This window comes from Colossoma macropomum, unplaced genomic scaffold, assembly GCF_904425465.1.
Source record: "Colossoma macropomum unplaced genomic scaffold, Colossoma_macropomum, whole genome shotgun sequence".
Lineage (NCBI taxonomy): Eukaryota > Metazoa > Chordata > Actinopteri > Characiformes > Serrasalmidae > Colossoma > Colossoma macropomum.
In genome coordinates, this window is record NW_023494802.1 from 38,673,936 (window position 1) to 38,746,024 (window position 72,089).

Sequence of the window (72,089 nt, forward strand, 5' to 3'; positions counted from 1 at the left end):
GGTTTAGCCTGTTCGAGCAAGGAGAACACTCCTAATACACTGATAGTCAGGCTCTTTCAAATACGAAGATATTTATGTACAAGATATTCATACAAATCACATCAAATACACAAACACTGCTTGTTCTATCATACTGTTATTGATTATTTCAAATAAAGTGTAAACATATTGCATGCAAGTAAATCAGAATGAGTGAATGCTATGCTTTTTTCTTTTTTACTGTGCTGTTTGAGCTGAAACAAAAACAGATCTGTGTTTATGAAAAGTGAAGTTAATGACGTTCCAGTATTGCAGAGTTTTTTCTGTTTATTTACATCTAATCATTTTCCTTATTAAGCACCTGTCAGTCTATGAAAGCAAAGTATGCTATTGTGAAGTGTTTAACATTACTTTAAAACAAATTAATTTATTTTTTAAATAAATAAGAAGGATAAGAAACTTCTCCATCATATCAGCACTAAATAGGACTAATCAGTACGATTAACAGAGAAAATCAGTAAAGGGGTGGAACTTATCTTTACATAAGCAGAAAAAAAAATGAAAATAATGAAGGAAATCAATAACAGTGATTGTTGAAACAGAAATATTGACACATCTGCATAAACACACTACATCACACAGAGAAGCTTAACTAAGACAACAAAAAACCTCAAACGGTAACAATGAAATAACTAAACACAATAATATATCGGTTAATAGAGTTAAATGCATAAATAGAAAGAAAGGTGGGGGAGGGGCACCCACAGCTCTATCTTCCATATGTGAATGATATGTAATTGAGACACAATGTGTGTGTAGAGAGTGGGTGAGAGTTCCAGAGTTAGAGCTGTTGTGATGTAGACTGGGATCAGTTCACTGATATAAAGATGAACTCTTGCACCTCAGCCCAGTGGCACTGGTTCCATTCAGCTCATTAAGTTCATCCAACAGAACAGCATAACAATATCAATATAATATTTATGAACCTCTAACTGTCAAGCTCATATTTTTGCCATTATGCCCGGTGCCTCCTGAACACACTCTGATCACCAATGTGGGGTCGTCCACTAGCATGAGGGGTTTGATGGATGGGCCACTGGAGTCACTGGTGTACAGGAAGTGATGTTATGGTGAGATGACACAGCCTAGCGTTGCAGCCGTGTTCACAGATTTGACCCATAATAACCCGGACACACACACACGGTACCATATAGAATCATATACTGAGCGAGTGTGTGTTTGTACTAAGACTTCATCCTCTCCATATAACTCTCTGTGTGTAAAAGCAGACCAGCTGTAAGGTGTTCTGATGCTGTAAGACAGAGAAGAGGAGAGAATCATCAGACATGAACTCACACTGATGGGTCATTCAACACCAGCACACCTAGAACATGTCCTGTCACGTCATGGACTTCCATGAAAAAACTACTACTAGATAGATAAATACATAGATAGATAGAAACTTTATTGATCCCGAAGGAAATTTAGCAGCCAGTATCAGTCACACAACACAGGACAGTAATAATAATAAGGGTGAAACAAAATAAAAGGAAGAATAAATATTAAAAAAAACTATCTACAGGCAAGTACACAAATAGAAATATACAAAAATCTGCAATACGATCTATAACCTGAGATGAAAAAGGCAGTGCAATAATGACTGTACAAGGAGGCGTGGGTACCACTACTACACATTACATCTACAGGAGCTTTTATGACTCCCATTCTAAATCCACTGGCATTAATATGGAGTTGGTCCCACTTTGCAGCTCTAACAGCTTCCACTCTTCTGGGAAGCTTCTACAAGATGTTGGAGAGAGTCTGTGGGAATTTCTGCCCATTCGTCCAGAAGACCGTTTGTGAGGTCAGACACTGATGTTGAACGAGAGGTTCTGGCTCACAATCTCCATTCTAGCTCATCCCAAATGTGTTGGATAGAATTAAGGTCAGGGCTCTGTGTGGGCCAGTCAAGTTCTTCCACATCAAACTCACCCAGCCATGACTTTATGGAGCTGCTTTGTGCACTGGGGCTCAGTCATGCTGGAACAAGAAAGGTTCTTCCCCAAACTGTTCCCACAAACGTGGAAGTGTACAATTGTCTTGGTCTGCTGAAGCTTTAAGATTTCCCTTCAGTGGAACTAAGGGGTCCAAACCCCGAAAAACAACCCAATAGCATTATCCCCCCTCCACCAAACTTTACAGCTGGCACAATGCAGCCAGGCAGGTAACGTTCTCCAGGCATTCGGCAAACCCAGACTCGTCCATCAGACTGACATATAGAAGCTGATTCCTCACTCCACAGAATAAATTTTGACTGCTCCAGAGTCCAGTGGCAGCGCTTTACACCACTCCATCCAACGCTTGGTATTGTGCTTTGTGATGTAAGGCAGCTACTCAGTCATAGAAAATCATGCCATGAAGCTCCCAGTGCTCAGTTTTTGTGCTGATGGTAAAGCCAGATGAGGTTTGAAACTCTGCAGTTATTGAGTAGCAGAGTGTTGGCAACTTTTATACACTATGCACCTCAGCACTCTGTGACCCTGCTCTGCAACTTTACTTTATATTTCCACTTTTTAATAATACCACTCACAGTTGATAGTAGAATATCTAGGAGGGAAAGAATTTTGCAAACTGACAACAATGAAACACTGCAGTAATGGCATCCTACTACAGTATCTCGCTCAAATTCAGTGAGCTCTTTAGAATGACCCATTCGTTCACAGATGTGTGTAAAGGCAGACTGCATGGCTAGATGCTTCATTTTATACACATGAGACTGAACGAAAAACATGAATTCAGTTGTTGAGAGGTGTGTCCCAATACATTTAGCCATATTGTGTGTGTACACTGTTTGCGTGTGTGTGTAGACAGTAACTCACTGTAGTTTCTCCAGTTTACAGTGTGGATCCTCCAGTACTTCAGAGAGCAGCTTCACTCCTGGCTTTCCTGGTTTATTGGAGTTCAGGTTCAGTTCTCTCAGGTGAGAGGAGGGGTTTGATTTTAGAGCTGTAGCCAGAGCACCAAATCCTTTATGTGTAATACTGCAGATACACAACCTGTAGAGAGAACGAGAAAAAACTCCTCACACTTACAGATCAACACAAACACACAAATAGTGATAAAGTGATGATCTTACTCCAGTGTCTCCAGTTTACAGTGTGGATTCTTCAGTCCAGCAGAGAGCAGCTCCACTCCTGAATCCTGCAGGCTATTGTTACTCAGTTTCAGTTCTCTTAAGCTTGAGGAGTTTGAGCTGAGAGCTGAGGCAAGAGCTGCACAGCTTTTGTCTGTGAGATTAAAGTTACAGAGCCTAGGAGAGAAATAGTGATACATTAGAAAACTGACATCTCACACACACAAACATACACACACATGCTCACAAACACACACACACACATATACACAATAAAACATCCTCACACACTAAATGCACTGTAAACACATGCAATAACACAAAGACTGACACAGGCATACACAAATACAGACTCTTACACATACAAATGCTCGCCAATACACATACATGAATTTACACACATGTTCAAACACACACATTAACACATAGATTTACAAATGCACACAATCACACGCATTCACTAGTCACCCAGTGTTACATTACATGAATAAACTGTTCAGTAACACATTTGTAAGTGAAATACTTACTTAGCTCTTCTGGATGCTTTGATCACTGGCAGCAGCCTCAAAAGACATTCCTCTGATGGGTCATAATCATCCAGGTCAAACTCATCCAGCTGCTCTTCTGAATTCAGCAACACAAACACCAAAGCTGACCACTGGGCAGGAGAGAGCTTGGCTCTGAGATGACTGTAATATTTACTGTTCACATATGTTTGGACTTCTTGTTCTAGAGAATGATCGTTGAGTTCATTCAGGCAGTGGAACAGATTGATGGATTTCTCTGGAGAGGGATTCTCCCTGATCTTCTCCTTGATGTACTGGACTATTTCCTCTTTGCTGTGAGAGCTGCTTCCTGTCTGTGTCAGTAGGCCTCGTAAGAGAGTCTGATTGGACTCCAGTGAGAGGCCCAGTAGGAAGCGGAGGAAAAGATCCAGGTGTCCATTCTCACTCTGTAAGGCCTTGTCGACTGTAGACTTGAGGAAGTTTGATAATTTGGACTTTCTGAAAATACCAGAGAGATCAGTGGTCAACTGTTTTGTTCCATCTCTGCTGTTAAAGGAGAGAAATGCATATAAAGCAGCCAGAAACTCCTGAAAACTCAGGTGCACAAAGCTGAACACCTTCCCCAGGTGCAGCTTAAACTCTGCCCTGAAGATCTGAGTACAAACTCCTGAGCACACTGACACTTCTCTGACATCAATGCCATACTCTCTCAGGTCTTCCTCATAGAAGATCAGATTGCCCTTTTCCAGCTGTTGAAAAGCCAGTTTTCCCAGTACCAGAACACACTCTCTAGTTTGCTGAAGATCAGTGTCACATTTCCCATGGTACTTTTGGTCCTTGTGTTTGATCTGAAAGATCAGGAAGTGTGAGAACATTTGAGTCAGAGTTTTAGGGATCTCTCCACTCTCTGCTTCACCCAACACTCTCTCTAGAACAGTGGCTGCAATCCAACAGAAGACTGGGATGTGGCACATGATGTAGAGGCTTCTTGAGGACTTAATGTGTGAGATGATTTTAATGGCCAGGCTCTGGTCACTGATTCTCTTCCTGAAGTACTCCTCTTTCTGAGGGTCACTAAACCCTCGTATCTCTGTTACCAGGTCAACACACTCAGGAGGGATCTGATGGGCTGCTGCTGGTCGAGAGGTTATCCAGAGAAGAGCAGAGGGAAGCAGATTCCCCTTGATGAGGTTTGTCAGTAGGACATCCACTGAGGCTGAATCTGTTACATCCCACAAGCTCTCATTGTTCTGGAAATCTAGAGGAAGTCGACACTCATCCAGACCATCAAAGATGAACATCACTCTGTGGGCATCACAGTCTATGGATCTTAATTCTTTTATTTCAGGGAAAAATTGATGAAGAAGCTCCATCAGACTGAGTATTTTCTCCTTCATTAAATTGAGCTCCCTCAAAGGAAGTGGAAATATGAAGAGGACGTCCTGATTTGCTTTTCCTTCAGCCCAGTCCAGAATGAACTTCTGCACAGAGACTGTTTTTCCAATTCCAGCAACTCCTTTAGTCAGCACAGTTCTGATGGGTCTGTCCTTAAAGAGGTCATTGTATTTTATGGGTTTCTCCTCTGTTGCTGGTCTCCTGGATGCTGCCTCAATCTGTCTGACCTCGTGTTCATTATTGATCTCTCCACTCTCTCCCTCTGTGATGTAGAGCTCTGTGTAGATCTCATTCAGAAGAGTTGGTGTTTCATGCTGTGAGATTCCTTCATTAATTCTGTTGAATTTCTCTGTGAGTTTTGCTTTCAGTTTTTTCTGATATGCAGAGACCATCTCTAATCAACAAAAGAAGAATGTAATGATAAATATTTTGTTCTATGAGCACTTACCTAATGTCAAATTTAAAATTATTCTTAAAGCACCAGTGCATTCTAAATTTACATCCTATAATAAAAATATGAATATTTATTTAAAAATCTAAAGTTCTGTGAACATCACCATCAGTCACTGATCTGTACAGAAAGACCATCTTGATTCTATTTAACATGTCACAGTAATATTGGCACGCATCCCTCTGGCTCTGAGGCCTCCAAGGAATCCATCTCCCCGAATCCTCTGGGGATCACATTACTCCTGTCCCTCCGCCGCACTCGAATCACTGATCTCTTTCTCCCAAATACTGATCCGTTTCACCTGTTGCTGTTATCACATGCCCAGTTAATGTTAGTATAACCTGGGCTTTTAGTCTAGTTCATTACAAGGTATTGTGGCTTTCTAAGAGCTACTGAGCATTTATTCCTGTATTGTTGTTTCTGGTTCTGACTGCTTTTCTGTATTTTTGACTTTTTTTGCCATTTTTAACTGACTCTTTTGGACTGTTTTTGCCTGATGTTATGTTTGTTTCTTTGTACATTTGTCATTTTTGGATTTGATCTGTGCCTGTTTTCTGACAACGATTTTGGCTCACGACTCAACCAGTGAAGCTTTTTTTCCCTTTTTATCCATGAGCATCTGACTCATTATGTCATGTTACACATTATCGAAAATCAGCTCGCTCCTGTCCATATAACTGCATTCATTAGGATGTGAAAGGTAAAAACTGGTTCTAGATCAGCTCTCTTACTCTGAGAAGTGTGCTAAGTGTGGATCAGTGTTCTTCCTCTAAAGTTACAGTGATGTAATAAAGCCCCGCCCACAGCTCTTACTGCTCTGTAGTATGTTAGCGAGGTCTGTCTGCTTCATGTTCCTCAGCATGTTCAGTGTGATCTTCAGCACCCCCTCTCTGGAACTGCTCTGATCCTCCTCATCCTCCACCTCTCTCTCAGAGCATGCTGGGTAATCTGCACTCAGCAGCTTCTTGAACCTCTTCAGCTCTTTCTTCACCAGAGAGTTTATTTTGTGCTCCACATCCTGATTAGCAATAAACAGTAAAAAGGAAATCATAAAAACACTGTTATCTTACAGAGAGTTGATATCATGATTTGATTATAAGATTGAGAATTACTATCCATTATTAATAATTCAACCACAGATCAATCTCGTTAACTAAAACCTGATAGTTGTGGATTGAACTTATTATGGTCTATGAGACAAACAACATAAGACTGAGACATGAAGAAGAGTGAAATTAAAGGTTTCATCATGGTGTATTGTACACACTCACCTTAAAAATGGACTCGAGGTGATTTATGTTCACCATTTTATCCTTTGGAGCACTGTTAATTGGGGAATATACAGAAAAAACAATATCGAGAGATCAAAGAAATATGTAACAATAATGAATGAATGGAACTGCACATTACTGTTATATACTCTACATTACACTCAGTTCCAGGTATAAATCTCCACATTACTGTTATATTCTCTACATTACACTCAGTTCCAGGTATAAATCTCCACATTACTGTTATATTCTCTACATTACACTCAGTTCCAGGTATAAATCTCCACATTACTGTTATATTCTCTACATTACACTCAGTTCCAGGTATAAATCTGCACATTACTGTTATATTCTCTACATTACACTCAGTTCCAGGTATAAATCTCCACATTACTGTTATATTCTCTACATTACACTCAGTTCCAGGTATAAATCTCCACATTACTGTTATATTCTCTACATTACACTCAGTTCCAGGTATAAATCTCCACATTACTGTTATATTCTCTACATTACACTCAGTTCCAGGTATAAATCTCCACATTACTGTTATATTCTCTACATTACACTCAGTTCCAGGTATAAATCTCTACATTACTGTTTTCCTCTCCAGCAGCTCAGACTCCTCCAGCTCAGGGAAGCATAATGGGTCAAAATGCTTTATGCCTCAGATTAGTAATCTAATTAGCACCAAAGCAAAGATTCATACCTTTCCCATATCTTTTCACTTTCCATAGTTGCAGTGTTCTTTGCTGCTGTTTTATGCTCAATAAATGCAGCTCCTGGAGACTTGATTAGTGAAGGGGAACATGAATTTGAGGGGGAACTGAATAGGACGCAACATCAGTCACCATTTCACTAACATTGGTGCTTGTAGCAGTCAAAAACTCTCCTAGTCAGTCAGGAATCACTACCACACAAAACAGCAGCTTGTTAACAGCCACTGACTATCTGTAACGGGTGTGTTAAAGCAGAGTAGGCATTGACAAGTCCTGGGCAGTGTTAAAATCAGGACTACTGTTCCTCCGACAGTCCTGCAAGCCTTCAATCACAGTGTCACTAATATTGGTGCTTGTGCCAGTCATAAATTCTCCTAGTCAGTCAAGAATCACTTCCACAGGGAAATTACTTTGGACAGGATTTTTCTCTGCCTGGTTAGTGAGTGTTAATATGCCACTAGCAGTGGTTGCTATTGTCCACAAGTCAAACCAAGATTAACCTACTGAATAGAATGCAATGATGTACAAATAATAACATATCATATGTTGAAATGTTTTGAATTTGATGCCAGCAACATGCTTCTAAAAAGCTGGCACAGGGGCATGCTTACCACTGTGCTGCATCACCTTTTCTTTTAACAACACTCTGTACGTGTTTGGAACCTGAGGAGACCTTCTGTTGTAGTTTTGAAGGTGAAATGTTTTCCCATTATTGCTTGGTATAAAATTTCACTTGCTCAACATTTCGGGGTCTCCTTTGTCGTATTTTTCATTTCATAACCCTCCAAATGTTTACAGGTCTGGACAGTAGGCAGGACAGTTTAGCACCCAGACTCTTTACTACAGAGCCACACTGTTGTAATACATGCAGAATGTTGTTTGTCATTGTCTTGCTGAAATAATCAAGGCCTTCCCTAAAAAAGACATAATCTGGCTGGCAGTACCCAGATAGCATACATATGTCAGTTCACTGGCTTGATAAGGTCGGCACCCTGCTGACTGTATGCCACCACTGGTACACCCTTGGACCACCAAGATTATTGTCTTGCATGCAGGGTTTAACTAATTTTTAATCTTCTTAAACAAATTTTTAATGCACACAGTCTTTTATTTTGGAAAATAAACTAAGACAAACATTACAAACAACTGACAGAAACAAAAGTAATGATTTTGTTGAAAATGTTGCTGCTGACACTGTGCTAGAACTGTAGTTTGTTCAGGTGGTACTGATTATGAGGAACACGGTCCTAAACCATCACACTGTCCTTACCTCACATCAGAAAAACTGTCTCTCTCTCTGAAGTGCATTGGAGGGTCCATTGACTGGTCACTCTTCATGGACACACAGCTGGTTTCAGGTGAGGCTGATCTCTCTCTCTGAATCACACTAAGACACACCATTGAAGAAAATATATTGTTATGCCCATAAATGCTACAAAATACATATGTATCATAATATCTAACAAAATATAAAAACATGCTATTTATTATAGTATTAAGTGTCTGCTTATCTAGTTATACAAACCACTATTAAACATTTAACATGATGTTATATTGACATGATGTTTATTTTTTATTAATATTTTCATTTCAGTTTGGAGCTTTGCAGTGAGTGATGTACAGAAGACAATTTTTTTGCACTACTTGCTTCAGCAGTTGTTGGCCCTGCTCTGTTGTCATGGTCTACCGCTTTGTGACTGAGCTGTTGCTGCTTCATTTCACAATAATAGCACTTACAGTTGACAGGGGCAGATCTACCATGGCAGAAATTTCTGACTTGTGGCAGAGGCAGCATTCTATGCCAGTGCCAAGTATAAAGTCACTGAGCTCATCAGTACGATCTGTTCTACTGTCAGTGTGTGTCTATGGAGACTGCATGGCTATGTCCTTAATTTTACACACCTGTTGAAACACCTGAATTTACACAATGAAACACCTGAACCCAACAATGAGGAATTGGGTCCACATACATTCAGCCATATAATGTATCTGTATAGTGTAAAGTTTCAAATTTGAAACATCACCTAAAGTGTGAGATTGTGAAATACATAATAAGGCCACTGTTAAAGAATAAGAATGAAAAAATGTAGTGAGAAAAACATGAGCATTATTGTAAAATTCAGGCCTAGCCAAGTGCTGTTCTTTTAAATTTATGCTGTGTTGCCTGATTAATGACAAAAAAAGGAGTGCACTCTTGTGTGGTTGGAAGAGAAAATGAAAGACACTCAGAGTTTTCATGCGTTGCTTTTCTCACAAACACTACAAAGACATGTTTTTTACTGTGTCCTGTACTGCTGTGCCACATTTAGTTGTATTAGCTTTAAGGTTCAATTGATATCTGAGAAACGTACAGTGTTTACACTTTCACCTAAGCTTGATAAAACATCTCCCTCTATAAATTATACTGGCTTGTCCTTCGACTGGTCACACTTCATGTACACACAGTCACAGACAATTCTAATGTCTGTATATACATAAGTAAAATCTAGAATATATACACTTTAAACAACAGCACTTCACAGCGTCACACTATTCTCTCACCTCTGGTCTCTCTCTGTGTGCTGTTCTTCTCCAGAGGAGCTCATTTTGGAGCTCATGTCTCCTACAGGTCACAGCTGGATCCCTGCAAACAGACACACACAGAGAAACAGAGCAGGACACACAGTGACTTCACTCCAAAATCACTGTCTCAGATTCAGCCCTGCCTCATCAGGCTGTTCACCTACAGAGAAATATTAAAGTCATCAGGTCAGAGAGTCAATTCTGTTAGTTAAGACTTCAGTAAAAATCTACTGAACTGATCTTTATCTACTGCAGAATAAAATCAGTCATAATCTACATACTCACTGTGTTTATCTCGTAAACTGCTTTCTATTCCTCTCTTCCCAAAACGGAGCTGCTGAGCTGCACTTCCACTGATATCAGTTTGAACTAGTTTAGTTTCCTGTGGAGGAGGGGCGTTGACGTGGTGCATTCAGATGATCCTTGAAAACACATTTTCTTTTATTTAACTTTTTATTTTCCTAGATAAAAAAGCACAGTGTTGTTTAGTGTTTTTGTACTGTTGATAAACTAGTCTTAAGGATGAGTTCTTAAGTAATATAGTTTAAACTTAAGAGCACTATCCTGCCCCCTTCTGTTCACTCTGTGTACTGTTAGAGTTTGTAGGTGATGTAGTTTAATGCTGCAACATACATGCTAATGTAAAAAAGCCACAATGATATATGAGATATTCTTTGTACTCTCTGGTGCTCTTATACCTGAAATACTATCAACAGTTTCAGAAAGCGTGGTATCCAATACAAATGTGCTGTAAATAGATTGTAAACTGGTCTTAAGTCTAAAAAAAGCTAAACCTTTCCCTTCTGTCTGCTGACGTTCCTTCATGAGAGAATGACTGAATTAATCCTCCACAGTCCAGAGGTGCTGAAGTCCAGAGTGGACTATAGAAGTGTCTATAGAAGCTTTAGTAAGCAGCATAATGTTCACGGTAAGCACATTTTTTCCTGTTGATTTGAACAGAGCCCTTTAAGACCATCACACAACTCTGGAGAAGAGAGAAGTGGGCGTGTCCAACATTTGGCTCACTAAGACAGGCTGAGTCAGTTTTATTAAAGCTCTGCTGACAGAACATTTGAGGTTTTCTTTAAGAACATCTACTGGATGCGTTATCACTTTGCTGAAAACACTGAAAACTGTTACAGACTGTAAAAATGTGATTACTGTTTCTATAGAAACCCACACCTGCTGTTAGCATAACTGGCTAATACTACCTGCAAACCCTGCTTAACCTTTCATACAATGCAAATATAACAATATTTCATTACATCATATAATTCAGAGCCTATTACCATCTTATGAGTGAACCTGATTATTATTATTATTACATAGTTTTATAGCAAAGTGAATAAATCAGATTATTATAGTACTCTATAATAAATGTGTAGAGTCCTGTAGCAATTTTCAGAATTTCACTGTGAACTTGTTATAGTCATGTCATAGTACAGTAGTGTTCCTGTGGTTTTAGATCATGGGGGCATTTTTGACTTTTGCTTATTTGTCCTATCTATTTATGATATTTATTATTTTTATTAGCATTATTGAATTTTAATAGCTAATACTACCAGCTAACACTTCACATAATGCAGATAAGAACAGATTCTTTATTTACAGCTAAATAACATCAATGGGCTTTCAGAACTGTCTTATGGTCATGTCATATAACTTATCCTTGTTATTATTATTAATTAAAATTCTCAGTGATGTTCCTGATGTTCTACCAACAGTTTCTTGGATCATAATCATTCATTACATAAGTCCAGTGTTGGTCTACATAATACTGCATTTCCTTGGCCTGGAGCTCCACCATTTTTAGCTCATGGTGGAAATGAAGTGCAAATGAAAAATACTTACTGGTCAACATGTTTGTTTTCTGTTAGAGATCATCTGAAATTGTTATTTGTGTCTTGGTCCTGCAAATTGGCATAGCACAGTTTTCTCTTGCTGCTCCCTTTTAGTGTTTATATTGTATATTTTTCCAGTTTCTCCATCCTCCTTTTCATGTTCCTGTAATCATAAAAAGCATCTTTTTTCTATTAAGTTTTAGCATCTTTCTATTTGGATTCCAGTTCATGGTCCTCCTCTTTTATTTTTTTGTGTGTATCCCATCATAAAAATTTAGTCCTGCTGTGATAGATCACTCAGCAGCTTTGGTGTTCCCTGATTCCAAAGCCTTGTCCACAAAGTCTGATTAAGATTAACATTTTGAGGACCTATGAATGAGTCTCAATGACCAACTGACCATCTTTATAAAATAGACTTGAATTAATTTAAAAGGTTAACAAGGGAGGGACAAAGTTCATTGCATGTTGCCATGATTGAATGAGCATAAGGCTCATGTTGACATGACCAGTGAGGCATTTAAGGCTCATGGTAATAATAATGGTGATAATAATATCTTTATTTATAGAACACTTTTCATTCTGGTGGCAGCTCAAAGTGGTTTACAGACAGGTAATAATGTTTTAGAGTAATAGACACAACAACAAAAGGTCAAGTTAAAAAGAAATACAGAAGAGACGTAGAATTTAAATCCAACACTGAATTAAAGAGATACTTTTTCAAGTGTTTCTTAAATGTCTGAATTGAGCTTGACTGTCTAATAGAAGGTGGAACTGAGCCCCACAGTTCAGAAGCATAAGAACCGAAAGATGCCTCTCCATGTTTTTATGTATTTTGCTAGCCAAAGTCATGAAAGATTGTGAAAGGTAAAAAGCAATTTTTCCCTCAAAACATGTATACAGTTTATACATTTAAATAAATGTACATTTGTATAAATATCACTAAAACATAAATATCACAGATTTCTTTCTGATCTTTCAGATTTTTGTAAAAAACATTCATTAAAACAGAATTCAGAACCATTGACATGATAGATATAAAAACAGAATGCAAGTGCAGTATGCAGTATGTGCGCAACTGAATTTATATATATATATATATAAATGTACTATGAAAAAATACACAGTCCTGTCACATAGAAAGTGATACATTAAAATAGCCAAACTTATTAATTCTGTCCCCGGTGTGGGGTCATCCTCCACCAACATGAATTATTTGACAGACGAATAGCTGGAGTTGCAGCCACTGATGTACAGAAAGTGATGTTATGACTTGATCACAGTTGAATTCACAGATTTGACAGGCAGGAATCCAAACACACACGGTACCATGTAGAACCATATACTGAGTGTGTGTGTTTGTACTAAGAATTCATCCTCTCCTCATAGCCCTCTGGGTGTGAGAGCAGATCAGCTGGGTGGTGTTCAGATGCTGTATGACAGAGAAGAGGAGAGAATCATCAGACATGAACTCAAACCAGTCAGATATCAGACTCCACTCAAGAACATAATCAGCAGAAACAGCCTTACTACACACTTAAGGTTCAGTTTTCAAATTTCAAGAGTTTATTGTCACATACATATATGACGGTGTACAACGGTTGTATAAATGTTATGTGTGTAATTTCTGCTAAATGGGACCACCTGCCGGTTGGTCAGCGTATTACAACTGATGCGGCCCCAGCAGTAAAGGGTTGTGATATTCCACTTTTGTATATATACATATATATATATATATATATATATATATATATATATATATATATATATATATATATATATATAAAACATGTGACCAATATACCCAGCTGGGCTTTTTCAAAACACATTATTTAAAGAGTTCGAAGCTAAACCTGAAAAATGCTGACATTAGCCTGTTTCTTTATTTATATGCTGGCCGAAGCAAGTACAAAGACTTACTCTGCGGTTGCCATACTCATTACAGGTGTGTTCCATTCATATTTAATGTTTATTAAGAACAACATTAATGAGCACAGCAATGCTAGCTGGTTTAGCTAGCTTATCCTTAGCGGTACCATGTGGTCTGGATGCCATATTTTGTGTTCGCCACCAGATGGCAGTATTTCATATTTTACTTTTGGTTTATGTTAAAGGATGATGTAGCTGTAAAATATAATCCATATTGACACTTTAACAATTGACCCTGAATAAAAATGTAAAATGCAGACGTGTATAAATTTAAAAACTGAACATAGTATGAAAACACAAGCACTTTCACCACTATACGATCATGGTCATTTGTAAAGGTAATTGTATTATTTTCGTGAACTTATCTCTTATGTCATTGGTTTACTTTGAAAATATATTTAGACCAATGTATTGATTTATATTGTTCTGGGCAGCAGAGGGTCTACATGCCATGGTGTATGCTGGCTGGAACATGTACAAAGACTTACGCTGTGGTAGCCATACTCATTACAGGAGGCAAATAAATCTATATCAATTTCTAGCAGCCATTTAGTGGGAGAGGGGTAAAAGGCGTGGGTGTGAGGGGGTTCTGGGACAACAGAAGATGTGAAGTGTTCAGTTTAAGAGCAAAAACTCTTCTGAGAAGTTTCCAAACCAGACTGTGATGGAACTGGTTAGAATACTCTCTATGCTGCACCTATAGAAATTTCTTAGAGTTCTGGCTGAAATGCCAGTATTTTGCCACCTCTGCCCTATATAGTCTCATCATCCCCAGCAATCAGCCCCATTACAGTGGTATCATCAGCAATTTTGATGGTGGTGGTGTTACTGTGGAAGGCAACACAGTCATGGGTGAACAGCATTGGACTCAGTGTGCACTCCTGGGGGGCTCCCTGTGTTTATTACATGTTCTAGAGGTGTACTTCCCAATTCTGACAGACTGGTGTCTGCCCATCAGGAAATCCAGCACCCAGTTACACAAGGAGGGTGTCAGTCCACGGGTCTGGAGCCATTCAGTGAGCTTGGATCTGATAACAATGTTGAATGCAGAGCTGTAGCAAATGAACAGCATTGTTGACCTTTCTTCAGAAAAGAAATTGTAGAAATTATTCAACAGTAGTCCTTGTTCTTCTTCAATATATCTTGTGTATAAATTGTCTTTGTTTTGTTTATTTAATGTCTATTTAAGTTGCTTCTTCCTAATTTGAAACTGCAGAGCGCTCCCTGATCACTTGGCTAGCAGATGTCTACTTTGCATAGGTGTTTCCTGGGTGTTTTTGTTCCTAGTAATGACACAAACAGCTACTTTGATAGGTTTCCAACTAATGTTTACTGTCCTTAGTACATGCACAAACAGTCACTTGTCTGCATTACAATAGAATAGTTATTGCCGTGATATAAAACATAACAGATGCACATCCAACAGCTACAGGGCAAATATTTTAAAACCCTGCATGCAGACCTGTTGTTCAGATGGGGTTTTCTGTAGATGGACAGAGTGCTCTCTTTGAATAAAGACATCATTTCTGCAACCCTGGGTCTCCTGAACTCTCATTTAGCAGCACAGAAGAAGATTCCCAACGAAAGTGACTTGTTGTTTGATTTGATTTGGATTTGCCTAACACCAATTTTGCCTGTTCTTCAACCCCCAATATAAACTGTGATCATAACTGCTAGAGTGATCCTAATAAAAAACGTATATCCATCTGTCTCTTTCCTCTAACTGGCACACAAATATAAATACTGTACAGGATTCAACACCATAATGCAAGCTTTGCCTTTTGTGTTATGCACCTTTCACTTTTTGTGTCACACTGATATGCGACCCTAAGGTATATGAGATGTGCAGTGAAAAATGCAGAATATGCTTCTTTCCAGTATGCAAATACATTTGAAGAAGCAACATGGAAAACATAGGAGAACTGCTCATAAAAAGGGGAGAGATATTAAAAGTGTGGCTGAGTATGTATGCCACTTGATTTACAAAAGAACTGGTGATTGACAATTTTGCATTCAATTTTCTCTACTTTCTAAAATCAGCCATAAATTTGCTTTAGTGTCTCAATAGCATGTTGTTGGAAAGCTTTCATCAACAATGGCAGCATCAGCTAGTTTTAGATAAAGCCTTGAAGAACTGCAGAAAGAATTTTTGCCATAAAATTAATCACAATTTCACTTTCAAGATCAGAGGAATAATGTGAGAAAATGCAGCACAGAATGTTCCATGATGCTGCAATGTGCGCTTGCAGTTTGTCACGCATCCCTCTAGCTCAGAGGCCTCCATAGACTTCCTCTCCCAGAACCCTCTGGGGGATCACATGACTCCTGACCCACCTATCATGCTCCAATCACTGCTCCTGTCTCCTGAATACTTATTTATTTCACCTGTTGTCCTTTAGTATAAGGCCTGGGCTTTTAGTTCAGCTCCTTGCGAGGTACTGCTTCTTTCCTAGAACTACTGAGTGGTTCATACCTGTGTTGTGATCTCCCAGTTCTGACTGACATTCTGTAAACTGACTTTGCCTTTTTGCCTGACCCGTATTTTGGACTGTTTGCCTGGTGTTATGTTTTGTGTTTTTGTATTTTTAGTCTTTTTTTAAGATGTAACCTGTGCATGTATACTTACCACGATTTTGCCTAATGATTCTAACAGTAAAGCCTTTTTTTCCTTTTTTATCTGTGACATTACAGAATACCTCACCACTAATGCAGACGGTGGATCTGGAGGCTTTTCAGAAATCTCTCATTGAGCTGGGCCACTTATTGGGCTGTCATCAGCAGGTATTAGCAGGAGTTACTCATTCACTCGAGTCGTTGGCACAACAGCAACAAGCCCAGCTGGTACAACTCATGGCGAGTGTGGGTCTAGCCAACCACCGTCAAACCTGGAGTACTGCTGAACCATAAGCAAGCCCCAACAGTTTCCTCAGTTTTGAAGGAATTCTGAATTGTTTTTGACCATCCCCACAAAGGCATGATTAGTGGATAACTGTTGACTAAATTACGTCCACAAATTATGATCATGTTTTTGGATAACGATTCTAACATTGAAGCCTTTTTTTCCTTTTTATCTGCGAGCATCTGGCTCATTCTGTCACGTTAAACAGTCCATGGTACTCCTCCCAAATTTTTCATTTTCTCTATTGTCTTGATCTTGTTGATAGCTTTTATCCATTGGTACACAAATAGAAAGTTCCTGAATATTGGTTGTTAGGTGGGTGTAGAGTCATTAGGCCAGTAACTTACTATAGTTTCTCCAGTTTACAGTGTGGATCCTCCAGTAGATCAGAGAGCAGCTTCACTCCTGACTCTCCTGGTTTATTATTGTACAGGTTCAGCTCTCTCAGGCAAGAGGAGGGGTTTGATTTTAGAGCTGAAGCCAGAACAGCAAAGCCTTCATCTGTAATACTGCAGTTAGACAGCCTGCACAGAGAAAGAGAAAAACTCCTCACACTTACAGATCAATACACACACACCAGTTTCACACATTGTGAGGAATTCATTGTGAGAATAAACTACTTTTGGAATTCTGATGAAGCTGACTCAGCAATTTAGAAACCTAGTACTATTAATGGGAAATTACAGCAATAGCTTATTTGTGAACATAAACCAATACTAGAAAAACAGATGTTTAGATTACAGTCAGTGAAGTGAAATGTTTCTGTGATGCTTTTGTTTGGTGCAGCTTTTAGAGTGAAAACGCCACAGAAGTGTATTATGCATATATTCTAAAGAGAAGCATCAAAAAATCTACCCTAGTTTTGTGCATGGCTGCTTGTGCAATACAGCATGGCTAGCAAAGGAAAAATGATTATGTGGCATGTTTTTACAGTCAAGTTTTCATTGTTCTTGAGAGAGTTACTTTGTGCACATGATTCAAAAATGAAGGAGCTGTTCATGCTGAAGATGCCATATTCCATTTACAGGATCATCTTTGGCTAGTAGGAATGTGTGTCTTATGGTAAAATAAAATTGGAGGTATACTTCCTCCAGCAGGTCCTAGGACGACCCTGGGGTCTTGTCCCAGTAGACGGTGCCTGGTACACCCCCACCGGGAGACATCCTGGCTGCATCCGGATTAGATGCCCGAACCACCTCAACAGACCACAGCTACACCTGGCAGCTTCCAGAATGGAGGTTTTGAACAGGATCCATTCAGATTCAGTGTCCCCTACCTTCTCTGGAACATGAGAAAAGCTCTCCCAGAGGAGGAAGTTAAAATCAGTCTGAACAGGGGCCTCTGACAGTTGTTCCCAGCACACCCTCACTATTCGCTTGGGCCTACCAGGTCTGACCATCAGTCTTCCCTGCCATCTGATCCAACTTACCACCAGATGATGATTGGCTGACAGTTTAGCAGCTCTCTTCACCTGAATGTTCCCAAGCCAGATGAAACGACAAAAAAGTCGATCATTGACCTCTGACCCAAGGAGCTCTGGAACCATGTGCACTTATGAACACCCTTGTGTTTGAACTTGGTTTTCATTATGAATAATCCATGCCTAGCACAGAAACCCAATAAGAATTCACCATTCGAGATTAGATCAGGCAGGCAGTTCTTCCCACCAGGTCTCCCAATCATTGCCAATATGTGCATTGAAGTCTCCCAGCAAGACTATAGAGTCTGTAGGCAGAGCCCTTTCCAGAACCCCGCCAACTTGCTCCAAGAAGGCCAGATACTCCAACCTGTTGTTTGGTGCTTAATCACACACAACAGTCAGAGTTTTCCTCTCTGTGATTTTAATTCACATTGAGGCAACCCTCTCCTCCACCGAAACAAAGTCCAGCTGCACACAGTGTAAAAGTGATGATCTCACCCCAATATCTCTAGCTGACAGTGTGGATTCTCCAGTCCAGCAGAGAGCAGCTTCACTCCTGAATCCTGCAGCAGTTCATTGTAACTCAGGTTCAGTTCTCTCAGACTTGAATATTTTGAGCTGAGAGCTGAGGCCAGAGCTGCACAGCTTTTCTCTGTGAGATTACAGTCACACAGCCTGGAAGAGAAATGACAATACATCAAAACAATATCACACACACACACACCACCACCACCACCACCACCACCATCAACCCCCCCACAGTGAGAAGTAACCTCATAATCTCACTTCAGTCTCTCCAGTTTACAGTGAGGACTCTTCAATCCAGCAGAGAGCAGCTCCACCCCTGAATCCTGCAGCAGGTCATTATTAGTGAGGTTTAATTCTTTTAGACAGGAATTTGAGGTGATAGCTGAGGACAGAGCTGCACAGCTTCTCTCTGTGAGATTACAATTACACAATCTGGGAGAGAAATGATGATCAATTAGAACAATATCACACACATACATTCTAGTCTATTGAACCACTAATGGTTTAATAGAAGTTACTGATTGGAGTAACTAATGAAAAGCATTTCTTAATCGGTGCAGTAAATAAGAAATAATACAGTAACACATTCATGACTGAAAATACTCACATAGCTCTTCTGGATGCTTTGATGACTGGCAGTAATCTTAAAAGACATTCCTCAGATCTGTCATATTTACGCAAGTCAAAATCGTCCAGGTTTTCTTCTGAGCTCAGCAACACAAACACCAAAGCTGACCACTGGGCAGGAGACAGACTGAGTCCACGGAGACGACTGTAATCTTTCTTACTCAGGTATGTTTGGACTTCTTGCAGTAGAGAATGATCATTCAGTTCATTCAGACAGTGGAACAGATTGATGGATTTCTCTGGAGAAGGATTCTCCCTGATCTTCTCCTTGATGTACTGGACTGTTTCCTCTTTGCTGTGAGAGCTGCTTCCTGTCTGGGTCAGTAGGCCTCGTAAGAGAGTCTGATTGGACTCCAGTGAGAGACCCAGAAGGAAGCGGAGGAAAAGGTCCAGGTGTCCATTCTCACTCTGTAAGGCCTTGTCCACTGCACACTTGAGGAATTCTGACAAGTTGGACTCTTTGAAAATACCAGAGAGGTCAGTGGTCAGCTGATTTGTTTCATCTCTCCCAATGAAGGAGAGAAATGCGTAAAAGGCAGCCAGAAACTCCTGAACACTCAGGTGCACAAAGCTGAACACCTTCCCCAGGTACATCCAAAATTCCTCTCTGAAAATCTGGGTACAAACTCCTGAGTACACTGACACTTCTCTGACATCAATGCCACACTCTCTCAGGTCTTCCTCATAGAAGATCAGATTGCCTTTCTCCAGCTGTTGGAAAGCCAGTTTTCCCAGTGCCAGAATCCTCTCTCTAGTCTGCCGAGGATCAGTGTCACATTTTCCATGGTACTTTTGGTCCTTGTGTTTGATCTGAAAGATCAGGAAGTGTGAGAACATTTGAGTCAGAGTCTTGGGGATCTCTCCACTCTCTGCTTCACCCAACACTCTCTCTAGAACAGTGGCTGCAATCCAACAGAAGACTGGGATGTGGCACATGATGTAGAGGCTTCTTGAGGACTTCATGTGTGAGATGATTTTATTGGCCAGGCTCTGGTCACTGATTCTCTTCCTGAAGTACTCCTCTTTCTGAGGGTCACTGAACCCTCGTACCTCTGTTACCAGGTCAACACACCCACGAGGGATCTGATGGGCTGCTACTGGTCGAGAGGTTATCCAGAGGAGAGCAGAGGAAAGCAGATTCCCCTTGATGAGGTTTGTCAGCAGCACATCCACTGAGGCTGAATGTGTTACATCCCACAAGCTCTCATTGTTCTGGAAATCTAGAGGAAGTCGACACTCATCCAGACCATCAAAGATGAACATGACTCTATGGGCATTACTGTCTATTGATTCTATTTGTTTTATTTCAGGGAAAAATTGATGAAGAAGCTCCATCAGACTGAGCTTCTTCTCCTTCATCAAGTTCAGCTCCCTAAAAGGAAGTGGAAATATGAAGTGGACGTCCTGATTTGCTTTTCCTTCAGCCCAGTCCAGAATAAACTTCTGCACAGAGACAGTTTTTCCAATTCCAGCGACTCCTTTAGTCAGCACAGTTCTGATGGATTTGTCTTTAAAGAGGTCATTGCATTTGATGGGTTTCTCCTGTGTTGCTGGTCTCCTGGATGCTGTCTCAATCTGTCTGACCTCATGTTCATTATTGATCTCTCCACTCTCTCCCTCTGTGATGTAGAGCTTGGTATATATTTCCTTCAGAAGGATTAGTGCTCCATGCTGCGAAATTCCTTCATTAATTTTGTTACATTTCTCCATGAGTTTGGATTTTAGTTCTTCATGATACATAAAGACCAACTCTAATGAACAGAAAAAGAATATGATGATAAATATTTTCATCACCACAGTCAAATTTAATATTATTTGTAAAATGCCGATGAGTATAGGATGTAAATCTGAACATCAACAATATGAAAATGTATTAAAAAATAAAACATAACATTAAGAATATAAAATAAAATATTCAAAAAAAAAGTTCTATGAACATCACCATCAGTCACTGATCAGAACAGAGTGACCATCTTTCTTTGATTTGTATTTAAGGTCAGAGTGCTGATATAATATCACTTCCTTCTATCCATATAACTGACTTCATTAGTATATGAAGGGTAAAAGCTGCGCCTAGATCAGGTCTCTTACTCTGAGAAGTGTGCTAAGTGTGGATCAGTGTTCTTCCTCTAAAGTTACAGTGATGTAATAAAGCCCCGCCCACAGCTCTTACTGCTCTGTAGTGTGTTAGCGAGGTCTGTCTGCTTCATGTTCCTCAGCATGTTCAGTGTGATCTTCAGCGCCCCCTCTCTGGAACTGCGCTGATCCTCTTCATCGTCCACCTCTCTCTCAGAGCATGCTGGGTAATCTGCACTCAGCAGTTTCTTGAACCTCTTCAGCTCTTTTTTCACCAGAGAGATTATTTTGTGCTCCACATCCTGATTAGCAATAAACAGATGAAATAGATAAAACACCTTTATCTGACAAATAGATTTAAAAATAGAAAAAAGGATCAAAATAGTAATTGTAGCATTTTATTATACGATGGACAACTACTGCCCATTATCACAGACTCAACTAAAAATCAGTCTCATTAACTAAAACCCTGATAATAGTGAATTAAACTTAAATTTATCATGATCATCCTACACAGACAAAAGAATATACAACTGATATATCAATCATGAAATGTATTTGTACATACTCACCTTAAATATAGACTCCAGATCATTTATTTTAGTCATTTTGTCCTTTTGGATACTGTTAATTGGGGAATACACAGAAAAAAACAATACAGAGAGATGAATTTTTTTATTTTAATTTTTGACAGTTATCTCAGTTCCAGGTATAAATCTCTACATTACTGTTATATTCTCTACATTACATTCAGTTCCAGGTATAAATCTCCACATTACTGTTATATTCTCTACATTACACTCAGTTCCAGGTATAAATCTCCACATTACTGTTATATTCTCTACATTACACTCAGTTCCAGGTATAAATCTCCACATTACTGTTATATTCTCTACATTACGCTCAGTTCCAGATATAAATCTCCACATTACTGTTATATTCTCTACATTACACTCAGTTCCAGGTATAGACCATCAGAGAATTCAGACTGGATGTAGGTCACAGTTTAATCCTTACCTGCTCCTGATGCATGAAGGGCTTCATAATGAGCTGAGTGAGTTTGATCAGGCGAGACTGGGAGTGCGAAGCACCATCCCAATCTATCACACTATCCTTACCTCTCAGCAGGAGATCTTTCTTCCTCTCTGAAGTTATATGGAGCGTCCACTGACTGGTCACTCCTCATAGACACATAGCTGGGTTCTGGTGAGTCTGAACTGTCTCCCTGAGTCACACTAAAATGCAAGAAACAATGCTGTTCAAAGCATACATGCTGAAAACAAAAGTCTATTGTATATTTTTAGGTCTTGCTTTAGACAAATTAGAAGGACCCAGTAAACAAGAAGTGTAAACTGCATAAAATGCATAGTAACAACCAGCCACAGCTTGTTTAAATAACTATTTTTTTCAATTGTTTGAATGTTTTTCACTATTAATCATTCATAATTAGCATGTTTTCCAAATGTTAAAAAATTATTGTACTCATGGTCTTCCACAGCCTGTTTTATGGATGCTTTTTTCCGATGTTCCAACTATTTTGCAAAACAATATATGGTCAAAAGTTGTATAGACCATGACCAGGCTAACTGTGGTAATGGGGAAGATAGTGTTTGTACTTCTATCTTCAAGAACAAAGCCAAAATACAATGTTACTGCACAGGGTACCACTTATAAGAGGACCCTTTTCAGGAGTGTGTTACTTCTCTCGCGACCTGCGAAACTCACGATCAAGCATTTAAATACACATGGCATTTAATGGAAAAACATAATTTCACACAAGTTTCCATTAATTAACTGTAATATATTATTTTCCCTCAAACATGTATGTGAAATACAATCTTGTAATATCATGTCTGAAATATTGAGATCATTTTAAAAGTTGTTTGACAGACATATTGCATAATTTGGATGTGAAATTAACTTTATGCTCAGTTATCTCAGGACCAGCCTGGTGGGTGGGGTAAGACTGATGAATCACCACAAGCACCTCCTATGTAGAAGGAGAACTTATCAGCATTGAGGATGTGAAGTGGAGGTGACAATTATTTGATGTGTCTCCAACACCTAAAACTTTTAGCCACAGCACCTCAAGGTTACCTCTGACAGGATATTTGGCCTCTGGCTCAAACTCTCTGATTGATCCTACTCTGAACTCAATCAGAAACTTTCTCATCAGAAAATGAGACAAGACATGCAAACCTCTGGATCTGAAAAGGTGCACTGGGACTATTTCTGCAAATCCTTGAAAACCGAACAAAGCCATGCTAGCAGCCAAGCCTATCAGTCTCACAGCATAGCTGTGTAACTGTAAAGCTATTCTATGCTTTTCCCATTAATGCTAGATTAGGGTTGTATCTCAAGAAGCTGTAATAATCTAGAACCCCATTTGTTGTAAATATAAGTCAAAAAATCTAATTCCTAGTTTTCATTGTAGCAGGTTAACTGTACTGCCTTATTTGAGTATACCTAAAGAGACAGATATGCATTTCTTAGAGTTTTTCTATAAACTCTAAGAAATAAAATGCATTAATCTCTGCTCTCAAGGACTCAGGTTTGGTGTGCTTGGACCACCTCCAGTCTTTTGAAGACTGCTTTTATAACATGAAAAACTTATTTTAGAGCTTAACTTAAGGTAAGACCTCTTCTTTCTGATGTGTGGATGAAGTTGGAAAGCAATTTGTTTTCAGCCTGATTTTGGTCTTAACATTTTTTACCACATACATAACCTATTTAATGTTTGTCTTTTATTGGCTTACTAGCACTTCACCTGCATAAATTAAAGCATGTCTAATGGAAGTTTTATGTATATTAGGGCAAATCAGGTTGTACCTTCTGCAAATGATAATGTATTCACACAGCTAAAGATGTTTCATTAACTGAGCTCAAATCACCGTTTATTTCATACAAAATTTCGTGAATCAGACATGGAACAGATCATACATCATTCAAGGCTCTTAAATCTGATCAAATTTCTACACAACTTTGATGAATAAAGGCCAGTGTCTATATATATATCAGTGATCATCAGCTGGGATTGAAGTTCTTGATCCAAAGCCCACTTCTCTGATGACAGAGCTACCTTATTAACTGAAAACACTTTATCAGCTCACATCTGTGTTCACAGCATCACACTATTCTCTCACCTCAGGTCTTTCTCTGTGTGCTGTTCTTCTCCAGAGGAACTCATTTTGGAGCTCATGTCACCTACAGGTCACAGCTGGATCTCTGCAAACAGACACACACAGAGAAACAGAGCAGGACACACAGTTACTCCACTCTAATATCACTGTCTCAGATTCAGCCCTGCCTCATCAGACTGTTCACTAACAGAGGAATATTCAAGTCATCAGGTCAGAAAGTCAATTCTGTTAGTTTTGTAGAAACTTACCAAACTGCTCTACACAGCAAAAAAGAAATCTTAAATAAAATCTAGAAAATAAACAATAGATTATGTCAACAGACTAGACTAGATTTGCAAATATACATTAGTCAGCTAGCATTTAGAAACTTTGTCTATGATTATTTTAGTTAGACAAATTAGGTAATTACATAGATTTTTCACATGACAATTTTTTGAGGGAACGATATCATTTCAAAGCTCTGTACTATAAAGAATGAATTTCAAACAGCCTTATTCTAAGAATTATGATATAAGAACTACATTTACTATTTAAGAATATAGTTGGACAGGACACTGGATCTGAAAAACATTCCAGAAACACTACATTATTAAAGTTGTGTTTAAATTGTATCGTTTTTTTTTTTGTGGAAATATTAAAATTTTACAAGCTTGCTAATTAACATCAAATATTCAACCCCAATGCAGTCTGTTTGTTAGTACCCAACCCTCATTTTTTGCTTCTCTCCTACTTAATGCCAGTGTGTTCATCACTTTAGAGTTAATAAAGCAGTTTGTATCATATGCACTTTCGGAATATTTAATGCCTCATTTAGAGTATTATGAGGAGCGTAAGTTATTTGAAGCATTACAATAACAGTTTGAGACCATTTTAAAGACACTTTTGTTTATTTAAAAGCAGTATTTCCACTATTGAGCTTGGAGCTGGTCAAACATTAGCATTTCAAGGAAACGCCTGAAACAGAACTAATATGTCAATTGTTGCTAATTTTAGATAACATGACATCAGATTAAAGACATCAGATATGTATTGGTGTTAAGATTATGATATTTACAATTAATAAAACACAAGGCCTTTTCTTTTAATGTAAGAAATCTTATTAAGTAGAAATATCACTACATATAATTTTCTTGGATTCTAACACCTTTTCCTTGATTTGTTTTTACATTTTTTCTATTGTGAAGTGCAGATTTATATCATTCAGAAACTACGGCTCAGAGAAACATACTCACCATGTTCCTCTCCTTGATGTGCTTTATGTTCCTCTCTTCACAAAACAAAGCTGCTGAATTTTACTTTCATTAAAACCAGTTTGGACTTGATCAGTTTCCCAAGCAGGAGGTGCAGCATAATGGATCCTTTAAACACTCCTTGCAAACTCAGAAACTTGTGTTTGAAGTAACAACAAGGAAGTTCCCTTTAAACTGCTGACAGAAAATTAAGGGTAACCTCAGACATGTGATTTATCGCCAGCTGATAAAACTTGAATTCAGCTGGCAAAAAAGGGGTAATGATGAATATGGACAGTAACACTTTATCATATTTTTTTTAATGTACCATTACCTGGTAAAATTATTAGCTGTGAAAAAATTAGCCCATTAGAATTTGAAAATTAACAAATGTTTATAAATGAAATTTGGGAACACATGCATTCATATTTTTCAAAGAAAGCAAAATTTAATTTGAATTTGAAAAGGAACAAATGTTTATAATTGACAGCTCGTGTACAGCAGTGTGCTCTCAGATCAGCAGTGAAATTGACATGGTCCTGTGAGGTGCTGGTGCAATTGTCTCAGACACAGCTGTGTTAATGGGATTCTACGTACCACAGTGCCACAACTAGGCAAAGAGTGGATTGTCCACCACCCAAAAATATCCAGTCAAGAGTCTATCCTCCGGTGTACTAATAAAGTGACATGGTGCCTATGTTATGGCTAAATATTAAGGCAACTTGTAAGTGAAAACTTCTTAAGGAATGTGCATCAAAAAGGAATTCTTTAGTTTAGACCTTGTTTCAGTGTATAAAATAAGCTGAAACTATTTAGAGTTAAAGTTTATAGATTTGTATTGCAAGCTATGAGTAAATAGGTGCTAAATTTAAAATTGTTAAAATATGAGCAATTTATAATTTATAAACTATTCCTTATAATAGTTTGACATCTATTACCTCATACTTCAAAAAACTAATCATTAACTAATCAGGTTTGTAGAGGTATTATTCAATAATTAACATTCTTACATCACTTTATGACAGACATATAATCTTTTACTTTAAAATGAAGTAAGGAGCTTATACTTAATTATTAATATATTATTTATTAACCCAGAAGACAGTTTTCTTCAAAATCTTTGTTATAAAGGGAAAATTTGAGATAAGTCTATAATTTGGTAGTGCGCAAGGATCAAGATTAGGTTTCTTAATCAGAAGTTTAATTTCTGCTAATTCAAGAGTTTTTGGTATATAGCCAAGGCTAATAGAAGAAATTATTATTATATACACTCCAATATCACTGTCTCAGATTCAGCCCTGCCTCATCAGGCTGTTCACTAACAGAGGAATATTCAAGTCACCAGGTCAGAAAGTCAATTCTGTTAGTTAAGACTTCAGTACAAACCTACTGAACTGATCTTTATTCTCTTTATCTACTGCAGATTCATATCAGTCATAATCTGCAGTGCACATTTACATACTCAACATGTTTCTCTTCTAAAGTACTTTCTGTTCCTCTCTTCCCAAATTGGAGCTGCAGGGTTTCACTTTCACTTAAACTGGTTTGGACTGGTTCAGTTTCTTGAAGAGGAAGTACAGTGTTTTGCCTGGACTGAAGTGATTTGTCTCTAAACCACTGGTGAAAAACATTTTATTAACTGTATTTTCAAGTGAAAATGTATTATCATAGAAAAAATTACTCATTAAAACTTACTGATTTTGATTTCATTACAGTGCTGGTGACAGGAACCAGGGTTATCGATGTCTACGACAGAAGTATTGATATTGATAGAAATATTTACTATTCAAAAATGCCAGTGAACCTATGCGTGTATTTTAAGTCAGCCAAAGAGGTTTTTATCAAATACCAATTAACTTATGCTCATGCAACACTTTGGTTTGTTTTTTATATGTTAAATCCAACAATTAAATAATTATGTATGAAGTATGTCATGTTAGTGGTCCAGAGTTTGTTTTTTCACTTAGAAATTTAAGATAATATGTCATTTGGACATGGATGCCAAAACTTGGCATACAACAATACTTGATGACTTCTTAAATACTTTTTTGTTCAACTTTATTAAGTAAATTGTACTGAAATCTATAAAAGCCTACACAAGTGAATTTCCATTGTTTTGCCTTCAAGAAAGGCCTCACTCGAATAATAATGATAGTTGATTATTAAAATGATAAGCAGGGACAGTCCTAAGAGTGTGTGATCTACATCCACAGAAATAAACATTATCTTACTCCAGTATCTCCAGTTTACAGTGTGGATTCTTCAGTCCAGCAGAGAACAGCTCCTGCAGCAGTTCATTTTCACTCAGGTTCAGCTCTTAGACTGGAGGAGTTTGAGCTGTGAGCTGAAGACAGAGCTGTACAGCTTTTCTGGGAACCTGGGAGAGAAACAATGACACACTACTGAACCATTACACTATCTATACTTTGCAGCACAAGTCGTCCTTCCTGGACACTGTGTTCAGGTGAGTCTGACCTTGCTCTCTTAATCACACTAAAACACAACCAAACACTGTATTTGATAAGTGTATTTTATGTTAGAAAAATAACTAATTTCTCTAAACTAGTGGTCCTCAGTTCTGGTCCTGGAGGGTCAGTGTCCAGAACAATTTGGTGATTTCCTGCAAAAACTCACCAACCTGGTCATTTAGATAAGTGTAATCAGGTGTGTTTGAACAGCTAAATCCCCAAACTGTGGTGGATGTCAGCCCACCTAGGAGCAGAACTGAAGACCCCTGGTTTAGAGAAATTAGTTATTTTATAACTCCACTTAGTTCAGATCAGTAGAAGAGTCTGATGCAGGTCTTCATTTACATTTCACTGATGTTTCTGTCCAAAGTGAATGACATTATCTAGCTACAGAGGCAGAGAAGCCCAGTCTGACCACTGAGTTCTTTATGAACTGATAACGCTTCATCAACACACATCTGGGTTCTGTTCTTTATGTCCATTTTGGAGTTCATGTCTTCTACAGGTTACAGCTGGAACCCTGCAAACAGACACATACAGAGAAACAGAGCAGGACACACAGTTACTCCACTCCAAAATCACTGACTCAGATTCACTTACAGAGAAATATTCAAGTCATCAGATCAGAGAGTCAATTCTGTTAGTTAAGACTTCAGCACAAACATATTGAAATGCTCTTTAAGGATTCATATCAGATTAATTTTATTCACAACTTACAGCTCACACTTAGATACTGTGTTTCTCTCCCAAAGTGCTTTGTGTTCCTCTCTTCACAAATTAGAGCTGCCATCAGAGAACATCCAAACAACATTTATTTACAATAACCCTAACCTAATCTTCAATAATACAGACTGTGAAATGATGCTAAAAAAGCCTTGACCAATGAGCAATGGCTTTCCAGGGTGCTCTAGTCGAGCAGCAAACACATAGCCACAGCACTTTACTCTTTTGAAATGCTTCTTGTTCTCTTTGCTAGATTAATTGCCTAGTACTGTGTTTAACTGCTGTGTTTTAAATCAATGTTACACAGAATAGTTGCCTTAGCCTTTGTGGATCTATTACGAGTCAGTTGCTTTTTAATAATGCATGTGGTTGATATACTTTGTGGCCTGTGTACTCACTGGTTATATAAATCCTAACATACAGGAGTTGTAGGGTGAGTGTAATTTATTTTGATACCTGTTTTCCTTTTGTTTTTCACCTAAGGGGTTAGAGTAGAAGTTTCTATTTTATTTTCCCTCAAATTAGGGAAAGAAATACTGTGCAGTGGTTAGTTCTGCTTTTTGTTTGTTGTTCTGACCCTTGCCCATCCTGAAGCTAACTAGTCCTGCTATGTTGATTATAATATATCCATGTAAAATAAATATGTTTCTATAAAATTTCTTGGAACAAACAGAAAAGATTTTACATCCTTTTTGAATTTCATCTGACTTTGTTGAGTTGGTCTTTATTTGTCCATTAAAATCTCCAAAAATCTGAGTAAGCACTGGGGCTACATCCTAGAGATTGACTATCCTAGAAATGGTTCTATAGTACAATGGTACATGCAGTAAACTTATAAGAGCACTGTTATCAGAGATAATTCAGTACTTCATTATAATGAATGGAAATGTAAATAATACTAACAATTACTAATATTTCTGTAAAAGTAATAATATATTGTAAGTGGGGGTAGATGGGGTTCAATGGAGTTCCTGGTGAGCCAGTAGTGCTTTGGGCCAGTTAATGTGAGTTAATGTATAAAATCATGCCCAAGAACCCCCAGACAAAGTATTAATGCTACATCTAAGTGTATATCTGTAGTTACTTAGAGATTAAACCAGCAGCCCCCACCTCAAACAGTACAGCCACAGTTTGCTAAATCTCATGATTCTCATGTAACTGAGTCTCATACAGTGAATAGAGATTAGATGAAGCTGAAGTTAAATTCTTATTTCTCCTTCAATCTTAAATGATATAGCAGTTATATTCAAATGCAAATATAGTTAGCATGTAACTACTGCATTACTTAAACTGGAAAAGAAATTAAAATAAGAAGCCTTGAAGGATTAATATATCAATTTAGCACAATGCTGTGAATCTGGTGCTGACTGAGACAACATGCTTCATTTTTTGCATTATTGATATAGCAATTTTCATTGACCATGTGAAAATGAGCAGCAGCAGCAAGAAATAAGAAAAAAACAAGGTGGCTATCAAAGCCCAGTCTACGCCTCCTTCTGAGCTTCAGCATTCAGCCAGGCTGCCTTAGTCCCACCTCTCACTCACTACACTTGGCTACAACAACAGAGATCTCATCAAAGCCATAACTGAGCAAGGCCCCTTGCTGGGGTAACATCATAGAGAACTTGTTCAGCTGAGTAATGCTATGAAGGAAGTCATCAGCACTCTGCAGCAGCTCCAGGTTTCTGGTAATGAGGCTAGTCCAACACCACAGGTGGAAACTGTCATTCCAGCACTTCCAGTCCAGTTCAGTCCAGAGTTCCATCTGCCATTCACAAAATCTCTCATGCAGAGACCTGTCTAGCTCTCCCAGAAAAAATGCTTGAAACCACTGGAAATATACTGTTTTTTTTATTATTATTACAATGCTCTTTGTATTTCACTCATCTTCTGATGGCTCCAGGACCATTTGTGGTCGTGCATTCTCCACTCCATAAAATAAATCTAGGCCTCCTGTCTTTAAAATCCCATAACTCCACTATATCCTAGCAAAAGACTGCTTTTTTCATCACCACTGGCCACTATGAGTATTTGGTGGCCTCTAGGGGAGAACACACATGTTCAAATACATGAAGCTGTCCAGCATCAAAAGGTCCAGGCTGATCATTGCCACAGTGAGCATCCTGTGACTCCCTAGTAGGAAACTCTTACTTTGTGAGAACTTTTAAAGTGCTGGAAAGAATTATTGAGTTGACTTGTAAATTACTACTTCCTCAATTTCCTCTATATCTTTTTGTATTTCACTGACTTTTCATGTTTTCCTTCTCAGATCTGTGATCTCTGGTCCCTTGGCTGGTGTGGTGCCTCATAAGTCTCCTCCTCTGGCTCTGGAAGTTGACAGGTGCTGACTGAATCATTACAGTAGCACCAAGAAGATAAAAATAAAAAAAGGTGCTTAAGGAGGATGAGGAAATATACAAGCAAGTGGGCAGTGAGAAATTATGAGCTTAACTTACTTAACTTGTTTTCACCTATTTTACCACCCCAGTTTGCTCAGTGTAGCATATAAATGATAAATAAGAGGACAAAATGAAGATAAAAATTTTAAGTCTTAAGTCTTTTTGCACAAAGTCAGTGTTATGTGTGTGTGTGTGCGTGTGAGAGAGAGGGAGAGTGAGTGAGTGAGGGAGTGAGTGAGTGAGTGAGTGTGTAGGGGAATTTGAGGTGGGCTGGTCTGTGTCATGTTACTCCTGGTCTGAAAAAGTAGTCCTATTCTGGCTGTGTGTGAGGGTGAAAAAAACAAAAAAGGCCCAAAAAAAACACTGTACTGCATTTCTGACAAAAAATGTTAATGTGATGTTGGACATTTTCAGCAGGCCATGACCCCATATTAACAAAATACAGGCTTTGATTGAATTTGTCGTGGACAGCAGTGCTATCTGCACACATTAATGACTCAACAAAGTGATCTGTAGAAGAAGAAGGACTTAAGAATCAAGAGATCAGTGGAGTGTCTGAGATTTAGCAGTGTCCTCATGTGCCTGTGTCTGAAATTGTATGTCATTTTTTAGACAAATTCAGTGAAGTTATTGACATGTTCTAACTGTCACGCCTACTGCTGAGGATGCCTCCTCTGCCTGTTCCCTTTCACCTGCAGAATAACTTGAGTTCATGGACTGTCTAGAGAACTCCAACTCCCATGAGTCCGTGGGGGATCACATGACTCTCCTCCTATCGTTACTACTAATGAACAGTCATTCTAATGTTTCTCCTCGACAAATTCTACAGTGTCACATGTGTTTATCATTCAATTTCATTAGTTACATAGTTTAAAAGCCTGGGCTTGAGTTTACTTCATTGCAAAATATTGCTAATTCTTTCCGTTGTGTACTGAGTGTTTTTTTGTCTGAAAAGCCTTTTCTTTGTGTGTTTTTGACCTGCCCTATCATGTTTGCCTTTTTTGGTTGGATTGCTGTGTACTAATTGCTCTCTTGGTTTTTTATCTTGGACTGGTTTTGGTTTATGTCCCACTTGTTTTGGTTGTCCTGCTCTGTTACTGACCCTAGCCTGTTATGACTACACTCTTTGTAACACTCCCAAACTATCAAGTAAAATTAAACCCTTTTTTCTGTGCATGTCTGATCTCTGCTGACTTCATAACAATAATAGATAACACAGCATTAAGTATTAAGAATTATTTTCCTAACTTCCATAAACCACCTTCCATGTGATGATGTACTTTTGTACTTTTAGCAGTGGAGAACACGCCGTGCAGCACAGGCCGACATGGCCGGGAAGCATAAAGGTCACCTTCAACCACACAACTCCACTTGATGACAGACAGCAAACCAACACAAACCACCTCATTACCTAATTTACACATTACACATTTACACACAAACCCTGGTGTGGAGGGCAGAAAGTGGCTGAATGTGCTAACAGAAAGAGCTCTTTCTCAAAGGAGAATTACTTCCTTTTTTTTTTTTTTGGAAACTTGACAAAGGGACTCAAGCCCAGGGGAGTAGAGCCAGAGAAACTCTGAGAGAAATATTCTGGTATGGTCAAGAAAGGGGAGACCCAGGAAAAAAACAAGTTACCGGCTTAACCTTGAACAGTACTCTGAAAAAAGAACCCAAAACTAAGTGTTTGAGGTAAGGCTGAGCTCCCATTAAGTATGGGATGAACAGGTACCACCGAAGGACCCTGACTGCGGGGGAGTGGCTCTGTGCCACACTCTGATAGCTGGGGGTGGCCTAACAGGCAGCCCAGTCCCAGTCTGGGCCCTTACAAATATTTAAACTGAAACAGAAACAGGTTTATTAAACGTAAAAATGTGAAAGAAATGCATTTCCAGAACTGCAGCGTTTTACTGCTCCGCACTGAAAAGTGTAATAGAACATTTCCTAATTGTTTCTGAAGGTGTACTCACAGAAATGAAAGTGACTCAGGAAGGACACATGGTCACACCTTTCACTGTTGCATTATCAGTACAGGGATCATTCTGGAAGAAGAAATGTTCTCCAAACATGACTTAGTACTAAGGTCTGAGCTGTTCTTCCACAGAGAGTCCACTGGGGTCACTCTTCATGACCACTCACCATTGACCTCTGATCTCTGAATCAGACTAAAACAAACCATCAGGACAGTCACTGTACATTAACACATACAAAACTGTCTGAAAACTGTCACATACAAAATAAATCTCGCAGATTGATTTACATATATAACCACACTGGGAAAAAAACAAATGGTGCTCTGAATGGACTCAATTCAAACATCTTCATTGTTTCTACAGCAATAACATCTATTCTACCAACAAAGAGTAAATTACAACACAATTCTATTATTTAGTGCTAAAGAAGGAAACTGAGAAACAGAACTGTGTAGATGTGACAGATTTTATTGATGTGGAAATGATCATATAAATGAAAATGTTGACTGTGTTTAAGTGTAAATACTGTTTACCCCAAACAGTGACAGGGAATGATAGCAGCATGATTTAAAAACCTTCATTAAATGTGCTAAACCTGAGGCTAACATGTTGCTTTATTTTCCTTCTGTTTATCACATCAGCACAGTAAACATTTCCCAAAGAATGTGTGCAGGACTGGAGCTGAAGCCCTAAAGACCATCCTAGAAATGGTCCTGTATTATGATGGTACATGCAGCAAACTTATTAGAGCACTGTTATCAGTGTGCAGTATTCAATTATACTGAATGGAAGTTTAAGTAATAGAATAATATACTGTAAGTGGGGGTGAATGAGGGTGTTGTGTCAGTGTGAGGGTGAAACAGCCCCCATTAACACACTGCACTGCATTTCTGACACAAACGTTACTGTGATGTTGGACAGAGTGAGCAGGTCACAACCCCATATGAAAAGGAAAGAGGCTCTGACTGAATTTAGGGTGGAAAGCAGCGCTGACCAATCACATTGCACACAATAAAAGATGCTTTTGCCCAAGAAAAGTGACCTGTAAAAGAAGAAGGACTTCACAAGAAGCAGATCAGGGACTCATCACTCAGTGGAGTTTCTGAAACTCAACAGTGCCCTCATGTGGCTGCACCTGGAATCTTGCTGTTAGTGATAAAGAGAAATAGACACATTAAGCATTAAGCATTAAGAATTATTAATCTACTTTATTGACCTCCATTAATTTTCCTTATTAAGCACCAGTCAGTCTACGAAGAAAGCTTATACCCCATACAGTCTGCAGTGTTACTTTTTGTAAGTTTCATTTAATTTTCCCTACTTTTTCAAAGTAAGCTTCCACTCCATAATTAATATATTATTAATGACTATTTAAATAATTAAATAATAGGTTATACAAACCTTTTTTTTTGCTACAAATTTACAACATTTAAATAATAAACTACTAAAAAAGCATTATTTTAATATAAAAAGCTAATTAAATTAAAACCATAACTAGACTGTTCTTCGTTACTGAATGATGATGGAGCCAAACAGATCCAGAGATGAACCACAAGCTACTTTTCAAACATGATGAAGATCAGGAACATTTGATCACAAATACCTCCAACATTTCAGCACTAAATAGAACTAATCAATAGGATTAATAGACAAAATCAATAAAGGGGTGTTTTTTATCTCCAGAATTACAAGAGCAGAAAAAGGAAAATAATGAAGGAAAAGGAATAAAGGTGATTGATGAAAGCTTTATTTAATAAAACTGAAAAATCATCTCAACATGACAGCACATCTGCGTAAACACACTACATCACACAGAGAAAATCTTAAATAAAAAAGCTTAAACAGAACCAATGAAATAAATACAGCAAAATATCAGTTTAAAAGAGTTAAATACATGAATGGAGAGCGAACAGAGAGAGGTGGGGGAGGGGCACCCACAGGTCTATCCTTCATACGTAAATGATATGTAAATGAGACAGAATATGCATATAGAAGGTGAGTGAGAGTTCCAGAGTTAGAGCTGTTGTGATGTAGACTGGGATCAGTTCACTGATATAAAGATGAGCTCAGCCCAATGGCACTGGTTCCATTCAGTCAACTGTGGCTGTGTCCATGTGGGTCTGACCAAACAGGACAGTGTGCAGATGGACATAAACAGGTCCTTTACAAGACCAGAGAATTTCTATGCTGGAGAACTCTCACATAAACTCTAACGTAAATCAACAAAGCTGTCACATATGTAACTTTTTATGGCTCTTTTTAATGACTTTTTAACAGTATATTATTTATACTGATGATATCAGTGAGTGAGAATAGCTTTACTCAGCCAATGAGCTCAGTCCACTCATCAACCAATCAGCACTTAGTAGCAGTTATGCTAGTGTACTACAGCCTAAAACATATTTACTGTAGAATACTGGAAAGATAACAGCAGGTTTTCATCGTTGTGTGAGTAATACATCCTTCAGCTTTTAAGAAATTAAAGGAAGTTCCTGTGTGAATGGAGAGAAAAATATTTCAAGAATTTCCAGAAATGCACCTGGATTTTAGCCAATAACTGAATGATGAAGGAGAAGCAGTAAATATCAAATTTCAAATAATTAAACCTTTATAAAAATTAATTTGCTGATATAAAACACCCTTATAAAATAGTGTTTCACTAACGAGATTATTTTAACCATGTTTATTATTTTAAACAGTTTAAATTTAAATTGTTGAATTTAATTCATTAAGGACACGCTCTAGCATCCTCTAATGTTTTACGGTATATACACACACACATATAACAAATGGTAGTCCTTAACTATTTTTTAAGTTAAAATACTTGTTATGGTTTGTTAAGATTATTAGCATAATACACATGTGAAAGAATATGAAAACACAATAATGATAAATGATGTTTCTGTAGAGACAGAGATAAAAGAAAAATTAGAAATAGGTTTAAAAGACTGTTGTCCCTGGAACATAAGGTTAGATTTTGTGCCATGTAATATTACATGGAATTATTTAATTACATCAAAATAAAATATGAAATAACTGTTACTGTTCACTGCAGGTATTACAGCTGCTTCACAGCATAATCACATTTAAACTGATTTGTAGATTTACTTTATTACCTCACCAACATTCATGGAGTGCTGATGAAGTCCAGACATGGTGTGTACTGTTTAACCAGAACAAAACATTATGAAAACTCTCTTTAATCTTAAAACCCCAGGAAAACTGATGACTAATAAAAACAGAAAGGCAGCAGAGTTTGAGATCCTTCAGATGTTCAAGAGGATCTCTGTGCTGATAAAGTAACATACAGTCTTATCTCTGCTTTAGAGTGTTGAGCTTATATTGCTGTCATGATGCCTCCTGCCTCCATGAGCACACCCTTACCAATGTAGTGGTATCTTTAATTGTGAGGAGTTTGATGAAAGGGTCACTGAAGGTACAGGAAGTGATGTCATTGGGAGAACACACAGCCCTGTGTTGCAGCCGTGTTCACAGATTTGACCAGTAAGAACCCAAAACCACAAAAATTACCATGAAGAATCATATACTGAGTGTGTGTTTGTATTAGGACTTCATCCTCTCCTCATAGCCCTCTGTGTGTGAGCAGATCAGCTAGATGGTGGTTGGAGGCTGTAGGACCAAAAATAGAAGAGAATCATCAGATGAATCACTTTAATTTGTTCACCTATGTTTTGTTACTTTATTACATTTCTATTTAAGTAACGCTTGTGTAAAATAATACCATATCTTTGTCTGGGTAGTGTCAGTAAATCAGTAACTCACTGTAGTGTCTGCAGTTTACAGTGTGGATCCTTTAAAAGATCAGAGAGCAGCTTCACTCCTGAATCTCCTGGTTTATTGTAGTTCAGGTCCAGCTCTCTCAGGTGAGAGGAGGGGTTTGATTTCAGAGCTGAAGCCAGAGCAGCACAGCCTTCATCTGTAATACTGCAGTTACACAGTCTGCAGAGAGAAGAAAAACTCCTCACACTTACAGATCAACACACACACACACACACAAACACACACACCATGCTGATCTCACCTCAGTATCTCCAGTTTACAGTGTGGATTCTTCAGTCCAGCAGAGAGCAGCTCCACTCCTGAATCCTGCAGTTTATTGTAACAGAGGTTTAGTTCTCTCAGACTTGAGGAGTTTGAGCTGAGAGCTGAGGCCAGAGCTTCACAGCTTTTCTCTGTGAGATTACATCCACACAGCCTGGGAGACAAATTTAACTGTCAACCTCAGAGTTGAAATATGAGCACACAATACAGTGGGCTACAGACAAGGGGTCAGCTATGCAGAAATCAAGGGTTAATAAAGGAAAGGAGGCCAAAACTCAAAAGTCTCTTGGGAACTAAAGTTTCACTTTCATGTATGTAAAATTTCATGTATGTAAACTTATATACACACAGAACCTATATACTTTGTTTTTAGTGGATTACTTACTTGAAATAACCACAGTGTCATGAACATGAAGTGTTTTTATATTGCTCCAATATGTACAGTAGTCTGTTTTCTCTCGGTTTCAAACATGCTGTTACTGCTAATGCAGAATACTGTGCAAATCATTTTAGGAATCTGAGAAAATATGATTTAAAAAGGTATTTATCGGATCAGTGTTTGTTTGCTCAGAGAAAAACCACTAATATTAGAGAATCATGGGGCTTCTGTTGTTCTGTATAAGAGAGTGGCTTTAGTTAATGTGGGTTGGTGGTCACCCTGGTGTGACTGGTGGTGGCCTCACCCAAATTTAGTGCTTTGTATGTGCCTTTCTGTCCTGGCGTTTAATCAAAGAACACTACTCACAGCAGAATAATGGCCTCCCATGTGTCTTGCTACAGGCAGACGTCACAATATATATTAGTTGTTATTATTGGAATGATATGTTTTTACAACCAACAACACAGTAATTGTCCATATAAATGTTTTGTGTTTAAAAACACTAATATTTTAATAGACTCAAATAACATTAATACAATAAGTTGCAATTACATGCATAAACACACACACACACACACACACACACACACACACACACACACTAACTACTCACTCAGCTCTTCTGGATGCTTTAATCACTGGCAGCAGCCTCAGAAGACATTCCTCTGAAGGATGATATCTGTTCAGCTTAAACTCATCCAGATCCTCTTCATCCAGATCCTCTTCTGAGCACTGGGCAGGAGAGAGACTGACTCCACTGAGATGTGGGTGATACCAGAGATCCTCATTGCTAAGGTATTTCTGGACTTCCTGTTCTAGAGAATGATCATTGAGTTCATTCAGACAATGGAACAGATTGATGGATTTCTCTGGAGAGGGATTCTCCCTGATCTTCTCCTTGATGTACTGGACTGTTTCCTTTTTGCTGTGGGGGCTGCTTCCTGTCTGTGTCAGTAGGCCTCGTAAGAGAGTCTGATTGGACTCCAGTGAGAGACCCAGAAGGAAACGGAGGAAAAGGTCCAGATGTCCATTCTTACTCTGTAAGGCCTTGTCCACTGCAGACTTGTGGAGGTCTGATATTTTGGACTCTTTGAAAATGTCAGAGAGATCAGTGGTCAGCTGTTTGGTTTCATCTCTACTGTTAAAGGAGAGAAATGCATATAAAGCAGCCAGAAACTCCTGAACACTCAGGTGCACAAAGCTGAACACCTTCCCCAGGTGCAGCCCAAACTCCTCTCTGAAGATCTGGGTACAAACTCCTGAGTACATGGACACTTCTCTGACATCAATGCCACACTCTCTCAGGTCTTCCTCATAGAAGATCAGATTACCTTTTTCCAGCTGTTGGAAAGCCAGTTTTCCCAGTGCCAGAATCATCTCTCTAGTCTGCTGAGGATCAGTGTCACATTTTCCGTGGTACTTTTGGTCACTGTGTTTGATCTGAAAGAGCAGGAAGTGTAAGAACATTTGAGTCAGAGTCTTTGGGATCTCTCCATTCTCTGCTTCACCCAACACTCTCTCTAGAACAGTGGCTGCAATCCAACAGAAGACTGGGATGTGGCACATGATGTAGAGGCTTCTTGAGGACTTCATGTGTGAGATGATTTTATTGGCCAGGCTCTGGTCACTGATTCTCTTCCTGAAGTACTCCTCTTTCTGAGGGTCACTGAACCCTCGTACCTCTGTTACCAGGTCAACACACTCAGGTAGGATTTGATTGGCTGCCACTGGTCGAGAGGTTATCCAGAGGAGAGCAGAGGGAAGCAGATTCCCCTTGATGAGGTTTGTCAGCAGCACATCCACTGAGGCTGAATTTGTTATGTTTCCTAAGCTCTCATTGTTCTGGAAATTTAGAGAAAGTCGACACTCATCCAGACCATCAAAGACGAACATGACTCTGTAAGAATCACAGTCTATGGATCTTAATTCTTCTATTTCTGGGAAAAAATGATAAAGAAGCTTCATCAGACTGAACTCTTTGTCTTTCATCAAATTCAGCTCCCTAAAAGAAAGTGGAAATATGAAGTGGATGTCCTGATTAGCTTTTCCTTCAGCCCAGTCCAGAATGAACTTCTGCACAGAGACTGTTTTTCCAATTCCAGCATCTCCTTTCGTCAGTACAGTTCTGATGGGTCTGTCTTTAAAGAGGTCATTGCATTTGATGGGTTTCTCCTCTGTTGCTGGTCTCCTGGATGCAGCCTCAATCTGTCTAACCTCATGTTCATTACTGACCTCTCCACTTCCTCCCTCTGTGATGTAGAGCTCTGTGTAGATCTCATTCAGAAGGGTTGATGTTCCATGCTGGGAGATTCCTTCATTAATTCTGTCAAATTTCTTCATCAATTTGGATCTGAGTTTTTTCTGATACAAAATAACCAGCTCCATAGACACACAGCTGGGCTCAGGTGAGTCTGATCTCATTCTGTTAATCACACTAAAACATACCGGTGGAAAATAAAGGCTGTTAGAAAGCAAATGTGTATTGTAATAATAATAATAATAATAATAATAATAATAATAAGAATAATAAGAATCATAATAATAATAAGAATAAAAATATCCAGAAAATGAAAAGGCGGAGAACACAAAAGTTATATAGTGCAGTGCATATAGCACATAAAGAGATAATTAAATTAAGAAATACAGAAAAAACTGTACAATCACAATAACAGGGCTACATCATAAAACGAATTTAATGAGAGACAGATTGACCATACTGAGTAAATAGAGATTTCAGCTTTGATTTGAAAGAGTCTGAAAAAAAAGACTTAAGATTTGAAATTTATATATAAATAGTTTGGTGGAGGTGTAACAAAACAGCATGACATTGTGATATCACAGTGCTAAACTGTAACAATGTACTTTGTGGAGAATGGATACTTCACTAACATTGGCACCTCATTGCCATCTCCTCCCTCCCATCTCTAGTGTCATTACCTAACTGTTTAACATCATTCCATTTGACATTTTACTTCCTTCAAATTTTGTACAAAGTATTATGATAATATTAAATATCATGAACTGGTTCAATTCATGCACTGAGTGTATTGTTACAGCCCTTTAATTCAATGACATGTAACTGGTGGGTTTTGAAGTTTCTGTCTTTCCAGACTGGAGGTACATTAATTTCATCTTTCTTACCTCACAACTGGAGAACACTCGCCCTCTCTGAACTTCATTGGATGTTCCATTGATCGGTCACTCTTCATGGACACACAGCTGGGTTCAGGTGAGTCTGATCTCTCTCTCTGAATCACACTGAAACACATCCAAACACTGTATTTGACAAATGTGTTTTATAATCACAGAAATAAGTAAATTATCCAATCCAGGGGTTCGGTTCTGGTCCTGGAGGATCAGTATCCAGCATAGTTGAAGATTTCCTGCACAAACTCACCTAGGATACCTAATCTTGTGAAAGTAATCAAGTGTGTCTGAGAAGGTAAATCACCAAACTAATCATCAGCTGGGATTGAAGCCCTTGATCCAGAGCCCAGTTATTAATTGATAACACTTCATCAGCACACATCTTGATTTACAGTAAGGCCCGGTGTGATCTGCTAATGAGAATATACATCTGGAGACCACTTTTACAACATTTGGTGCTGGATTGCTACAAAGTTTTTCACTAACAAAGGTACGCCCCCTCTCAAACCTACCCACAAAGCCCTCTAGCCTGAGCCCTACATGTCTGGAGTCATCAATAATACAGTGTCATAAAAAGAGTACTGTACATTTTTATTCACCAGGGTATAAACAATATAATTGTAATCTCTAGGATACAGTAACAATTTTGACGTCCAATTGTGTAAAAGTGAACTTATTTTAAGATTCACTGCATTAGCATAGAAAATTAAAATAAAGTTTACGAGATCAAATATATATGAATTGAAGTTCAATATATAGTTCAAATAATATTCAATATGATCAATAAATCTTGATCAAATACAGCACAATTATGTTTCCTAAATAAAGGTGCTGAAGATGATAATAATAGTGACAATTTAGGACTTTTTTTCTGGGATGAAATAATACAAGCTAGCTAGAGAAAGGCTGTCATTAACTAATATTTATTCTACAAAATGAATGAGTGTGAACTGTGAACAGCAGTCCACATACAGCCACTGATATCCCAACTTTATCTTATTGATGTCCTTTAAAGCTAATGTATGTTCTTGTTAAATGTAGCTGCTTTTCCCTTGTATGTTTATTTTTACTGCATGTAATGAGTTCTCTGCATTGGAGTTGGAGTTTACGGGGAAACTTTTCAGTCATGCTAAATTATGTTACATCCGTGGTCTAATGACAAGCTTGTTCATCACACCAGCACCTACCTTCTTTGAGCTATGACTTCACAGGGTGTTGGATTTTTCTTTATTTTTCACAAGGCCTTGAATTGGTCTAAGAATTTCACACTGTTTATTCCCACCCTGAAAAGTCCTCACTCCCACTAGCATTGAGCCCAAAATTTCTCATGGTTGTCTTAAGATGTTCTTTTAAGAAATTGTTTCTGAGCTTGTCAAACGAGGTTCACAGTTTCACACTATTCTCTCACCTCTGGTCTTTCTCTGTGTGCTGTTCTCCAGAGGAACTCATTTTGGAGCTCATGTCTCCTCCTACAGGTTTCAGCTGGAAACCTGCAAACAGACATATGATGAGAAATAGAGCAGGACACACTATGGCTACATTTACACAGCAGGTAAAAGTGTCTCAAATCTGATTTTTTCACCACATTATCTTTTAAATGTGACCTATATATGTCATTAGTTTGAACAGATCAGCTCCTAAACTGACCCACATGCACAATCGAACAACGCATACAGAGGTGAACAATCATGACTGCCAATGAATGCAAATCAGCTCCTGGAAGTTTCAGTTTCATCTTCACCAGCATCACAGGATGATCATGAACCTTCATTGACTGACCACTGTGCTCATCACCCAGAATGTGTAATGTCTAGGCAACTTATTAGGCCTCCTCTGAGCTAGGAGGAGCTGGAGAGCCAGGGCCGATTAATTAGGGCTGAGCAGTTGCAGCTGTGGGCACCCTATAAGAGTGCTCACATGCTGCTAGCTGCTCAGTCTTGAGTTCACTCTGCTACTCGCAGGTCACTCTGACTGGTAATTTTCTGTATCCCCCTCGAGTTTCAAGTCTTTTGTTTTTCTTAAGTTAATCCTATTTTAAAAAAAAATCTCTTGAGCGTTCTCTCGCCCCGACACTCAAGGAGAAGTGAGAGAGAGATTAAAAAGGGAGTTTTTAAAGTTCGGTTTTGGGCAGTTCTCAGTTTTGTTTATCCTTTTAAGCCCTTGAGTTCAACATGGCCATCACCCCTTTGGTGGCTCAGTGCTTAACGTTAGTCAAGAATGACAGCGGTTGAGTGTTTGATCCCCAGGTCCCATAACTAGTCACTCTCCTTTTTCTTTTGTTTGTTCCCCGTTTCAATTCTTTTCTCATTCAAACCATCCCCACCCCCTGCTCTAAACCTTTTACCTCCTTTTGAAGTTTATCTTTCTGAGACCCACAGTTGCTCTGTGCTTGAGTTCATCCCTCATTTGTCTGCCAGGTTGTTCGTCCCTTAAAGCTCTGGATTACTAACATGAAGGTTGTGAGTTTGAGCTCACTGTAAACAGGGCTAAGTCATTTCTTTGGTTCATCTGCTTGGATTCTTTAAACTTTGTTTTCAGACTTCACTGTTCTTTGATGCTGCAGCCTCGTTCTCTTACAGCCACGTCCTGTCATTTCTTTCAAAATCTCTTTGAACATGGAGGGGTTTGGATAAGTCTCTAAGCCAGGCCGATTAATTAGGGCTGAGCAGTTGCAGCTGTGGGCACCCTATTTAAGGAGTGCTCACATGCTGCTAGCTGCTCAGTCTTGAGTTCACTCTGCTACTCGCAGGTCACTCTGACTGGTAATTTTCTGTATCCCCCTCGAGTTTCAAGTCTTTTGTTTTTCTTAAGTTAATCCTATTTAAAAAAAATCTCTTGAGCGTTCTCTCGCCCCGACACTCAAGGAGAAGTGAGAGAGATTAAAAAGGGAGTTTTTAAAGTTCGGTTTTGGGCAGTTCTCAGTTTCGTTTATCCTTTTAAGCCTTTGAGTTTAACATGGCCATCACCCCTTCAGTGGCTCGGTGCGTAACACGTTAGTCAAGGATGACAGTGGTTGAGGGTTTGATCCCCAGGTCCCATAATTAGTCACTCTCCTTTTTCTTTTGTTTGTTCCCCTTTTATTTCTTTTCTCATTCAAATCACTGCTCTAAACCTTTTACCTCCTTTTGAAGTTTATCTTTCTGAGACCCACAGTTGGTCTTTGCTTGAGATCGTCCCTCATTGTCTGCCAGGTGGTTCGTCCCTTAACGTTCTGGATTACTAACATAAAGTAAATTCTTTAGTTCATCTTCTTGGATTCTTTAAACTTTGTTTTCAGACTTAGCTGTTCTTTGATGCTGCAGCCTCGTCGTTCTCCTACAGCCACGTCCTGTCATTTCTTTCAAAATTTCTTTGAACAGAGAGGTTTGGATAAGTCTCTTCTAAGTTTGTTCATACAGAAGCATTACCTCAAATGCTTTTGAAGTCTCAGCAGCATGAAAAAATAGATGAATGTTGAGGTGGCTTGATGTAAAAGTTCCAAAGGCTGTTTAAACTGAGTCACACTGTCACATATTGGATACATATCGGATTTCAGTACCACATATTAAAGTGTCCCAAATCAGAACTGAAAATGTCAGATTCAATGTGTTTTTTGATGTTCAGTTTAAAAAAAAAAGAATGCAATTATGTAGAAATCCTTTAAATCCTATATGTAATTGAATTAGTACAAAGCCAACAAGTCAAAGGTTGAAACTGCGAAATCTTATTGTTATTTATAAAATATGTGCCTATTTTAAATTGCAATGATGCAATGATGTGTACAAATGATTTGCACATCATTGCACTTTGTTTTTATTTACAGTTTGCACAGCATTCCCAGCTTTTTTGGAAATGGGGTTGTACATAGAATACCAGCAGAAGTGCAGTGTAAAATTTAGCAGTAGATCTTTTTATTGTATCTAAATGGTGCACATGTCTAAAACATGAACTATCAAAGTAAAATAGTGTTACAGAATAATGCCAATGATATCTAAATGTCACTGTGTAGTAAAAGAGAAAGTGTAATTTCAGTAGAAACACTGAGGAGCTCTTTTATTCTGCCGTCTGCCTCCACTGACATATTTCACTTCTCCATTACTCAGTTTCACTTTTTCACCTTTACATTTTTCAGGTGTCAACACAGACAAACTGCCCAATCAGGTTCTTCATTTTGGTTAAAAGCTGTTACAAGTCTGATGTGGTAACTGCTAAAGTCTTCCTGTATTAACTGCATCTATAGTGCTGATTCAGAAACTCCAGTACAGAGTCAGATACTCACTGTGTTTCCTCTGAATTAGATTTATTCCTCTCTCTCCATAAAATGATGACCTGCTCAGAGTCTCTCTCGCTTTGTTCTGAACCAGTTTGTCCTGTTCAGTTTATCACGTGACTCTGCTGGAGGTGGAGACTCTACAATCAGGTTCAGCCACATATTTTTACTTACAGCAGTGCTGAATAGACCCTTCCAGCTGACACTAATACAGCTCTGGGCCTGTTTGAGTGAATGAAGCACAGATATGTTTACTGTACTCTATCCTGCTGCCTCTCTCCCAGTCCTGGATAAGACTGTGTTAATGAATGCAGCCAGACTGAAACAAGTACACTCACAATATCCACAACTGGTGGAAATAACCTACTAACTAACTACTGACCTGAGAACAGTGCAGCTTTTCCTCTTAAACCAGCATCTGGTCCTTACTCAGATCCTTACTCAGGTAGGAGACTAGCCCCACCCACAGGAGGTCACAGGTAAGAGTGTTTTACAGCCTGGTAACTGATCATCTCATCAGTGTGTTTAAGTGTGTTGGAGTCTACTCCAAACTAGAGATGGTCACCAGTGTTGGAGTGAGTACTCATTATGTAAACATCTTTTACAGTAATGCTACTCCAGATTCTCATAATTACTGTGTGTTAACTTTATTAGAAATACATCTCATCTGATCCTCTAGGTTACTGCTGAATCCAATCCAAGGCAGTTCCAGTATGTTAACTTTCCTATCACAATAAAACTTGTGGGTTTCCTCACTTAACATGGTCACCTACTTTGACAAGAAGGAGCCTTTCCATTGACATTCAGAATGACCAATCGCTGTGTGTTGCTTTAATGTTACATGTAAAGGTGGATGACTACTAACACAGTGCTACAACAAAAAAAGCCCTGCAGAAAACAGAGTGGTACAGCCACAAGAAAATGTGAAAATACCTCATTTACTTTCTAACTTCAAACAAAATTCTTGAATAACATTTGAAGACGAGATTCCCACAAACAATTTCAGTCCAATGGTTATATCTCGCTTTGAAAGTATCATTGTTGCCACAATGTGCAGAGCAACTGCTGGCTACTGGTGAATGGTCAGCTTTTTTTAAAATAGACCATTGTTGATTTTTAATCAGTTGCTGAAACATTTTTGAATGCATATACACTTTCTTTCTCTAAGTAGCTAACCAGATTAAATGAAGTATAATTATATGTAACAGTTATATAGTAGTCTACTATAACTAGATTTTCCAGCATTATAACATGTTAATAACTTCTTAGCTAATCTTTGTGTAATAAAATACACAAACAGTAAATTACTTTTCCCTCTCTTCTGCTTTCTGCTGTAAGCATGAATGTTGCTAGGCCAGTTTGAATGTTATTTTGCCCCCCCTTCCAAAATAAACTTATGTGACTAGTTAAAATTATCTATAGTTTATTCTCATTCACAATACACTGTGATACCAGGGCGCAACCTGGGGGAGGCGCTGCTGCTGCTCTAATGCAGCACTGCCCCTGGCTGTAAAGGGGGTTTTCCTACAGCATAACTGACCACTGAATGATGATGGACCCAAACAGAACACAAGCTACTTGTCAAACAGGAAACAAGGATCAAAAACATTCATATCACAAATATCTCTAACATTTCAGCCCTAAATCGGACTAATCAATAGAAAAATAAAAAGGGTGTTTCTAATTCCCTGTATTACAAGAGCATAAAAAAGTAAAATACCAAAGAAAATTAATTTATTTAAAAACAGATAAATCATCTCAAAATATCAACACATCTCCAAAAACAATCTAAATCACACAGAGAAGCTTAAATACAAAAAGAGTTAAATATATTAATGAAGAGATAGTAGAACATAACTCCTTAATAAATATTTACCAATGAATGTTAGAGACAGACATAAATTAATAGAAAAATTTGAACTACATTTACAAGATTCTTTGTTGTTCCCACTGTGCAAGATTTAATTTCCAAAACAGTTGGAACGCTGTGCAAAATGTAAATAAACATACAATGCAATGTTTTGCAAATCATTTAAACCCTATATTTATTTGAAAATAGTACAAAGACAACAATTTTATTGTTTTTAAACAATATATGACCAATTTGAATTTGATGCTAGCTACACATTCCAAACAATTTGTGGTGAACCCCTCCTCATCTTTACTTCTGAAAGACTCAGCCTCTCGGAGAGGCTCCTTTATATCCAATCATGTTACCTTTTCCAAATTAACACTAGGTGTTGTTTAGTATTGCACAACTTTCCCAGTCTTTTGTTGCCCCATTTAAAAAAAGTCCCAACTGTTTTGAAACATGTTGCGGGCATCAAATTCAAATGGGCATCATATTGTTTTTCAAAAACAATAACATTTCTGAGTTTAAACACTTGATACATTGTCTTTGTACTATTTTTAATGATCTATATGTTTTCAATGATTTGCACATCATGCATTCTTTGTACGGTATCCCAACTTTTTTGGAAATGGGTTGTGCACTGAATTGTTTGGTTACATTAAAAGTATTATTTGAAATAACTGCTATAGTTCATTGCAGGTGTTACAGCTGCTTTACAGCATAATTACACTTAAATTATGCACAGCTGATGAAGTCCAGCCATGGTGTGTATTGTGTGTTTAACAAGAATAAATCATTATGAAAGTAAACTCTTAACTACAGAAAACCCCAGAAAATTAATGACTACTGAAGAACAGAGGGGCAGCAGAGTTTCAGATCATTCAGCTGTTCTTCATGATGATCTCTGTGCTGAAAAAAGCAACATTCAATCGTATCTCTGGTTTAGAGATGCTGAGCTCATGCTGTTGCCATGATCCCTGAGGCTCCTGTCTCAGCGTTCATACTTTGGAAATGTGAAGTCTTCCTCCAGCAAGAGACATTTGATGGTTGCAGTGACTGGTGAACAGGAAGTGATGTCATAGGGAGACTACACAGCTCTGTGGTACAGACACGTTCACAGATTTGACAAATAAGAACTGAAACATCCATACAGGTACCATGTAGAACCATAAAGTGAGTATATGTGTTTGTAGTAAGACTTCATCCTCTCCTCATAACCCTCTGTGTGTGAAAGCAGATCAGCTGAATGGTGTTCAGATGCTGTAAGACACAGAAGAGGTTTAGCTTTTTACTTAAATCAATCAATCAGTCAATCAATCAATCAATCAGTCAACCTTTATTTAAACTCAGAGTACATTGAGGGAGACCTTCATTTACAATGTAGCCAAGCCAATACAGAAATTAGGGATTGGGAAGTTGGAATAGTAAAAAACAAATCAAGTCCTAAAATGTAATAATAATCATTGTAGCACATTTGATAGTAAAAAAGTAAAAAAAAAAAAACAATAAACCATAAATTACAACAATATAGTAACTTAAAAAATATCATAATGAAATAAATAAAGGAATAAAAAGATGTAAAACAATCAAAAATAAATGAATGAATAAGAAAACATAATTCAATTTAAATAATAGCTAAAATATATACCAAAATCAAATTAAAACTAACTAAAATCAGGTGAAACAGGCTGTGTGTAGAAACTAAAAGTTTAAACAGTTCATGTGACACCAGCGAGCGAAGCTTTAGAGATTCCTGTAATGAATTGAATTGTAGCTAAAAGCAGATTTTCCCAGTTTAGGGTTAAAAGCTCTCAGCACCTGGAGGGCAATCCAATCACTATAACGAGTCTGTTAAACGGCATTATTTACACTGAGCATTTCTGTGATGTATGAAGGCAAATGGCCAGTAAGAGTTTTATAGATAAAGAGAAGCCAATGTGTCTCCCAACGCACAGACAGAGATGACCAGCCAACCTTTTCATACAGTACACAGTAATAGATCTTAAAGAAGAGTACAGAGTTCAGAGAGCTTATAGTAGTTGCAGATGCATTTCTATACATTATATCACCATAATCCAGGGTAAACAATAGTGCTACTTGAGGGAGAGCCTCATGAGGGAATGGTTTAGCCTACAGTTACCACTGAACTCAGAAATGAGTTCATTATTGGAGTGTCTTTCTCCTGGGGTCATAAGAATGCTTAATTGTATGCACATTTTTGTGCTTTCCCAGATCTAGTACACCTGATTGAACTCAACTGCTGATTTACAAGCTCCTGTTGTGCTGGTTGAGGTGTGTCAGAGTGAGAAAAATACAAAACTATACAGTGTCAATTCTCAATTCACTATAAAGAAAGCAGTGATTATTGATAACTCATGATGAAGTCATAATGTTTGAGCCCCCTTAAGTAAAGTGATGAACAGTCACACTTTATTACTCATTAAATACTGATTCTTCATGATGAGTTCATAATGTTTGTGCTCCTAAAGTAAAGTGATGAACCGGTCACACTTTATTACTGATTGAAAGCTAATAAAATAGCAGGATTAATCATTTTACTTACCAAACTGACAGTCATTCTTTTGCCCTTTCAAGAACGGTGATGAAGGATAAGTAGCTACAATATGGCTCATATAAAAACATGACATTGACGAATTTCACAGGAATAAAAAAGCATATTTTATTATCATCTTATGACTTCTACACAATACACAGAACCAGAGCAGGTGAATCTGTCACTGTAACACGGAGAATGAAGAGGAACCAATACATACTGGTTCTGTAGTTCCACAAACATCTGTAAAATGGACAGAACTGCTGGCTAATTAAAGTTACAGAGATATTCATACTGCAGCGGTGTTTCCAGATTACTCACACAAGCTGAAGATCGAGTCTGAGACTCAGCGTTACTGACAAACTCAGAATGGGGTACTAAAGAAAGGGGAGAATACGGCGCTAGGTTAGCGCTCGGCTAAGTGCAGTCAGCGCCCTCTCGCTGTCTCAGCTCAGTCTGTTTACTACTGGGCCCTGTGAGGCACTGCCACTGCACACACAGCCCTTCACAATAAGAGTCCCTTTCAAAGTAGGAATAACAAATGAACCAAGCCGCGTAAAATTAACGTCATTTTAACCAGACAGAACAGACGAGCCTGACGCCACGTATTACTACTACAATCACACGATGCTCGTGAGAAACACAAACACCTTACTGTTAAAACCAAAAAGGTTTATTGCAAATAACTAAGCACTAAACCAAATATTTAAGCTACTTTATAACGAATTTAGAAATAATGGTTCCTGCAAATCCGTTCTGTTTCACCACAGATAACAGCTGCGTGTTTTACAGCTTAGTCTAAAAAGAGGTGAGGCACGAACATACATACTAGCACTCACGACACTCAGACAACAATACCACGAGTAAATGGGAAACACATTTTCATTTTCTGAAGGTGGTATTTCTCAGAATAACTGTGGCACATATTAAGATAATTCACAGTTTTAATTAAATCAAATGCCTGTTTTCAGTAAATAAACTAGTTTACAGTTTACTAAACATACAACAGTTTATGTTTCTGTTGTAAAAGTATGACATTGCAGTATGACATAGGTAATCATGAATTGCATGAATAGAATGAAACTAACAGAGCTTCTGGCAGTTTGCCAATGTGTACTAACATTCTTTTTGTATGCTTAATTAACACTTGAATTCCTAATAAATTCAGGCACTGAATAAAGCCTTTATTACCTTCATCTTCATTCATTAGTACATGCGTTAGTAATTTAGTCTTGTGGTTGTTAATACATGACTTATTCATTTGTTCCTGATTAATAACTCATTATTTTCTGATTAGTTAATCATAAGTAAATGCCTTGAATACTGACAGATCATGTACCCTTAATGTAAAGTGTTACTGAAATTTCACTGTTTCTCATCCACGTGTGGTGAGTGGATATGCATGGCACCTGACACCCCACTACCTCCACTTGATGTACATAATGGTTAATATTGCATTCTTCTGACAGGAAGCTGTGTAAATACTTCAGGTTTGGTACTGTGGCTAATGAAAGACCAGAGATAAAGAAGGGCAGTTCTGACACAGAACCTCTATCTGCTTGATGTTGATGGATAATCCCATTCTGCTATTTGATCTTGCAGCAGCTGTCAGGGTGGCTTGAAGAGCTTCAGGGACAATGATGTGCAAACTATAGCTTAAGGATATTATTTGTCTTGTGTTTTGTGGGGACATTGAACCCCCTGGTATTCAAGAGTTTTCCATCCATTCTGTAGTCAGAAATCACTCCAGCCTTCAATATCTTTGTACAAAACTGTTGTAACACCATACAGAGTCATTAAAAGAACAGGTGCAAGTACACAGCCCCGCCAAACACCAGATATTCAAAATATTATGGTTTTTGACCACTAACAGTGATGTGAGCTGTCATTTATCATGGAAGGAGCACTAAATATTGATAGTGTTTCTGGAGCTGCCAAACTGCACAATGACCTCCCAAATTACAGAGGATCTCCCAGAGAGATCCCAAAAGGCAATGAATAAGTTTTATTTTGCTTAGTACATTTTTCCAGCTGCTGTCAAGCCATAAATAGCATGTCCAGTGTACTTTTGCATGTTTCCTAGAGCCACACTGAGACTCTGGAATGAGGTTTTCAGTGATGTTCCTGATGTTCTGCTAACAGAACAGTTTCTTGGATCATAATCATTCATTACATAAGTCCAGTGTTGGTGTACATAATACTGCATTTCCTTGGCCTGGAGCTCCACCATTTTAGCACATGGTGGAAATGAAGTGCAAATGAAAAATACTTACTGGTCAACATGTTTGTTTTCTGTTAGAGATAATCTGAAATTGTTATTTGTGTCTTGGTCCTGCAAATTGGCATAGCACAGTTTTCTCTTGCTGCTCCCTTTTAGTGTTTATATTGTACATTTTTAATTTGTACATAAAAAGCATCTTTTTTCTATTAAGTTTTAGCATCTTTCTATTTGGATTCCAGTTCATGGTCCTCCTCTTTTATTTTTTTGTGTGTATCCCATCATAAAAATTTAGTCCTGCTGTGATAGATCACTCAACAGGATCTATGAATGAGTCTCAATGACCAACTGACCATCTTTATAAAATAGACTTGAATTAATTTAAAAGGTTAACAAGGGAGGGACAAAGTTCATTGCATGTTGCCATGATTGAATGAGCATAAGGCTCATGTTGACATGACCAGTGAGGCATTTAAGGCTCATGGTAATAATAATGGTGATAATAATATCTTTATTTATAGAACACTTTTCATACCGGTGGCAGCTCAAAGTGGTTTACAGACAGGTAATAATGTTTTAGAGTAATAGACACAACAACAAAAGGTCAAGTTAAAAAGAAATACAGAAGAGACGTAGAATTTAAATCCAACACTGAATTAAAGAGATACTTTTTCAAGTGTTTCTTAAATGTCTGAATTGAGCTTGACTGTCTAATAGAAGGTGGAACTGAGCCCCACAGTTCAGAAGCATAATAACCGAAAGATGCCTCTCCATGTTTTTATGTATTTTGCAAGCCAAAGTCATGAAAGATTGTGAAAGGTAAATTATCATACACATAATGTAAAAATGTACTATGAAAAAATACACAGTCCTGTCACATAGAAAGTGATACATTAAAATAGCCAAACTTATTAATTCTGTCCCCGGTGTGGGGTCATCCTCCACCAACATGAATTATTTGACAGACGAATAGCTGGAGTTGCAGCCACTGATGTACAGAAAGTGATGTTATGACTTGATCACAGTCGAATTCACAGATTTGACAGGCAGGAATCCAAACACACACGGTACCATGTAGAACCATATACTGAGTGTGTGTGTTTGTACTAAGACTTCATCCTCTCCTCATAGCCCTCTGGGTGTGAGAGCAGATCAGCTGGGTGGTGTTCAGATGCTGTAAGACAGAGAAGAGGAGAGAATCATCAGACATGAACTCAAACCAGTCAGATATCAGACTCCACTCAAGAACATAATCAGCAGAAACAGCCTTACTACACACTTAAGGTTCAGTTTTCAAATTTCAAGAGTTTATTGTCACATACATATATGACGGTGTACAACGGTTGTATAAATGTTATGTGGTGAAATTTCTGCTAAATGGGACCACCTGCTGGTTGGTCAGCATATTACAACTGATGTGGCCCCAGCAGTAGAGGGTCTACATGCTGCCATGGTCAGTACAGCTTCATATGTTTAGCTCAGGAAAACTGCAAATAACTCTGTAAAGTGTTGTAATATTCCACTTTTGTATGGTGTATATTATATATATATATATATAATATATATATATATATATATATATAATACATGTGACCAATATACCCAGCTGGGCTTTTTCAAAACACATTATTTAAAGAGTTATAAATTCGAAGCTAAACCTAAAAAATGCTGACATTAGCCTGTTTCTTTATTTATATGCTGGCCGAAGCAAGTACAAAGACTTACTCTGCGGTTGCCATACTCATTACAGGTATGTTCCGTTCATATTTAATGTTTATTAAGAACAACATTAATGAGCACACCAATGCTAGCTGGTTTACCTAGCTTATCCTTAGCGGTACTATGTGGTCTGGATGCCATATTTTGTGTTCGCCACCAGATGGCAGTATTTCATATTTTACTTTTGGTTTATGTTAAAGGATGATGTAGCTGTAAAATATAATTCATATTGACACTTTAACAATTGACCCTGAATAAAAATGTAAAATGTAGATGTGTATAAATTTAAAAACTGAACATAATATGAAAACACAAGCACTTTCACCACTATACGATCATGGTCATTTGTAAAGGTAATTGTATTATTTTCGTGAACTTATATCTCTTATGTCATTGGTTTACTTTGAAAATATATTTAGACCAATGTATTGATTTATATTGTTCTGGGCAGCAGAGGGTCTACATGCCATGGTGTATGCTGGCTGGAACATGTACAAAGACTTACGCTGTGGTAGCCATACTCATTACAGGAGGCAAATAAATCTATATCAATTTCTAGCAGCCATTTAGTGGGAGAGGGGTAAAAGGCGTGGGTGTGAGGGGGTTCTGGGACAACAGAAGATGTGAAGTGTTTAGTTTAAGAGCAAAAACTCTTCTGTAATCTGGTGGTCTTTCATTTCTTGCTAAGCGTGAAGAGATTGTGTTTAGGGCAGGTTTTGTTCTTGATAACTTGTGGGCTCTCCTGGAGTGGTAGATGTTGTCTAGTGGTAAGAAGGCTGTCCGTGAGGTTGTTTGGGCTGCCCTGATCATCTGATGCAGACATTTGCGGTCCTGGGCAGAGAAGTTTCCAAACCAGACTGTGATGGAACTGGTTAGAATACTCTCTATGCTGCACCTATAGAAATTTCTTAGAGTTCTGGCTGAAATGCCAGTATTTTGCCACCTCTGCCCTATAAAGTCTCATCATCCCCAACAATCAGCCCCATTACAGTGGTATCATCAGCAATTTTGATGGTGGTGGTGTTACTGTGGAAGGCAACACAGTCATGGGTGAACAGCATTGGACTCAGTGTGCACTCCTGGGGGGCTCCCTGTGTTTATTACATGTTCTAGAGGTGTACTTCCCAATTCTGACAGACTGGTGTCTGCCCATCAGGAAATCCAGCACCCAGTTACACAAGGAGGGTGTCAGTCCACGGGTCTGGAGCCATTCAGTGAGCTTGGATCTGATAACAATGTTGAATGCAGAGCTGTAGCAAATGAACAGCATTGTTGACCTTTCTTCAGAAAAGAAATTGTAGAAATTATTCAACAGTAGTCCTTGTTCTTCTTCAATATATCTTGTGTATAAATTGTCTTTGTTTTGTTTATTTAATGTCTATTTAAGTTGCTTCTTCCTAATTTGAAACTGCAGAGCGCTCCCTGATCACTTGGCTAGCAGATGTCTACTTTGCATAGGTGTTTCCTGGGTGTTTTTGTTCCTAGTAATGACACAAACAGCTACTTTGATAGGTTTCCAACTAATGTTTACTGTCCTTAGTACATGCACAAATAGTCACTTGTCTGCATTACAATAGAATAGTTATTGCCGTGACATAAAACATAACAGATGCACATCCAACAGCTACAGGGCAAATATTTTAAAACCCTGCATGCAGACCTGTTGTTCAGATGGGGTTTTCTGTAGATGGACAGAGTGCTCTCTTTGAATAAAGACATCATTTCTGCAACCCTGGGTCTCCTGAACTCTCATTTAGCAGCACAGAAGAAGATTCCCAATGAAAGTGACTTGTTGTTTGATTTGATTTGGATTTGCCTAACACCAATTTTGCCTGTTCTTCAACTCCCCAATATAAACAGTGATCATAACTGCTAGAGTGATCCTAATAAAAAACGTATATCCATCTGTCTCTTTCCTCTAACTGTCACACAAATATAAATACTGTACAGGATTCAACACCATAATGCAAGCTTTGCCTTTTGTGTTATGCACCTTTCACTTTTTGTGTCACACTGATATGCGACCCTAAGGTATATGGGATGTGCAGTGAAAAATGCAGAATATGCTTCTTTCCAGTATGCAAATACATTTGAAGAAGCAACATGGAAAACATAGGAGAACTGCTCATAAAAAGGGGAGAGATATTAAAAGTGTGGCTGAGTATGTATGCCACTTGATTTACAAAAGAACTGGCGATTGACAATTTTGCATTCAATTTTCTCTACTTTCTAAAATCAGCCATAAATTTGCTTTAGTGTCTCAATAGCATGTTGTTGGAAAGCTTTCATCAACAATGGCAGCATCAGCTAGTTTTAGATAAAGCCTTGAAGAACTGCAGAAAGAATTTTTGCCATAAAATTAATCACAATTTCACTTTCAAGATCAGAGGAATAATGTGAGAAAATGCAGCACAGAATGTTCCATGATGCTGCAATGTGCGCTTGCAGTTTGTCACGCATCCCTCTAGCTCAGAGGCCTCCATAGACTTCCTCTCCCAGAACCCTCTGGGGGATCACATGACTCCTGACCCACCTATCATGCTCCAATCACTGCTCCTGTCTCCTGAATACTTATTTATTTCACCTGTTGTCCTTTAGTATAAGGCCTGGGCTTTTAGTTCAGCTCCTTGCGAGGTACTGCTTCTTTCCTAGAACTACTGAGTGGTTCATACCTGTGTTGTGATCTCCCAGTTCTGACTGACATTCTGTAAACTGACTTTGCCTTTTTGCCTGACCCGTATTTTGGACTGTTTGCCTGGTGTTATGTTTTGTGTTTTTGTATTTTTAGTCTTTTTTTAAGATGTAACCTGTGCATGTATACTTACCACGATTTTGCCTAATGATTCTAACAGTAAAGCCTTTTTTTCCTTTTTTATCTGTGACATTACAGAATACCTCACCACTAATGCAGACGGTGGATCTGGAGGCTTTTCAGAAATCTCTCATTGAGCTGGGCCACTTATTGGGCTGTCATCAGCAGGTATTAGCAGGAGTTACTCATTCACTCGAGTCGTTGGCACAACAGCAACAAGCCCAGCTGGTACAACTCATGGCGAGTGTGGGTCTAGCCAACCACCGTCAAACCTGGAGTACTGCTGAACCATAAGCAAGCCCCAACAGTTTCCTCAGTTTTGAAGGAATTCTGAATTGTTTTTGACCATCCCCACAAAGGCATGATAAGTGGATAACTGTTGACTAAATTACGTCCACAAATTATGATCATGTTTTTGGATAACGATTCTAACATTGAAGCCTTTTTTTCCTTTTTATCTGCGAGCATCTGGCTCATTCTGTCACATTAAACAGTCCATGGTACTCCTCCCAAATTTTTCATTTTCTCTATTGTCTTGATCTTGTTGATAGCTTTTATCCATTGGTACACAAATAGAAAGTTCCTGAATATTGGTTGTTAGGTGGGTGTAGAGTCATTAGGCCAGTAACTTACTATAGTTTCTCCAGTTTACAGTGTGGATCCTCCAGTAGATCAGAGAGCAGCTTCACTCCTGACTCTCCTGGTTTATTATTGTACAGGTTCAGCTCTCTCAGGCAAGAGGAGGGGTTTGATTTTAGAGCTGAAGCCAGAACAGCAAAGCCTTCATCTGCAATACTGCAGTTAGACAGCCTGCACAGAGAAAGAGAAAAACTCCTCACACTTACAGATCAATACACACACACCAGTTTCACACATTGTGAGGAATTCATTGTGAGAATAAACTACTTTTGGAATTCTGATGAAGCTGACTCAGCAATTTAGAAACTTAGTGCAATTAATGGGAAATTACAGCAATAGCTTATTTGTGAACATAAAACAATACTGGAAAAACAGATGTTTAGATTACAGTCAGTGAAGTGAAATGTTTCTGTGATGCTTTTGTTTGGTGCAGCTTTTAGAGTGAAAACGCCACAGAAGTGTATTATGCATATATTCTAAAGAGAAGCATCAAAAATCTACCCTAGTTTTGTGCATGGCTGCTTGTGCAATACAGCATGGCTAGCAAAGGAAAAATGATTATGTGGCATGTTTTTACAGTCAAGTTTTCATTGTTCTTGAGAGAGTTACTTTGTGCACATGATTCAAAAATGAAGGAGCTGTTCATGCTGAAGATGCCATATTCCATTTACAGGATCTTCTTTGGCAAGTAGGAATGTGTGTCTCATGGTAAAATAAAATTGGAGGTATACTTCCTCCAGCAGGTCCTAGGACGACCATGGGATCTTGTCCCAGTAGACGGTGCCTGGTACACCCCCACCAGGAGGCATCCTGGCTGCATCCAGATTAGATGCCCGAACCACCTCAACAGACCACAGCTACACCTGGCAGCTTCCACAATGGAGGTTTTGAACAGGGTCCATTCAGACTCCATGTCCCCTATCTCCTCTGGAACATGAGAAAAGCTCTCCCAGAGGAGGAAGTTAAAATCAGTCTGAACAGGGGCCTCTGACAGTTGTTCCCAGCTCACCCTCACTATTAGGTTGGGCCTACCACGTCTGACCATCAGTCTTTCCTGCCATCTGATCCAACTTACCACCAGATGATGATCAGTTGACAGCTCAGCAGCTCTCTTCACCTGAATGTCTAGAACATATGGCCCCAAGCCAGATGAAACGACAAAAAAGTTGATCATTGTGCTCTGACTCAAGGAGCTCTGGAACCATGTGCACTTATGAACACCCTTGTGTTTGAACTTGGTGTTCATTATGAATAATCCATGCCTAGCACAGAAACCCAATAAGAATTCACCATTCGAGATTAGATCAGGCAGGCTGTTCTTCCCACCAGGTCTCCCAGTCATTGCCAACATGTGCACTGAAGTCTCCCAGCAAGACGATTTTAGTTCACATTGTGGCAAACCTCTTGTCCTCTGAAACAAACTCCAGCTGCACACAGTGTGGAAGTGATGATCTCACCCCAATATCTCTAGCTGACAGTGTGGATTCTCCAGTCCAGCAGAGAGCAGCTTCACTCCTGAATCCTGCAGCAGTTCATTGTAACTCAGGTTCAGTTCTCTCAGACTTGAATATTTTGAGCTGAGAGCTGAGGCCAGAGCTGCACAGCTTTTCTCTGTGAGATTACAGTCACACAGCCTGGAAGAGAAATGACAATACATCAGAACAATATCACACACACACACACACACACACACACACACACACACACACACACACCACCACCACCACCACCACCATCAACCCCCCCACAGTGAGAAGTAATCTCATAATCTCACTTCAGTCTCTCCAGTTTACAGTGAGGACTCTTCAATCCAGCAGAGAGCAGCTCCACCCCTGAATCCTGCAGCAGGTCATTGTTAGTGAGGTTCAATTCTCTTAGACAGGAATTTGAGGAGATAGCTGAGGACAGAACTGTGCAGCTTTTCTCTGTGAGATTACAATTACACAATCTGGGAGAGAAATGATGATGCATTAGAACAATATCACACACATACATTCTAGTCTTTTAAACCACTGGTGGTTTTATAGAAGCTGATTAGAGTAACTAATGAAAAGCATTTCTTAATCGGTGCAGTAAATAAGAAATAATACAGTAACACATTCATGACTGAAAATACTCACATAGCTCTTCTGGATGCTTTAATGACTGGCAGTAATCTTAAAAGACATTCCTCAGATCTGTCATATTTACGCAAGTCAAAATCGTCCAGGTTTTCTTCTGAGTTCAGCAACACAAACACCAGAGCTGACCACTGGGCAGGAGACAGACTGAGTCCACGGAGACGACTGTAATCTTTCTTACTCAGGTATGTTTGGACTTCTTGCAGTAGAGAATGATCATTCAGTTCATTCAGACAGTGGAACAGATTGATGGATTTCTCTGGAGAGGGATTCTCCCTTATCTTCTCCTTGATGTACTGGACTGTTTCCTCTTTGCTGTGAGAGCTGCTTCCTGTCTGTTTCACTAGGCCTCGTAAGAGAGTCTGATTGGACTCCAGTGAGAGGCCCAGAAGGAAGCGGAGGAAAAGATCCAGGTGTCCATTGTCACTTTGTAAGGCCTTGTCCACTGCACATTTGAGGAATTCTGACAAGTTGGACTCTTTGAAAATACTAGAGAGATAAGTGGTCAGCTGATTTGTTTCATCTCTCCCAATGAAGGAGAGAAATGCATATAAAGCAGCCAGAAACTCCTGAACATTCAGGTGCACAAAGCTGAACACCTTCCCCAGGTACATCCAAAATTCCTCTCTGAAGATCTGGGTACAAACTCCTGAGTACACGGACATTTCTCTGACATCAATGCCACACTCTCTCAGGTCTTCCTCATAGAAGATCAGATTGCCTTTTTCCAGCTGTTGGAAAGCCAGTTTTCCCAGTGCCAGAATCATCTCTCTAGTCTGCTGAGGATCAGTGTCACATTTCCCATGGTACTTTTGGTCCTTGTGTTTGATCTGAAAGATCAGGAAGTGTATGAACATTTGAGTCAGAGTCTTGGGGATCTCTCCACTCTCTGCTTCACCCAACAGTCTCTCTAGAACAGAGGCTGCAATCCAACAGAAGACTGGGATGTGGCACATGATGTAGAGGCTTCTTGAGGACTTAATGTGTGAGATGATTTTAATGGCCAGGCTCTGGTCACTGATTCTCTTCCTGAAGTACTCCTCTTTCTGAGGGTCACTAAACCCTCGTACCTCTGTTACCAGGTCAACACACTCACGAGGGATCTGATGGGCTGCTGCAGGTCGAGTGGTTATCCAGAGGAGAGCAGAGGGAAGCAGATTCCCCTTGATGAGGTTTGTCAGTAGCACATCCACTGAGGCTGAATCTGTTACATCACACAAGCTCTCATTGTTCTGGAAATCTAGAGGAAGTCGACACTCATCCAGACCATCAAAGATGAACATGACTCTATGGGCATTACTGTCTATTGATTCTAATTGTTTTATTTCTGGGAAAAATTGATAAAGAAGTTCCATCAAACTGAGCTTCTTCTCCTTCATCAAGTTTAGCTCCCTAAAAGGAAGTGGAAATATGAAGAGGACGTCCCGATTTGCTTTTCCTTCAGCCCAGTCCAGAATGAACTTCTGCACAGAGACTGTTTTTCCAATTCCAGCAACTCCTTTAGTCAGCACAGTTCTGATGGATTTGTCTTTAAAGAGGTCATTGCATTTGATGGCTTTCTCCTCTGTTGCTGGTCTCCTGGATGCTGTCTCAATCTGTCTGACCTCGTGTTCATCATTAACCTCTCCACTCTCTCCCTCTGTGATGTAGAGCTCTGTGTATATTTCCTTCAGAAGGATTAGTGCTCCATGCTGTGAAATTCCTTCATTCATTTTGTTACATTTCTCCATGAGTTTGGATTTTAGTTCTTCATGATACATAAAGACCAACTCTGATGAACAGAAGAAGAATATGATGATAAATATGAGTCTATGAGTACTCACCATCCATCCATCCATCATCTAAACCGCTTATCCTTCTGGGTCGCGGTGGGGTGCTGGAGCCTATCCCAGCTGTCATTGGGCGGAAGGCAGGATACACCCTGGACAGGTCGCCAGTCCATCGCAGGGCAGACAGACATACACATTCACACCTAGGGGCAATTTAGCATGTCCAATCAGCCTGACTGCATGTTTTTGGACTGTGGGAGGAAACCCACGCAGACACGGGGAGAACAGGCAAACTCCACACAGAAAGGACCCTGGTCACCCGGCCGGGAATCGAACCCAGGCCATTCTTGCTGTGAGGCGACAGCGCTACCCACTGCGCCACCGTGCCGCCCATGAGTACTCACCACACCATCAAATTTAATATTATTTGTAAAATACCAATGAATGAGGATGTAAATCTGAACATCAAAAATATGAACATGTATTAAAAAATAAAATATAACATTAAAAAAATATAAAATAAAATATTTAAAAATCTAAAGTTCTATGAACATCACCATCAGTCACTGATCAGAACAGAGTGACCATCTTTGATTTGTATTTAAGGTCAGAGTGCAGATATAATATCATTTCCTTCTATCCATATAACTGACTTCATCTAAAGTTCACCTCTAAAGTAACAGTGATGTAATAAAGCCCCGCCCACAGCTCTTACTGCTCTGTAGTGTGTTAGCGAGGTCTGTCTGCTCCATGTTCCTCAGCATGTTCAGTGTGATCTTCAGCACCCCCTCTCTGGAACTGCTCTGATCCTCCTCATCCTCCACCTCTCTCTCAGAGCATGCTGGGTAAACTGCACTCAGCAGTTTCTTGAACCTCTTCAGCTCTTTCTTCACCAGAGAGATCACTTTGTTCTCCAGATCCTGATTAGGAATAAACAGATAAAATAGATAAAACACCTTTATTTGACAGATAGATTTAAAAATAGAAAAAAGGATCAAAATAGTAATTGTAGCATGTACAAAAGGTTCCTACAGAGAGAGAGATTTTTTATGATTTTATTATAAGATGGACAACTACTGTCCATTATCACAGACTCAACTAAAAATCAGTCTCATTAACTAAAACCCTGATAATAGTGGATTAAACTTAAATTTATCATGATCATCCTACACAGACAAAAGAACATAAAACTGAGATATGAATCAGAGTGAAAATGTGAAATGTATTTGTACATACCTTAAATATAGACTCCAGATCATTTATGTTAGTCATTTTGTCCTTTTGGATACTGTTAATTGGGGAATACACAGAAAAAAACAATACAGAGAGATCAATTTTTTATTTGAATTTTTGACAGTTATTCAAAAAACGATTATCTCAGTTCCAGGTATAAATCTCCACATTACTGTTATATTCTCTCTACATTACACTCAGTTCCAGGTATAAATCTCCACATTACTGTTATATTCTCTACATTACACTCAGTTCCAGGTATAAATCTCCACATTACCGTTATATTGTTTCTACATTACACTCAGTTCCAGGTATAAATCTCCACATTACCGTTATATTCCCTACATTACACTCAGTTCCAGGTATAAATCTCCACATTACCGTTATATTGTTTCTACATTACACTCAGTTCCAGGTATAAATCTCCACATTACCGTTATATTCCCTACATTACACTCAGTTCCAGGTATAAATCTCCACATTACTGTTATATTCTCTACATTACACTCAGTTCCAGTTATAAATCTCCACATTACTGTTATATTCTCTACATTACACTCAGTTCCAGTTATAAATCTCCACATTACTGTGACTTGCTAACCGCCTTGGATAGAGCTAACCGCTTGAGATAGAGCGGGCACTCAGACTTGGTGCTCCGCATGCAAAATCAGACCAACCACCCAGAGCTCTCATAGCTAGGTTCTTCAAATACCAGGACAGGGTTCACATTGCAGAGGTGGCACGTAACCAGGGTCATGTACTCTGGAAAGGAAAGAGAATAATGGTTTTCCTGGACTTTTCCAAACACCTCACAGAAAAGAGACTTCGGTTTAACGAACGCAAAAGGCTGCTCTCCGAACAGTGGATTCGTTTCGCCCTCGTCAATCCACCAGTGCTAGTCATCCATTCTCCAGAGTGCTGATGCGAGTTCGAAGATCCGAAGGCAGCACTGGCTTTCATTCACAGCGGTATTCCCACCCCGCCAGGGACTGAGTGAAACTTGCAAGCTTGTGATTTAACGGTATTTCACACAAGGTAACATCATTGAAGTGCTTAGGAACTTTTAGTTTCCTCCCTTAAAAAATGTCTATGAGTTATGGCAGGCCTTTGGACTTTTGCTTCATTAAACAGTAATGTGAAAGTATGGGGCATTTCCCAGTAATTTTAGGGGTGATTTCCATAACATTATGGATCCTTTTCTTGATAATAGCGCTTCATCATTATGTCCTTACAAAGGTGACAGATGGTTGCATGATTGGTGTAAGGAAGTTGGCTTGGTTAATATTTGGTGTCTGCTTAATCCAGATGGGAGGGACTACACATTTTATCCCCCCCCCATAATACTTTCTCTAGGATAGATTTTTTCCTTATTTCAAATAATGTGATTAACTCAGTATCTGTCTGTAGTATAGGAAGTATAATTATCTCTGATCATGCCCTGGTATCTCTATCTTTAATTACATTCAGGAAATTACGTAAAACTCCAAGGTGGAGACTAAACTCTAGTCTGCTGGACGATCAGCACTTTACAACTTCACTGCAAAGCCAGATTAATTTTTTAAAGAAACCAATATCACTTCAGTTCCCTCTCTATCTGTGGTTTGGGAAGAATTCAAAGCATACAGAAGAGGCTTTATTATTCAACATGCTTCCTATAAAAACAAACTTAACAGAGTTAAGCAAATGGACTTAGAGGGCAAGATTGGATTTGCAGAAAATAAATTCAAGATCAGTCCAACTGCTAAGAATTTAGTCAAATTGACCCAAGTATGACTTAAATTCTATCTTAACAAAACAGGCAGAGTTCTCCCTGTCTCCCAGACAGAATTTTCTTGAGGAGGGCAATAAGGTGGGGAGGTTCTTAGCTAGATGTATAAAGCAGAAAGAGACTTTAAGTAATATCTCTGTTATTAGGGGGGATACAGATACTCTCTTTTATAACCCTCAAGAAATAAATGAGGTCTTCAGAATGTATTATATTAAACTTATACAGCAGAAGCACACACCCAGATACTCAAAACATCACTTCATTTCTTTCTGCTTGTGTAACACTGAACAGGCACAAAAAGATGCTCGCGGATCTTAAAAATGAAAGTTGGTTTAATGAGAGAACAGAGTCGGGGCAAATCCAAAAACAGTACCCAAAAACACGCAAAAAGTCAAAAACCAGAAGATACAAAAACACAAGCAACCAGAGCAAAAGGGTAAATCCAAAAGAGTAACAATCAAAAAACAGGCAATGGGTTCAGTACACAGGCCATGAAACCAGTGGCAATACCTCACAAAGAGGAGAACAAACAAGAATCCTTTTATAGTCTAAGGCAAACGGGTACAGGTGTGTTTAATTATTAGTCAGGTGACTGAGAACGAGGCAGAGGCCTGTGATTGGTGGAAGGGGTGACGTGATAAGTATCGGGATTCTGGGAAATGGAGTCCTGGAGCGTGTTAGGCAAGGGAGAACCCGGAAGCGTGACAGCTTGTAACCTGCCTAGAGTAACTGAGGATGAAACAAGTATGCTTGACTCCCCACAGTTATAATTTCAGTTACCAAATAGTTACCTAATGCTAAAGCTCCAGGGTTAGATGGTATCACATCTGAATTTTATAAAACTTATGTAGAGGAGCTAGCACCGATGCTTTAGACATGTACAATGAATCACTGACCAGAGGCAGCCTCCCTCCATCCCTATCAGAAGCCTTAATTTCTCTTATTCTGAAAAGGGATAAAGATCCTTTGGAGTGCAAAAACTACAGACCAATTAGCTTAATCCCCTGTGACAGCAAAATCATCTCTAAAATACTAGCTAATAGACTAGACAAGGTTATCCCATCATTGATCCACCCAGACCAGGTTGGGTTTATAAAGGCCCGCGCTATAATGGACAACGTTAGACGTCTCATTAATATTGTGTGGGAGGCGTCGCCAATCTCTTTTCCTGTCACCACTATATCTCTTGATGCAGAAAAAGCTTTTGACAGGGTGGAGTGAAAGTATTTGTTTTTAACCATGGAAGCCTTTGGCTTTCGGAATAATTTTATTTGATGGATCAAGCTTATATATACTTCACCTAGGGCCAGGGTAATGGCATTATACACTATATTTCCAAAAGTATTCGCTCGTCTGCCTTCACACGCATATGAACTTCAGTGCCATCTCATTCTAAATCCATAGGGTTTAATATGATGTCTGCCCCCCCTTTGCAGTTATAACAGCTTCAACTCTTCTGGGAAGGCTTTCCACAAGGTTTAGGAGTGTTGATGGGAATTTTTGACCTTCTTCCAGAAGCGCATTTGTGAGGTCAGACACTGATGTTGGACGAGAAGGCCTGGCTCGCAGTCTCCGCTCTAATTCATCCCAAAGGTGTTCTATCGGGTTGAGGTCAGGACTCTGTGCAGGCCAGTCAAGTTCTTCCACACCAAACTCGCTCATCCATGTCTTTATGAACCTTGCTTTGTGCACTGGTGCGCAGGCATGTTGGAACAGGAAGTGGCCATCCCCAAACTGTTCCCACAAAGTTGGGAGCATGAAATTCTCCGAAATCTCTTGGTCTGCTGAAGCATTAAGAGTTCCTTTCACTGGAACTAAGGAGCCAAGCCCAACCTCTGAAAAACAACCCCACACTATAATCCCCCCTCCACCAAACTTTACACTCGGCACAATGCAGTCAGACAAGTACCGTTCTCCTGGCAACCGCCAAACCCAGACTCGTCCATCGGATTGCCAGATGGAGAAGCGTGTTTCGTCACTCCAGAGAACACGTCTCCACTGCTCTAGAGTCCAGTGGTGGCGCTTTACACCAGTGCATTCCACGCTTTGCATTGAGCTTGGAGATGTAAGGCTTGGATGCAGCTGCTCGGCAATGGAAACCCATTCCATGAAGCTCCCTATGCTGTTCTTGAGCTGATCTGAAGGCCACATGAAGTTTGGAGGTCTGTAGCGATTGACTCTGCAGAAAGTTGGCAACCTCTGCACACTATGCGCCTCAGCATCCGCTGACCCCGCTCTGTCATTTTACGTGGCCGAGTTGCTGTCATTCCCAATCACTTCCACTTTGTTATAATACCACTGACAGTTGACTGTGGAATATTTATTAGTGAGGAAATTTCACAACTGGACTTTTTGCACACGTGGCATCCTATCACGGTAGCATGCTGGAATTCACTGAGCTCCTGAGAGCGAGCCATTCTTTCACAAATGTTTGTAGAAGCAGTCTGCATGCCTAGGTGCTTAGCTTTATACACCTGTGGCCATGGAAGTGATTGGAACACCTGAATTCAATGATTTGGATGGGTGACTGAATACTTTTGGAAATATAGTGTATCTCCCCCTTTTGTTTTGGAAAGAGGTATGAGACAGGGGTGTCCCCTGTCTCCTCTTCTTTTCATCTTAGCCTTAGAACCACTGGCCATGGCCATATGGCAAGATGATACAATCTTTGACATTCAGGCACAAAATTTATGCTCATGACATTATTTAGTTTGTGTCTAATCCCCAGACGTCTTTGCCATCACTCATCAATTTAATTAGGAGATTCTCTAATATTTCAGGCTATAAGGTTGACTGGGAAAAATAAGAGGCTCTGCCTTTAATTGCCTACTGCCCACAGTCTCTTTTCAACTTTGGGAATTTCACTTGGCCCAGAAAGGGCATAAAATATCTTGGTATTACTTTCCCACACCTTTTATCAGAACTAGTCAAAACCAACACTGAACCTCAGCTAGATAGATTTAAATCTATTATTGAATGCTAGACCCCGCACAACCTTTCTCTATGGGGTAGAATAAATACTATCAAGATTAACATAATCCCAAAATTCAATTATCTGCTTCAGACTTTGCCAGTAAGGATTCCTGTTAAGTATTTTGACTAATTTGAAAAACACATATTTCTTTGGAATGGCAAATGGCCAAGAATTCCTAATTTGCGATTTTATCATTATGCCTTCTGCCTCCAACATTTAGCACACTGGACCCTCCCTCCAGAGGCGTGGTTTATATTAGAAACTTCCATTTGCAACCCCCTTCCCCCTATACATTACAACTATTGCTAAGCTCAGGGCTGAGCAAAAAAGCCACCCTATTTTGACGCATCTACAATGGATATGGAAGAAATCCTTGTCACTGCTTCAGTTTAACCCATACCTAACCTCCTCTACTGGAATATGGTATAACACCAGACTACTTATAGGTAAATCCCCTTCCTTTCGGAAAGAATGGTTTCAAAAAGGCATTAAAACAATAGGTGATTTATACTGCAGTGACTCACTTAAGTCAATTGACTGTCTTAAACAACAGTTTAATGTGCCTCCAAACCAATTCTGGAGATATTGTCAGATAAGAAATTTATTGACGCAAACCTTTGGCTCCTTGACAGTATGTCCCACTAAGGCAGTTATTTCTGACCAGATCCCGGAACACTTTGGTAAAGGCCATGAGGCCACTAAGTATTACACCATTCTTAACCCAGTCCTTAACAGTAAAGAATCCTCTCTTAAGACAACCTGGGAAACAGATCTTAATGCCTCTTTTACACAAACAGAGTGGGATAGGATTCTGAGGCTCCCAAAGACAATGTCCAGAGAGCTGAAGACACAACTCATTCAGTTTAAAATCATAAACAGAGCGTATTGAACTCTATTGTTGGCGCTGTGGAGCTGAGCTAGGCATGTTGATGCACATGATGTGGGAATGCCCTAATATACAGGTTTTGTATATCATGGCCAGCAAATACTGTTTTTTTTATCTTTTAATGGTATTATGTACAGTAGATGAAAAGCAAAAGTTCCTTGCTATTTTATGTTGAGAAACGTTCTTCTTGACTTGTTGCAATATTTGCCTGTGCAGTGTTTCACAGAGTGGTGAACCCCTCCTCATCTTTACTTCTGAAACACTCTCTGGGATGTTCTTTTATACTCAATCATGTTACTGACCTGCTGCCAATTAACCACCAGGTGTTTTGTGTCGCATTACGCAACTTTACCAGTCTTTTGTTGCCCCCGTCCCAACTTTTTTTGAGCGTGTTGCTGCCATCAAATTCAAAATGGGCGTATATTTTTTAAAAAAACAATAAAATTGTTGTCCTTGTACTATTTTCTGGGTAGAGACTCCCAACTTGAAAAGGTCTGGAGTGAAGACCCACACTAACACAATCCCAAATCATAAAATCACCTTTGAACATCGGACACAATATATCATGTACACTGACTGGGAGAGGGTTACCAGGACCTGGAGCTAGGGAAACTGCAATGCTCATTTTGGCAATGACTAGGAAACCAGGAGGGGGGGAGATTGGGAAGAACAACCTGCCCAATCTAAACCCGAATGGTGAATTGTTATTGGACTTCTATGCTTGTCATGGATTGTCCATAATGAACACTACGTTTGAGCGCAAGGATGTTCGTAAGTGTACTTGGTGCCAAAACTCCTTGGGTTAAAGCTCAATGATCAACTTTGCTGTTTCATCTGACTTGGGATAATATGTCCTGGACACTCTGGTGAAGAGAAGTGCTGAGTCAACAGATCACCATATGCTGGATTAGATGGCAAGGAAGACCTGCAGTCAGACCTGGTAGATGCGAGCAAGCAGTGAGGGTGTGCTGGGAACGACTGGCAGAGGACCCTGTCCAGAATTATTTTAATTCCCACCTCCATTAAAACTTTGCTCATGCACCAGAGGAGGTAGGGCACATGGATTCCAAAGAGACCCTGTTCAAAACCTCCATTGTGGAAGTCGCCAAGCATAGCTGTGGCCAAAATCTTGTTGGTGCTTGACAGGGTGGCAAGCCAAGAACCCACTGGTGGAGAATAGGGGTGGGAATCTCTAGGCACCTCATGATTCGATTACGATTCAGGGGGCTTTGATGTGATTATAAAATTATTATTGATGTATCTTGATGCAACTATTTTTCTATACAGGATTTCTTTTTGCTCACTGTGTGACAACTTGGTACTTTTACAGCAAAGTATTTGTAATGACCCATAATGAATTTACTTCCAATATCTTTTATTAATAAATCAAATGGAAGTGATGTGGCAAGTGAACTGGAAGGCTCTCATTCACTGCTCATTGTTTGGAGCACATGAGACGCTAGCCGTTACTCATCTGTGATAAAATGTGTCGTTATAGTGACATATGGTTCTGTGGCAATAGGTGGCCATGCATCATGTTACAGTTATCCTACCCGTTTTCTTCAGTGATTCTATAACTTCGGTTCTGGTCTCGTTGCAGAGAGTGGAGGTCGCTGTGTCAGTAAAATACCTTTGAGACAGGACTCGGCTCCACAGGGTACAACATAGAGTGAAAGCCCTGGTTCACAAATGAGTATGGATGCAAATCCTTCAATAAAAGTTGCAATAGAGTTTGTAATTCGCTTCGTACTTTCCGAGTTTGGTGGAAGCTTTGACATCACTCACCCGATGGTTCTCTGGTTGGCAGCAACTATGACGGGGCGGAAAATGGGTGAAAACCTGTAATATGGTTTATCATGTTTGTCGTTTCCAAAATATTTTAGTGTGACACAACTTGACCGGAATACACTTTGAATTACTGCTGGAATTTTAGTTCACTCTGCTACAGTGTTTTTCTGGTTGCTGTAGCTGAGTATAATGAGGGAGCTGAACTAAGCTAAACTGTGCTGTTCATTAGATTACAAGTGAACAGCGCACAGACCGGTGAAATCAGAGTACCTGCAAAAGATGAACCTGAACTGATGCTCGAGTTCACTAAATGTCTTTTTCATACACAGTGGGGTGAGGTGAGGAGGGGTGAGCATCATTGTATAACTTTGAATAAACATAATATAATAACAAAAGTGCATTCTAACAAATTTAAAAATACTGTTAACAAATTATTAAGAAATTCAAAATTTTTGAGGGACACTGTCTTTAACCATCACATTCTCCTTACCTCACAGCAGGACAACTGTCTCCCTCTCTGAAGCGTACTGGATGTTCCATTGACTTGTCACTCTTCATGGACACACAGCTGGGCTCAGGTGAGTCTGATCTCTTTCTCTTTCTCAAAAATAAATTATTCCACATCATGCATAGCACAGAAACTGACATTTTGTCAAATACAAGTCTTTTAAAATTCTTTTTTTCTGCAAATGTTCAAAGCTTGACAAATTAGGTTTTTAAAGTGGTCTGTGGATTTTAATAAAATTTCCTCCAATTTGGTCTTGAAACAATCTGTGTAGTCTGTTGGTAAGTGATTATCAAAGAAAGACTTGATATTATTGCAAAGAACAGCCATGAGACATCAATTACTCTGTTTGGCTTTGCTTTTTCTGACATAATTGGTCACAAATCCATTGGTTGTTCTCTGATTATAGTTTGGAAAAACTGTACAAAACAATCACCTGAGGAAGAATGCAAAGTGTTGATTATATTGGTCTCCATGGGCCCCTACAATACTCAATGTAATGCATACTTACTCAAATGTTAGTATTTCTTTCTATGATTGAAATAAAGAAAAATAATGGTTCCAAACTACACATCTCATTAACATCTAAACCTTTGCAATTATATGTATGCTCCAAAACTGCACAGCGTATATAGAAATTTGACTTAATCACAGAATCAGAAATGGCAATAAATTTTCTGGCCACCAGAAGGAGCTTCAGCATGAAATACAAATTACGGCTTTGAATATACATACAGTTGTAGGCTTTACAATATTTATCTTGTGGCACAGAACATTTCTGAATTTTATGTATTGCACCAAGCCTGACAATTTCACAAATACAAGTCTTTTAAAAAACATACATTAGTTCTGCAATTGTTAAAAGTTTAAAGGTGATTTTGTTTTTGCCTTTGCAGCTCTAACAGCTTCCACTCTTCTGGGAAGCCTTCTACAAGATGTTGGAGAGAGTCTGTGGGAATTTGTGTCCATTCAGTCAAAAGAGTATTTGTGAGGTCAGACACTGATGTTGGATGAGAGGGTCTGGCTCACAATCTCCGTTCTAGGTCACCCCAAAGGTGCATAACAAACACAACATAATAACAAAAGTGTATAATGAAGGACTGATTATTACTTATAAATTCAAAATATTTTTTTTCCCTCCCAATGATTAAACAATGATTGGCAACAATGTTTGAGTGAGTTTGATCAGGTTGGACTGGGAGTGTGGAAAACTATCGTAAACCATCACACTATCCTTACCTCACAGCAGGAGAACTCTTTCCCTCTCTGAAGCGTAATGGATGTTCCATTGACTTGTCACTCTTCATGGACACACAGCTGGGCTCAGGTGAGGCTGATCTCTCTCTCTGAATCACACTAAAACACACCGGTGGAGAAAAGATACCGTTAGAATCAGTGTTTCTGGAGTGATAAAAAACAGAAAGTTGCAACAAACAAAGAAATGAAAGTACATGATTTGTTTGGATATCAGAGCAAGAAAATGCAGAGACAAAGTGCAGAAGGAGTCAGTAAGTTCATTCAGTCTAGATTCAAGATTCAAGGTTCGTTATTGTCATTGCACAGGGTACAACCAAATTGGGCAGCAATCCGATACGGTGCATAAACAAAAAAAGATTAAACTAGGAATGGGACAAAGATATAGGCTAACATAAAATATAAAATGCAAGATATTAAAGGAAAGACTATACAACTTGAAATTATAAAAAAAGTAAAACAAAAATAAAACTATTAAAGAATTAACAATAGAATTATAGGAAGTGAAATAACTAAAATAAAAAAGAGTGGAAATAGAACGTAGCAGCTGTGGTATTACACTGAAGCGGTCAGGCGTTGTGAGGCATGTCACGGTTTTTGGGGCTCGTGGTGGGGGGAGGGTCAGAAAATGATCCACCACCCAAATAATACATGCACTGTGGGGGGTCCTGTGGGGGTCCTGACCACTGAAGAACAGGGTAACAGAGTATGCAGAGAAACAGATGGACTACAGTCATCAGTAACTGTAGAACTACAGAGTGAAACTACACAGTCAGTGGAGCTGATAGAGTGGACAATGAGTGTAGAAACATGGAGGTATCTCCTTGTCAAAACCAAGTGATCTCTCTATATAGACAGCATTTAATCATGAAAACCTGCACTTTGCAGATACGATT

General features: G+C 38.9%; 4 protein-coding genes and 1 long non-coding RNA gene across 9 annotated transcripts in view; all 5 read right to left on the bottom strand.

Annotated features, from left to right (window-relative positions):
- Window positions 1–205: 205 nt before the first annotated feature.
- LOC118822191 (NLR family CARD domain-containing protein 3-like) lies at window positions 206–6,926 on the bottom strand. The gene is made up of 6 exons (XM_036591107.1): window positions 6,736–6,926; window positions 6,278–6,482; window positions 3,640–5,407; window positions 3,116–3,289; window positions 2,859–3,035; window positions 206–1,291 (listed from the first exon to the last, which is right to left on the bottom strand). The coding sequence occupies exons 1-6, from the start codon at window positions 6,769–6,771 to the stop codon at window positions 1,105–1,107; spliced, it is 2,547 nt and encodes an 848-aa protein (XP_036447000.1). The 5' UTR covers window positions 6,772–6,926; the 3' UTR covers window positions 206–1,104.
- A 1,865-nt stretch (window positions 6,927–8,791) lies between these two features.
- LOC118822266 lies at window positions 8,792–10,372 on the bottom strand. Its single transcript, XR_005008443.1, has 3 exons — window positions 10,302–10,372; window positions 9,996–10,176; window positions 8,792–8,841 (listed from the first exon to the last, which is right to left on the bottom strand). It is a non-coding gene; the product is annotated as an uncharacterized LOC118822266 (long non-coding RNA).
- Window positions 10,373–17,028: 6,656 nt separating this feature from the next.
- On the bottom strand, window positions 17,029–25,796 carry LOC118822188 (NLR family CARD domain-containing protein 3-like). Its single transcript, XM_036591106.1, has 9 exons — window positions 25,706–25,796; window positions 24,477–24,558; window positions 22,452–22,568; window positions 21,906–21,957; window positions 21,431–21,635; window positions 19,238–21,008; window positions 18,889–19,062; window positions 18,601–18,777; window positions 17,029–17,206 (listed from the first exon to the last, which is right to left on the bottom strand). Exons 2-9 carry the CDS (start codon window positions 24,530–24,532, stop codon window positions 17,029–17,031), a joined length of 2,730 nt encoding a protein of 909 aa, XP_036446999.1. The 5' UTR covers window positions 24,533–24,558; window positions 25,706–25,796.
- A 9,987-nt stretch (window positions 25,797–35,783) lies between these two features.
- On the bottom strand, window positions 35,784–45,192 carry LOC118822199 (NLR family CARD domain-containing protein 3-like). Its single transcript, XM_036591136.1, has 7 exons — window positions 45,112–45,192; window positions 42,262–42,343; window positions 40,848–40,964; window positions 38,320–40,140; window positions 37,308–37,481; window positions 37,049–37,225; window positions 35,784–36,895 (listed from the first exon to the last, which is right to left on the bottom strand). The coding sequence occupies exons 2-7, from the start codon at window positions 42,312–42,314 to the stop codon at window positions 36,874–36,876; spliced, it is 2,364 nt and encodes a 787-aa protein (XP_036447029.1). The 5' UTR covers window positions 42,315–42,343; window positions 45,112–45,192; the 3' UTR covers window positions 35,784–36,873.
- Window positions 45,193–52,220: 7,028 nt separating this feature from the next.
- Window positions 52,221–72,089, bottom strand: part of LOC118822186 (NLR family CARD domain-containing protein 3-like) — a 24,271-nt gene continuing 4,402 nt past the window's right edge. For 3 of the 5 annotated variants that reach the window (XM_036591100.1, XM_036591099.1, XM_036591101.1), the window contains exons 3-11: window positions 71,179–71,295; window positions 69,925–70,035; window positions 62,022–62,073; window positions 61,501–61,705; window positions 59,017–60,787; window positions 58,671–58,844; window positions 58,354–58,530; window positions 56,891–57,067; window positions 52,221–52,900 (exon numbers count right to left, since the gene is read on the bottom strand). In XM_036591100.1, coding sequence (XP_036446993.1) covers window positions 52,894–52,900; window positions 56,891–57,067; window positions 58,354–58,530; window positions 58,671–58,844; window positions 59,017–60,787; window positions 61,501–61,705; window positions 62,022–62,073; window positions 69,925–70,035; window positions 71,179–71,295 — 2,791 coding nt within the window. In that variant the 3' untranslated portion in view covers window positions 52,221–52,893. Of the gene's footprint in view, window positions 52,901–56,889; window positions 57,068–58,353; window positions 58,531–58,670; window positions 58,845–59,016; window positions 60,788–61,500; window positions 61,706–62,021; window positions 62,074–69,924; window positions 70,036–71,178; window positions 71,296–72,089 lie in introns of those variants that run through there. The other 2 variants (XM_036591103.1, XM_036591102.1) reach the window with 2 other exon arrangements.

Excerpts from the sequence above, each read along its gene's own strand:
- LOC118822191 (XM_036591107.1), bottom strand. The coding sequence starts at position 6,771 with ATGGTGAACATAAATCACCTCGAGTCCATTTTTAAG. Across the intron at positions 6,483-6,735 it reads ACCTCGAGTCCATTTTTAAG|GATGTGGAGCACAAAATAAA; the intron begins GTGAGTGTGTAC and ends ATTGCTAATCAG. Across the intron at positions 3,036-3,115 it reads TGTAAACTGGAGACACTGGA|GTTGTGTATCTGCAGTATTA; the intron begins GTAAGATCATCA and ends TTCTCTCTACAG.
- LOC118822188 (XM_036591106.1), bottom strand. The coding sequence starts at position 24,532 with ATGAGCTCCAAAATGAGTTCCTCTGGAGAAGAACAGCACACAGAGAAA. Across the intron at positions 19,063-19,237 it reads AAAGCATCCAGAAGAGCTAT|ATTGTGTAATTGTAATCTCA; the intron begins GTGAGTATTTTC and ends TTTCTCTCCCAG. Across the intron at positions 18,778-18,888 it reads TGTAAACTGGAGAGACTGAA|GCTGTGTGACTGTAATCTCA; the intron begins GTGAGATTATGA and ends TTTCTCTTCCAG.
- LOC118822199 (XM_036591136.1), bottom strand. The coding sequence starts at position 42,314 with ATGAGCTCCAAAATGAGTTCCTCTGGAGAACAGCACACAGAGAAAGAC. Across the intron at positions 40,965-42,261 it reads CACACAGAGAAAGACCAGAG|TGTGATTCAGAGAGAGAGAT; the intron begins GTGAGAGAATAG and ends GATGTGTTTCAG. Across the intron at positions 36,896-37,048 it reads TGTAAACTGCAGACACTACA|CCTCCAACCACCATCTAGCT; the intron begins GTGAGTTACTGA and ends TTGGTCCTACAG.